Source organism: Carcharodon carcharias, chromosome 19 (genome assembly GCF_017639515.1).
Source record: "Carcharodon carcharias isolate sCarCar2 chromosome 19, sCarCar2.pri, whole genome shotgun sequence".
Lineage (NCBI taxonomy): Eukaryota > Metazoa > Chordata > Chondrichthyes > Lamniformes > Lamnidae > Carcharodon > Carcharodon carcharias.
Genome location: NC_054485.1, coordinates 48,068,805 through 48,140,893, shown reverse-complemented (window position 1 = coordinate 48,140,893; position 72,089 = coordinate 48,068,805).

Genomic DNA, 72,089 nt, shown 5'->3' with positions numbered 1-72,089 from the left:
TTGACTGCCGCAGGGATCAGTACTAGGGCCACAACTATTTACAATCTAGATAAATGATTTAGATGAAGGGACCCAATGTATGGTTGCTAAATTTGGTGATGATACACAGGTAGGGAGGAAATAAATTGTGAAGAGGTCATAAAGGGCTGAATTCTCCCAGAATTGCACTGATTGCTGTAGTTGGAAGGCAAAATAGAGTCCTACCCGCTGATGAAAATGATGCGTTTTCACGCCATATCTTCCTGCACCCACCTCATTAAATATTCACTCCCGTGAAGCATGACATTTCCATGGGGGGGTGGGCTCTCATTCGCCCGCTCGCCATCACCCCATTGTTGCATAACACCAGCTGCCATCTTTAAAAGGCAGCCGCCATCTTTAAAAGGCAGCCGCCAGCAAAGCGCTCATCACCACCAACTCACCACCGCTGCCTGGGAGACATGGCCAGCAAGGGCAAAAAGACTTCAGCCCCCTGCTTCAACGACGGGCCCCTCAAGTGACTGCTAGATACTGTGAAGCCTGCTGGGATGTGCTCTACCCCCACTCTGGCCGATGGATGGGCAGCAATGTCACCAACCTGGCTTGGGAGGCAGTGGTAGTCACAAACCCATCACACACCCACAGGGCCCTCACTCACTGCCAGTGCAAGAGACATCACCATTCATTCTTTCACACATGCTGTCATTGTCCTCATCCCGTTCTTGGGACCACTCACCACCCACACAGGCCAGGCATACTTATCATCTGGCCTGGCAGTATCCTGATACTTTCCCCATCTCCATCCATGCAGGACAAACTAGCCCACAACAGGAGGGAAAGGTCACAGAGAGGTGGAGAACTTGAAAACAGAACCATCTAGCTGGCTGGCGATGACCAGGACCATTCCTGTGCTGACGGTGAGGTCAGTGCTGCTCTACCAAGTGAGGATCCAGCAGTGCAACAGTCATCGGACAACCATGTCATGAGTGATGTGTCCTGTTTCACAGGCCACTGCCATGCACTAATTATCTCTCCTTGCTTTCACAGGCACATCTGGGAAACAGCTGACGGAGTGCATGAGCCAGGGCCTCCAAGCAAGCTCCGAAGAAACCTCAGAAGAGGAATCTGGAGGCACCCTCCCCAAAGTCCCATCACAGTGCTCACCCACACCCTCCACCAGCGCAGAGACACACACCTCGGTGGAACCTAACTTTAGAGTAAACTTGGGATCACAATCTGGTGAGCACATTGCACTTCCTGATCCACAGCAGGCGGAGGCAGGGACTTCGCAGGTACCCGGCACTCGGAGGACTGCTGGAGGCCAGAACGTTTCTGAGTTTGAGCCAGAGGACAAACCTCTGGACTCAGTCATGTCACAGTTGCTGGAACTGCAAAGTAAAGCCCGGGAACATCAGGAAGGGATGTCTGCTGCACTTCTCAGGTTGCAAGGCACGATGGAAGAGTCTGTCTGTTTTCACTCTGAGGTGATAGCGCCGGCATGTCAAAGCACAGGACAACACTGGCAGGATGGCAGCCCCCATGGAGACCTTGGTCCAGGATGTCACTCTTGTACTGCTGTGTGGGCTTAATGCCATAGTTGGCCTCCAACAGTGTGTACGTGAGAGGGTGCTGGGCAGCTCGATCTCCCTCCAGCTACCCCTTCCCCCCATGACGTCAGCTGGGGGCCTTTGGCACCCATAGTGAGGAGGATCAGCAGGTGCACACTCTGGGGCCATCCATCCAGGTGACTCTGGGAGTGACCAGCCCACCCAAATCCCCTCTTTCTGTGACCTCTGTAAATCCAGCCTCACAGGCCCAGGAGGGTGCCACTGCCACATAGCAGGACCCCGAAAGCAAGACCGGGCCCTCCAAGTCTCAGCCCTCAGAGCACACCCGTCAAAGTCATCACAAACAACGCGTCACAGTCAGCAGGCCACCTCCACCACTGCTGTGGATGTCCAGGGAGCACCAAGACGTAGCAGCGGGGTTAGGAAAGTTAAGGAGAATTATTTGCCTGAGCACGGGTGTTAATCACTTGTACATAATGTTTACTATTGTCAATAAACTCTCAAGAACGTCTCCCTGCCTATGGCTTCTTGTTCTGATGAGCAGCGTTCTTGTCACTCAGATGTGAAACTTTTCCGTAGAAGATAAAAGGCATATGTCTCAGCCCAGGGCCTCTTCCCTGTGCTCTGTGCGGATTTCAGACCACAGTGATGGTCCAGCTTCACACTCTCTGGAAACATTGTTGATGCCTGCAACTTGACAGTGCTGGTCATTGCTGCCAGAATGTAGTGGGCAGGTGCCACAGAGCTCTCTCATTCTCTCTATGTGTTCTCAGCACCTTTAAGGAGGGACTGGCCCTCATCACACCAGCATCTGTGACCAGTGTTGCTGTGCACCAGCTCCTGAAGGGCTGAGGTGCTGAAGGTGGACACAGCATCAGATGTGTCTAAGGTCTCATGGCTGGGTCTCTGAGATGGTCCTGATCATGGAGCACAAACGAGCTGCTCTTGGCCAAACAGGAGTCAGACATTCTCAGAGGCTATGTGAAGATATATGGAGGGTCCTCACTGCATGTTGTCATCATCCTCCTGCGATCGAGCGACTACTAGGGCCTCCATTGCATCTCCATGACAGGAGCATTCTCACAGAGGATATTAGCACTACCATAAACCAGAATGGAGTCAAACATTCACAAATGCAATGTGAAGATCTATGGGGACTGCATGTTGTCATCATCCTCCACAAATCTGGCAGCTATGAGCGCCTACCTCGTCTGGCTATTGCAAGAGACTCATCCCTGTCGTCGTCACCAATGAGGATCCCCTCACCCTCATCCCCATCAGCGTCCTCCTCATCAGAGGAGACATGCAGCTCCTTCATCTTCTCCTCAGCCAGCTCCTCACCCCGTTGCAGCGCCAGGTTGTAAAGGGTGAAGCAGACGACAACAATGCATGTCACCCTGTGCGGATTGTATTTGCAGGGCTACACCAGACCAGTCCAGGCACCGAACTGCATCTTGGTCTGCTCCACCAAGTTGTGAGCTGCTGCATGAGCCTCATTATACCGTTGCTCTGCTACAGTCTGAGGCCGCCACACAGGTGTCATCAGCCACGGCCTCTGTGGGTAGCCCTTGTCCCCAAGGAGCCAACCCTGTAGCCTATATGGACCCTGGAAGGTCGCAGGGATCTGCAAGCGACTCAGGACGTAGGTGTCGTGCACTGTCCCTGGAAACTGAGCGCATAGCTGCAGGATATGTTTCTGGTGGTCGCACACCAGCTGCATATTCAGTGAGTGGAAGCCCTTGTGGTTGATGAAGTCCACTGTGTGTAGCGATGGAGACCTGAGCGCCACATGAATTCAGTTAATCGCACCCCGCACCGATGGGAATCCTGGGATCAGGGCGAATCCAATGGCCCTTGTATCCTGGCTGTCCTGGTCCAAGGTGAAATGCACAAAGTTGTGTGCCATGGAGAAGATGGCATCCGTGGCCTCATGGATGCACTTTTGCATGGCGGATTGTGAAATCCAACAGGGGTCACCTGTGGAGCCACTGGCATAGAAATTGAGCGCCATAGTCACTTTCACAGGTACTGGCAGTGGATGCCCTATATGTCCCCTTGGCGCCAAGTCCTGCAGTAAGTGACAGATGTGAGCCACAAGGCCCCAAACATGTGCAGTCATCAGCGACACTGTTTCTCAGTTGTCTGCTGGAATGGCAGGTGGCATCTATAGACCCTGGGTGTCACTTGGTGCCGAACAGCCATGGCTCGCTGTTGCCCCTGGGCAGTGTGTGCGGGAGCCCGTGCTGCCTCTTCTTCATGAGGTTGCTGCTCCTGCCTTTCCTCAGTCAGGAGCTTCAGTCACTCTCTCCTCGGTCTTCTATGGTCTTTGTAGGCCATCAGGCATACAGCTAGGCCACCAGGATCCATAATCCTGATGACGTCTTCTTGCAGCATTAAAGAGAGAGAGAGATGTGGTTATCATGGCTGTACTTAACACTTTTCCTGGCCCTATGTGATGCTTCCCGGAGAGTTCTGGTCACCCCTCAGATGGCCAGAGATGAGTGCGCTGAATAGCTACCCTGTCAACCTGCGACGTGGAGAACACTGGTCCAAATCAGAATGCTGAGATTGCAAGGGGCTGTGAGCACCTCCAGCAGTGACTGCTACATGGCAGGCATTGGCGAGGAGACTGTACAACGTGTGCAGTCTAATAAAGTGGTGGCAGACTCGAAATCTGTGCCGGGTGTGTGAGTGGCAGGGGGCGTTAAAGTATGAAGCGTCTGGTGGCCCTTTGGTGCCTTCACATTGCTTGCATGGGTGGGCAGGCTAGGAGGCTGAGCCCAACCATATCATTGTGGCTGCGTCTGATCTGTCTCAGTTGCAGAGGCATGGTCACTTTATACAGGTGCTTCTAATGCTTGGCACTTCCCTCGCTTACTCTGGCTCCCCCACCTGTGTGTGGGATGCAGCGCCAGGGTAGCATTTGACGCCGCCCCCCCCCCCCCACCCCCCCCCCCCGCTCTCAGCAGTCTCCTCCCAGTGTGGCCAGCACTTGCCCCTGGACACCCGCCACCCCTCAGCAGACACCTGCGGGGCCAGGCATCAGTTTCCGCTACCCCCTCCCCCAGTGCCCCTGAGGCCTGTAAACAATGGGCAAGCTGTGGAGAACATTGCAGCTCACTCACCTCAGCTCCCCCCAAAGTGAAGGCCACCAAATGGGTGTTGCCTACGTGCTGTTGTGAAACACGTTGGCGAGCTTTCCCACTGATGAGGTCGGACAATAGAGCGGGGTTCCAAGAGCCTGGCGCGATGGCCTTTTAATTATATGCCGATGTATTACAATTAGTTCCCCGCTGACCGCCATCAGCGGGGTGAGCAGAAGGTCGCGACCTGCCTTTACGCCGTCATGAAATGGGTTCCGCCATATGTTCCGCGCACGCCACCTATCACGCCTGCCGCCAGCGGGCTCGGAAAATTCCACCCAAAGAGCCAACAAGGTATTAGGTTAAGTATGTGGGCAAATTATTGGGAGATGGAGTATAACGTGGGGAAATGTGAACTTGCCCACTCTGGCAGGAAAAATAAAAACCAGCATATTATTTAAATAGAGGGAGATTGCAGAACTTTGCGGTACAGAGCGATCTGGATGTCCTGGTACATGAACCACAATCAGATCGTATGAAGGTCCAGCAAGCAATTAGGAAGACAAATATAATTTTGTTGCTGTCAAGGGAGCGCAGCTGAGGTATACCAGACTAATTTTTGGGTTGGCAGGACTGTCCTACAAGGAGAGATAGAGGAGGCTGGACCTATATTCTCCACAGTTTAGAAGAATGAGAGGCAATCTCATCGAAACTTTCAAAATTCTAAAAGGGTTAGGCAGAGTAGATACTGTGAGGATTTCCTCCCCTGGCTGGAAGGTCTAGGATCAGGGGACATAGGCTCAGAATAAGGGACAAGCCATTTAGTACTGAGATGAGGAGGAATTTCTTCACTCAGATGGTGGTGAATCTTTGGAATTCTCTACCCCAGAGTGCTGTGGAGGCTCAATCATTGAGCATGCTCAAGACAGAGATTGATGGATTTCTAGAGATGAATGGCATCAAGGGTGTGGGGATAGTGTGGGAAAATGGCATTAAGATCATCAGCCATGATGTAGTTGAATGGCAGAGCAGGTTTCAAGGGGCTGAATGATCTGTTCCTGCTCCTATGATCACTTGTTCCTATGTTTTTTGCAAGGCAAATGGAATATACAAGTAGGGAAGTTTTGCTACAATTTTACAGAGTACTGTGTATAGTTTTGGCTTTCTTGCTTGAGAAAGGATATAATAGCATTAGAAGCAGCTCAGAGAAGGTTCACTACACTGATTTTGAGATGAAGGGGTTATCTTATGAGGAATGGTTGAACAGATTGGGCCTGTATCCGTTGGAGTTTAGATGAATGAGGGGTGATCTTATTGACGAGATTTGACAGGGTAGATGCTGAGAGGATGTTTTCCCTTGTGAGAGAGGCTAGAACTAGGGGACGCAATTTAAAAATAATGTGTCTCCCACTTAAGATGGGGATGAGGGGAATTCTTTTTCTTTTAGAGGGTCATTAGTCTGTGGAATTCTTTGCCCCCCCATGAGAGCAGTGGAGGTGGGGTCATTGAATATTTTTAAGGCCGAGTTAGATAGATTCTTGATTGACAAGGGAATCAAAGGGTATAGGGGATAGACAGGAAAGTAGAGCTGAGGTCACAATCAGATCAGCGATCATCTATTGAATGGTGGAGCAGTTTGAGGGGCCAAATGGCCTGCTCCTGTTCCTAATTCTTATGAATGTACGTATGATTTACTATAACCTGGCAAAGAGTGCATAAAACTTCAAAATATTAAGGCTTCAGGTGCTGGAAAGTTGGAAAAATACTCAAGTCAGCAATTATTTAAAAACTGGATACTTTAGCTATAATAATGTTATATGAAAGAAGTTTATGTCAAAGTATATGTTTGTGCATTTGCTTTTAGATTAATTTTCATGATGTTTATCTACTGATAGATATTGATGCATGGTTCAGTAACTGTATTTGTTGAATAATTGTAATACTTTTTCCACCATATTTTAGGAAGCTCTCTGTGAACCTCCCTACTTATTCATCCATCCATGAATGTGTGTCTATCTAAATATCAATCAGTTTGACTATTCAACTATCTAAGTATCCATCTAAATATTAATCCCATCAATCTATTCAAGTATCCATCCATTATTGCCCATCCATTTAAATGTTCATCCACCTTAACATCCATCTAAAAATCCATCTAAATATACTTCCAAATACCCGTTCATCAAAGTTACCCACCTAAACATTCATCCAATTATCTATCCAACCATATAACCATCCATCCAAATATCTACACACCTAAATACCCAACAAATTATCCATCCCAAATGCATCCCAAAACTCACTATCCATCCAGATATCCATCTCAATATCTATATATCATCCAAATATCTATCCATCCATCTAAATTTCCATTTAAGTATCCAACTATTTAAATATCCGTCCATCCAAACATCAAGCCAGCCATCCATACAAATATCAATCCACCCAGCCTCTCACCAACCCACCTATGTGTCTATCATTAGATTCCATTACATAAAAAGATTCCATTTGAAATGTTAAACCATCTTTTCTCTTTTCAGGCACTGTTTGACGTACTCTGTATTTGCTGAATGCTCTGCCATTGTTTTAAAATTCCAACATCTGCCGGCTTTCTCTGCTTTCTCTCTGTCCATTTACTGCTAAAAATGTGTGTACATGTTTGTGTGTGTGTAAGAGAGAGAGAGTGCTTGAGCGCAAAAGAGAATGGAAATTATTCTAAAGATTTAGGACAAGAATAACATTTATTTACAATTTATATGGCATAAAGGCCCCAGGATATGGACACAGCAGATGCTGGATAGTCAGAGAAAATTCAAACCCAGGGATTATTTAAAAATCTGATACTCTGGCTGTAATAACGTTACATGGAAGGAATTTGTGGCAAAACATGTGCCCAGAGCACAAAAGTGCCCTAAAATAGCAATAACTGACATTATCAGTGGGCCATAGCAAGACTAATATGGGAAATAGGAAGTATTCATGCTGGGTTCTTAGAGGATGTTCTTCTGAATAGGAATTTTGATACATTGCTGGGGCAGAGTTCAGGGAGATTTACTTATAACAATGCTATGCCTGATCTGATCTATGAGTGATTAATGCTGATTTTGGCTGGCCAAAATGACTTCCTCCATTTAACATCTAATAGTCCGTCATTTGATGAACACACAATTATGCATAGACACACAAAAATACACACAAACAAAACATTTGGAGTCAGTTAACATTATCTCAGAGAGAATCAAATCAAATTGAAGGATCAGAAAGATGTAAATGATGATGTTTTGAGTCCTCAATTTCAGTCTCAATACCACTTATCCATTTTTAACCTGGTTGATCAGATATTTGAAGATGGAGGGCTTCTGTAAGTTTGCAATAATTGGGGAAAAAAGAGTAAAATGAGAAGAATTGTACATCAATCCTTCAGTATGCATGGAATAAAGTAAGAAAAAACAGTCATGTTAAATTTGTGGATTATTGCAGATAATAGGAGCAAATGTTTGGAATCAATTCTGTTGCATCAAATTCAATGAACAATGTTTTAGGCAATGAGTATTTGCTACTTGATTCCTCATTTATAAACTACAATTTCAAGTTGATTCAAATACACTGTTATCAAGTTTTCAGTTTTAGATTCTTTACCATTTCATTAACAGTTAGCTCAGGGATGGTCTTAAAGATTTGAGAGCTGATTTTCTATCTATTTATCATGGAGGGTGCACCTCAATGGTTTGATACATGCTTCCAACAGCTTTTATGACAGGATTATGCATTCGTAAAGTGGGTCTTTTAATCGTTTGCTATCAGTTTCCCTGAGTTATTTAATTAATACTGGAATTTTCTTGGAAACTCTCCCAAAATATTGTTGCATGTCCGGCGAAGATACAGCAGCGCTGAGGAAAAAACCTGAACTTGTTATGATCTGGAATGCACAGCCTGAAGGGTGGTGGAAGCCTATTCAACAGCAGCTTTCTGAAGGGAGTTGTTTATATACTTGAAGGGGTAAACGTTGCAAGGGTATGAGGAAAGAACAGAGGAGTGGGAATAATTAGACAGCTCTTTCAAAGGGCCAGCACAGGCCCATTGGGCTGAATAGCCTCCTTCTGTGTTTTATGATTCTATAATTCCAGAATAGCAAATCCTGGAAATCCATAAATAAACCAAACCCTACCCAAAAGAGCTTCAGAAATGGCAATAGTGACCTGTGGAACCAGGAAATCCCTGATCAAGCAAGCTACTCATCACTAACCTGCAAAACAATTAATTTTGAGACTGTCAGGCTCTTTGGTGAATGTTGTTTGAAGAGGTTAAGCAGTTTAGTCTTCAGCTAGTCTTCTGCTGGAAGACTGCAATGCTAAAAAGGGAGGATTTCTCAGGATGTAATGCATAACAGATGGTAAGTAGTGAGTGCTGAATGCTGTCTTGCCTAATGGGGCTGATGTAAGTCAAAGCCGGGGGCATAGGGTGGGTTGGGGTGTACTTTTCCCCCATCCCCCCATAACCCGAAGAAATGTCAGTTCCAAGCCAGCCAATGTTAAAGAAGGCCATCCCACAGCCATAATGCACTGCAGGCTGCCTTAACAAGGTGAGGGTGAGACTTCCACTTCTCAGTGAAAGGAAGTCCTGCCCTTGAGAACTATCAACCTATCAGATTGGCCAGCAGCCCTAGTAGTCCCAGTGGCACCAGAACTCAGTAGCGGGCACTGCTGGGACTGCAAGTAGGCCCTGGGATGAAGACAACATGAATCCCAGAGAGAGGTAAGTCAGGGGTATTGGATTGGGAAGGGTTGGGGTTCAAGGGAGGGAGGTGGGGGGCAAGAGGGGTGTTGGAAGGCAGGGATTTGGTGGCCAGGTGGGAAGTGACACACAGGCAGTAACACCTTGAGGGGATGTTGCCCCCAATGCGCAAAGGGATCCCCTGAAGAATGTACCACTCCTTCCTTCCCGCCTTTTAAAAAATGGCCTTCCCACTCCTGCCCATGTTCTTTTTTGAAAGTTACTAACCCTGTTAGCATATCCTTCTATTCCTTTTTCCTTCATTTTTCACTTAGTTTCCCCATAAATACATCTAAGTTATTTACCTTAACAACCACATTCTCACCACTCATTGGGTGAAGAAGTTTCTATTGAATTCCTAAGTGGATTTATTACTATCTTATATTCATTAATCCTAGTTTTAGACTCCCATACAAGTGGAAACATGTTTACTTTATCAAACTCGTTCATGATTGTAAGGACCACTATTAAGTCATTCCCTTAGCCTTCTCTTTTCTAGTTTCATATTACTTTATACGGATGAGGGAAAAAAGCAGCAGCAACCGAACAGGAGAGAAAAGGTGGAAATGGAAAGGAATTTTGATGAGCTTTCTGAAAGTTATGGGAAGGTAACAAGGTGGAGGATTTATGACGACAAAAACTTCTATTTATACAGGGCCTTCCATGTTAAAAAATTCCAATGTACTTCATGCATGTATTATTATCCCAGCTGATGTAAATACTGGATAAGTCACGTTTCAGAATGAAACCTGGCTTGGTAGATCCTAACTTGTATTTTTTTAAGGAGCTATGGAAGTCAGTTACTGAGCATATTCACAAGAGTCTGCCAGAATACTGTTAACACAAAAAGTAAAATGTTTATTAAGCAAGAAACAAATGAACTATATCACACTAGACAAAAATGTTGGAAAGATTTCAATAGAGATACCAGAAAACAATTCAGACGCACACTATTCCTTTTACCCCATAAACCTTATAGACACAAAACCCCAGTGAAGATTTATCATTGCCTCAACACCAAGGTTTCTTACTTGGGTTAGCTCAGTTTCAAACAAGTTTCCTCTGGCAGACTTCTGAGCATTCACTAGATGCTTTTCTTCACCTGGTGTCTCTCCCAGAGACACCCAAAAACTGCAATCTAAACTCACTATTACTTCAACTTCAGAGCAAACACATGAGTTCCCTAAAATCAGTTCCCCAGCAGGCTTGCAGGATTTCTTATTAGAAAGCCTAGACCTTTTGCATGCACTCTTTGGTATACACACACTAACTGACTATCCTTCTGTGTTTCCCTGTGTCTTTGTGTGTCCCTGGACCCCGTTTTTTATGCAACAGCACAGATTTTCTACTTTATGTCTTCTTTTAACTTTGCTAAACTACTAACTCCTTGTTAACCCATCTCTTCACTTCAAGAGTTGTAAAACCTCTTTAAGAAGGCATGTATACAAACAGGGCCCCAGACTTTCTGGCAGCAGCTCACAAAAACCATCAAAGAAATCTCAAGCTAGGTTTCATTTCACTTAACACTCAAATAAACATTGCTCCTCCAGATGGAATGAGAAAGGGTCAGGTGAGGCCATGAAGGATGTGGAATTTAAAATTAAATTTTGGGGCTGGCAGGGACACATGAAACTAAAAAGGAATGTCACAGTGTTGATAGCAACAAGGAGTATTAGCTGAGCAGGGCTTAATCAGGACAGGAAATGGACAGCTATACTGCTAAGGGTTTCAGCCATTGTGGGGGTTGAGGTAGGAATGATAAAAGGTAAGGCTGTAAAGTTAGATAAGACCATTTTAGTAATGGATAGGGCATGGCATTCAAACTTAGCTCAAGTCTAAATAAGGTGTCAAGCTTTTATATGTCCTGATTTGGCCTGAGTGAGTGTCCATGGAAGCTGTTAGAATCAATGGCAAATGATATGGCACAGGCCAAAAGAAATGGTTTTGTCCCCCCAATGTTAAATTGGAGGGAGTTGTGGTTTATTGATGACTTGATGTTTGACAGGCACTTTGTCAAATAGATGATAGTCATGCAGTTGAGAGAAATGCAAGACCCAGAGGCTTGTGGGAGGTGGTGGTGTACTGATGTCTCAGATCTAGTAATCTAGAGGCCCAGGCTAATGGGTACAAATCCCACCTCAGCAGCTGGTGGAATTTAAATTCAATTAATAAATCTGCTGTCCTTATCCAGTCTGTCTACACGTGACTCCAGACCCACAGCAATGTGGTTGACTCTTAACTGCCCTCTGAAATGGCCTAACAAGCCAATCAGTTCAAGGGCAACTTGGGATGGCCAGCAAATGCTGGCTTTGCCAGCGATTCTCAGATCCCATCAAAGAGTAAAGAAAAAATAATTGCAGCTGGGCCTTGTGCCAAAATTTGGAGAACAGTCCCACAGAATGGTCAAGCAACAGCCTGACATAGTCATACTCAGAATCATACCAAAAAGGGAATCTCCCAGACGTCATCATCACTATCCTTGGATATGTCCTGTCCCGCCGTTGGGACAAAACACCATAGGTAGTGGCACAGTGGTGGACAGTTGGGAGGGAGTTGCCCTGGGAATTTTCAACATTGATTCCAGACCCCATGAAGTCTCATGGCATCAGGTCAAACATGGGCAAGGAAACCTCCGGCTGGTTACCACATACCACATCTGCCCCATTACTCTCCACCTCGCCTCCCCCCACCACCCCCCCCAAGCCCCACCAACCCCCCGACTGCCAGCCTCCCTCAGCTGAGGAATAAGCACTCCCCCATATTGAACATCACATGGATGAAGCGCTGAGGGTGGCTAAGGCACATACTATACTGTGGGTGGGGGACTTCAATGTCCATCACGAGGAGTGGCTCGGTAGTACCACCACTGGCTGAGTTCTAAAGGACAAATAGCTAGACTGGGCATGTGGTAGTGGTGAGGGAACCAACAAGAGGGAAAAACCTACTCCTCCTCCTCACCAATCAACCTATCACAGATGCATCTGTCCATGACAGTATTGTTTGGAGGACTGCCACACAGTCCCTGTGGAGATGAAAGGCAGGATTTTCCACCCAGACCAGTGGCGGGAATCATGGTGGTGGTGGTGGGGGGGGGGGGGGGGGGCGGGGGGGTGGGTATGTGGGGGTTCAAAATTTGGAGTGATGGCAAAAGTCACTTTTCCACCGATCGCAAAATAAGTTGGAATTTTCCCTTCCAGACTTGCAAGGCAGGTCGAGTCTCCCGCTGCTCCATGTCGGGAACTGCATTTGCATCCCTTTGCACCTCATGATTGCTCATTAAAAAAACAATCTCACCAGAATCACATTCACATTCTGAATCTAATTACCCCACCAACAGATAATTAGATCAATGTGATTCACGACTGGAGATAAGTAGCGTGCACCTGGCGACCTGCGTTTCACTTATGGCCTTGAGGTTTGTGTAAGCAGCATTCACCTACCTTTCACTGTGCTGCTCTCGCAGTCCCTCTGAGTCTGTGCCAAGGCTGCTCAGGCAAGGCCAGTGGGAAAGGAAGGAGTTGGAAGTCAGATGCTTGATTGCAGGGAGCGACTGTGCAGAGGCAAAGGAAGGGGTGGACGGCACACACTTGACTGCAAGGCAGTGACAGGAGCCTGCGAGGGAAGGGGTGAACGGAGGCACCTGACTTGGGGGGATGGTGACAGCACCCTGAGAGGGAAGGGATGGACAGGCACAGGACTGGAGCGGTGTGGTGATTGGACCCTGGGAGGAAAGCGGTGGACAGGCACATGACTGGAGCGGTGTGGTGACTGGAGCCTGGGAGCGAAGGGGTGGACAGAGGCATATGACTTGGGATGGGTAAGAGGCTGGATAAAGGAAGATGGGGGATAAGTGTGAGGCCGTCCTGGGGCAGAGGGCAGCACAGTGTCGAGGCAACAGGGAGAAGGAGGGTTGAATAATGGGGCCTGCGCTCAATGCTGCCTTCATGATTGAGGAGGAGAAGGGCCCAGTGCTGCCTAGCTCCTAGTGGAGTTCCGCAGGGGTCAGTGTTGGGACCAGAACTTTTTACTTTATACATTAATGATCTAGATGAAGGAATTGAGGTCATCCTGGCTAAGTTTGCAGATGATACAAAGATAGGTGGAAGGACAGGTAGTATTGAGGAGGCAGGGAGGCTGCAGAAGGATTTGGACAGGTTAGGAGAATGGGCAAAGAAGTGGCATGTGGAATACAACATGGGGAAGTGTGAGGTCATGCACTTTGGCAGGAAGAAGAGGCATAGACTATTTTCTAAATGGGGAGAGAATTCAGAAATCTGGAGTGCAAATTGACTTGGGAATCCTAGTCCAGGATTCTCTTAAGGTTAACTTGCAAGTTGAGTCGGTAGTGAGTCAGGCAAATGCAATGTTGGCATTTATTTCAAGAGGACTAGAATATAAAAGCAGGGATGTGCTGCTGAGGCTTTATAAGGGTCTGGTCAGACCACATTTAGAATATTGTGAGCAATTTTGGGCCCCGTATCTCAGGAAGGATATTCTGGTCCTGGAGAGGGTCCGGAGGAGGTTCATGAGAATGATCCCAGGAATGAAAGGCTTAACATATGAGGAATGTTTGAGGACTCTAGATTTATACTCGCTGGAGTTTAGAAGGATGAGGGGGCTCTGATTGAAACTTACAGAATACTGAAAGACCTAGATAGAGTGGACATGGGGAAGATGTTTCCATTAGTAGGAGAGACTAGGACCCGAGGGCACATCCTCAGAGTAAAGGGAAGACCTTTTGGAACAGAGGTGAGGAGAAACTTCTTTAGCCAGAGAGTGGTGAATCTATGGAATTCATTGCCACAGAAGGCTGTGGAGGCCAGGTGATTGAGTGTATTTAAAACCAAGAAAGATAGATTTTTGATTGTTAAGGGGATCAAAGATTACCAGGAGAAGGCGGGAGAATGGGGTTGAGAAACTTATCAGACATGATTGAATGGCGGAGCAGACTCGATGGGCCGAATGGCCTTATTTCTGCTCCTATGTCTTTTGCTCTTATGGTCTTATGTTGGGAGACACTGATCCTGCCTGTGGCACAGGAACAATCCCTACAAATGCCTAATGGCCTTTTGAGAGTGTGAGTTGAGAGTGAGGAGAAGGTTGGCTTACCCTGGTGATCATCTTCGAGGATCCACAGGCACAGACCTCCCTGGCCACCTCCTCCCAAGCCTGCATGGTGAGGTTGGTGGACCTCTGGCTTCCATCCCGAGGGTAGAGGACCTCCCGCTGGTCCTGGACATCTTGGAGGAGTCTGCCCAGGGAGCTGTCGCTGGGGGTAGGTGGTTTGGATCATCTTGGGATCATCATTTGCCACAAGTCCTGGGCTGCCGAAAGTGAATGTATGTCCATGCCATTTAAATATGGTGGCCGGACCTTCAACCCCATGAGGTAATGACGGGATAGAAGAATTCCACCATGCCCTGAGGTTTAACAAGCTCCTTGTGTATGAATAAATAATGAACTGAAAAGTTGATAATCTGACATGGTAACCACCCCGCTGCTCAGTGGGAATCACGCCGACTTTCCTGCCCGCTGCCGCACTTATCCTCCAGATAGAAAATTCTGCCTGAAGCCCCGCCTTCACATTGAGGATACCCCCCATTGTGTTGTGTGGCACTACCACCGTGCTAAATGGGGTAGATTTCGATCAGATCTAGCAACTCAAGACTGGGCATCCATGAGGTGCTGTGAGCCATCAGCAGCAGCAGAATTGTACTCAAACACAATCTGTAACCTCATGGCCTGGCATATCCCCCTCTCTGCCATTAACATCAGGCCAGGGGATCAACCCTGGTTCAATGAAGAGTGCAGGAGGGGATGTCAGGAACAGCAGCAGGCATATCTAAAAATGAGGTGTTAACCTGGTGAAGCTACAACACAGGACAACTTGCATGCCAAACAGCATAAGCAGCAAGTGATAGACAGAGCTAAGCGATTTCACAACCAATGGATCAGATCTAAGCTCTGCACTCCTGCCATATCCAGTCATGAATGGTGTTGGACAATAAAACAACTCACTAGAGGAGGAGGCTCCACAAATATCCCCACCCTTAATGATGGGAGAGCCCAGCACATTAATGCAAAAGATAAGATTGAAGCATTTAAAACAATCTTCAGCCAGAAGTGCTGAGTGGATGATTCATCTCAGCCTCCTCCGGAGCGCCCCAGCATCACAGATGCCAGTCTTCAACCAATTCCATTCACTCCACCTGATATCAAGAAATGACTGAAGGCACTGGTAACTACAAAGAATATGTCATTTCCAGCAATATTTGTGCTCCAGAACTAGCTGTGCCTGTAACCAAGTTGTTCCAGTACAACTACAACACTGGCATCTACCCAGCTATGTGGAAGATTGCCGAGGTATGTCCTGTCCACAGAAAGCAGGACAAATCTAACCTGGTCAATTACTGCCCCATGAGTCAGCACTGGATCATCAACAAAGTAATGGAAGAGCTCATCAACAGTGCTAACAAGCGGCACTTACTCAACAACACCCTGCTCACTGATATTCAGTTTAGGTTCCGCCAGGACCACTTAGTTACTGACCTCATTGCAGCCTCGATGCAAATATGGACAAAAGAGCGGAACTCCAGAGATGCATTGAGAGTGACTGTTCTTGACATCAAGGCAGCATTTGACTGAGTGTGGCATCAAGGAGCTCTGGAAAAACTGGAGTCAATGGGAATCAGGGGGATAAAGTCTCCTGTGGTTGGAGTCATACCTAGCACAAAGGAAGATGATTGTGGTTGCTGGAGGTCAATCATCTCAGTCCCAGGACATCACTGCAGGAGTTCCTCAGGGTAGTGTCCTCGGCCTAACCACCTTCAGCTGCTTCATCAATGACCTTCCCTCCATCATAAGGTCAGAAGTGTGGATGTTCGCTGATGATTGCACAATGTTCAGCACCATCCGCAACACATCAAAAACTGAAGCAGTCTGTTCCTATATGCAGCAAGACCAGGACAACATTCAGGCTTGGGCTGATGAGTGGCAAATAACATTTGCACCACACAATGGCCATCTCCAACAAGAGAGAATCCAACCATCTCCCTGTGACATTCAATGGCATTACCATTGCTGAATCTGCCACTATCAACATCCTACTGGTTATTATTGACTAGAAGCTGTACTTAACCAGCCGTATAAATACTACGGCTACAAAAGCAGCTCAGAAGTTGGATCTTCCTGTGACTTTCCAAAGCCTGTCCACCATCTACAAGGCACAAGTCAGGAATGTGATGGAATACTCTCCACTTACCTGGATGACTGCAGCTCCCACAACACTCAAGAGGCTCAACACCAGGACAAAGCAGTCGGCTTGACTGGCACTACATCCACAAACATCCGGTCCCTCCACCACCAACACACAGTAGCAGCACTGTGTACCATCTACAAGATGCACTTCAGGAATTCACCAAGGCCCCTTTGACAGCACCTTCCAAACCCGCAACCTCTACCACCTAGAAGGACAAGGGCAGTAGGTAGATGGGAACACCACCACCTGGAAGTTCCCCTCCAAGTCACTTACCATCCTGACTTGGAAATATATCGCCATTTCTTCATTGTCGCTGGGTCAAAATCCTGAACTCCCTTCCTAACAGCACTGTGGATGTACCTACACCCCATGGACTGCAGCAGTTCAAGAAGGCAGCTCACCACTACTTTCTCAAGAGTAATTAGGAATGAGAAATAAAATGATGGCCTAGCCGTTGATGCCTGTATCAAATGATCACCAATTATGCAGCAAAGAAAGCAAGGGAAAAGGGGCAAGGGTTAGAGGAGCAGAAGGCATGAACATTAGACTGGAGGAGGTTTCTGAGGAAGGCTGTGCTGAAGTCACAGATGATTTTGAAAGTGAAGGTGAATATTTTGAAAGCTATTAATTTAGGCTTAGGGATCCAGTGGGCAAGGAGATACAGGGCTGGTAGGATTGTGGGACTTTGTGCAGGTGTGGATTGTGGGTTTAAAGCATTTTGAAGATGTTGTGCATTGTGGAGGATTGAGGCTGGTTATCAAAGCATCAAAAAATGAAGGTGACATAAGTGTGGAATAAGGCATTGGTGAGTAGGTGGGATAGTGATGGACAAAGTTGCCTAAATGGTAACTGATCCAGAATGAAGAAGAAAGCTCAGCTTGGAGCCAGGAAATATATCAGAACTTTATGTCCTTTCTTTGGGGCAGTAGGAGGCTGATGGAATCCAGCTCAGAGATACTTCAGCAGAGTGGGAGCTGAAGAGAATGATCCTGATTTTGCTTCCTTTGGGCTATCAGTCTTTGCATGTCAATGAAGAACCCACAGTAATCCAGGATTGCCTCACAAACCACTGCAGGACTTGTTCGGTGCAGAAAGTAGTCTCAGAGGACAATTGATAGAAAATAGGCACGGAGCAATGGGAGGAAAAAGGAGGAAGAGGGTCAGATGGGATTAAATCATTGTCAATGATAAGAATATCAAGAAAGTTCTTGAAAGCTGACAAGCTCCCTCCCTATAGAGGGAGAGAACTGTGGAGGGTAGGACAAGGACCAGGCAGGATAGGGCACCAATGGTACAGTATAGGTAATGAAAATTGTAGCATCCATGGATTTTAGAGTTTTAAACAGAGAAAGGCCAGAGGCAATCACAAAATAGGAGCAAGGAGTGATTTAAAGACATTTTAAAATTAGTTCTCAGAAAAGCTGGTGATGCATTCTCTCTCGCTGTCTATCTCTGTCTGCATGTCTGCCTTCAATCCACTGCTCAGAGCTCCTGGTCTTTGAAGTTATTTTTTTCCCCTGCAATGCCTTCCAGATTTCAATATCACCTTTTGTTTCAGTGATCAAAACTGGAAACACTGCATAAGTTTCAGTCCAATCTATGTATTGTGTGATTTTAGCTTGACATCTTCCAACTTGTACACTAATGACCCAGGCTTGTTATGTCATACTGCAGATGTTGGAGATCTGAAATAAAATCAGAAAATGGTGGAATCACACAGCGTGTGTGGAGAGAGAAACAAAGTTGACGTTTCAGTTTGATGATCTTTCATTGAAACTGAATATTTACCAAAACATCCACAGACATTTGCCATTTAACCACGATGCAGCAGCTGCCTTACTTGACACAGATGGTGCTTTGTTGTGACTGAAAATAGATCCAACAAATGCATTAGAAAATTGAGAGTTTTTTTATTGGTTTTCTCCCTTTTAAAAAGAGTAAGCTTAGCAGTGAGATACAATGCAAAGAATTATGCTGTTGCTAAAGAAAAACAGAAAGGATAGTGCTAGTAAATCTACTGGAGTTGTCCATTGACAAAAAATACCTGGAGTGATAGGCCTTTATGGACAATGTCCATTAATCCATGAGCGGTTTAGATTTATCTAACTTTATATTGATTGATTGGAATGGGTCTGCGAGGCTAAACACATACAAGGCTTCTGACACTTTTCGTAATTAAATTCAAGCTATTATTTTGCCCTGTGGCAGGCATAATTAGACAATAATTACAAGTATTCCTCAATGTATGAGTTTAAATTAAGAATACTGACACAAACTAAATGGACATTTCCTCTCTCTTGATTGTATTCCTCTGTAAACAGTGTGATATTGCCCTGGAGATTGCCCAACGATGCTCCAACAGACATCCCTGCCTTTTAACTGATTCTTTTTCTATTGGCGTGATTAACTTAATTAAAGATTTTAAAAACAGCTTGTAATTAGTGATTACTTTTGTTTTACTTGGGATTTACAAAATGAATTACCAAAGCTGCAGGTGTTGGTTACATAACATTACAAATGCAAATGTGATTCTTTATCCCTTTATCATTAATTGTTTGGTTCTCTTGTATAGCCAATCCAAAAGTATTACACACCAACTTTATGCTAGGGGCCACAAACAGAACAATTAACTTTCTTGAGAATTACTCTTAGAAATTATACTCCAGGCAATTACTTTTAATTTATAAATGTGGGCATGTTTGACTAGACTGACAAACATTGCCTGCTAGGCTACTTTAGTAGCCAGTTAGGAGTCAACTGCAATAGCATGGGACTGGAGTTACATAAAGGCCTGGCCATTTAAGCTTCATTTCTATTGAAACAGTTCGTTTTTTACAACACACCTACATTTTTACAGGTTAAAAATAAAAGCTGGATTTAAATTATCAAACTGCCCTGGTGTTATTTGAACTCACACTTAACTGGAATATTCGTTTAGGCCACACTGGGTAACTAGTCTAACAACATAACAACCACACCAGTGTACCCATAATATAATATGAGTTTGGGCCTTCAATTCCCCTACACACCCAGTTTCAATCAAATTCTCTTTGCTATTGTTGACTGAAGACAAAGCAATTCTCTGCCACTGTAAAAAAAATGATAGCACTGATATTCATATTAATGTTATTGCACGGGTGCGATGTAGGACAAGCAATCTAGAGATAATGAGTTGAAATCTTAGCTGAGGTAAATTGTGAAATTTTATTCAATAAATTTGGCATTTTGTGGGCTAGTGCTAGAAAATATGATCACATAAGCTGCTGCGGTCATTGTATCCTTCAGGGAAAGGAATCTACCATCCCTACCCAATCCAGCTTATGCGTGATTCCAGTCTCACACTACGTTGTTGGCTTTTAATGCCTTAAGAAGTAAGGCCACCCAATGTAAAAATAATTGTTTCAGCACCACCATTTTTGTGAAATAAATACACCTGCGCCAACATTGGCCAAATCCCAAGAACAAAATCAATAGCATGACTTTAATAAAATCCTGTCACTTGTTGTAAGGGAATTGAGATAATAGTGGTTTCCTGACCATTTTTACTGTTATCATCATTGTGGGTCTTAGATGAGATTGTCCATAGTTAGGATTTATAGATACTGTTGGAGGCAAGGTTGTTGGTAAACTTTACCTTTTATTGAACATTTCTTCAACTATATATAGGATAATGCTTAGCATGAGGCTGCACATAGCACTACCTCTCAGCATACTCTGTTGTCATGTGATCTTACATCAGTGACGGTGAATGCTGTTTATTTACATATCTAATATTAACCCTTTACATTTTTGTGCAATCGCAAGAAAGTAAAAAAAGAGTAAATGCCAGCTCTTTCATCATCGCAGAACCGGCAAAGTCATGAATAAAGGTCCAGAGACATTTGGAGCAAGAGGTATGCAGGGGGTCACGAATGAAGAGGTAGTGGAATAAAAATGGTCTCAGCCACAATATGACACCACTGGACTAAGGGAACATTGGAGAAAAATATAGCTTGGGTACTGATTTATTTATCTTAATGTTCATGCAATATTGATTCTAGGCTTGGAAATATGGGCTTATAGACTCTACTGAACAGAAGTGCACAACATAAAAACGAGAAAGGTCTTCGATGGCATTATCCAGAAGCTGTATGTTGTATAGTAATTTATTAAAATGCAATGTGTCACCTGCGGTTAGCTGAAAAGGCTTAGTTTTGCACTGAAATAAAACAATGGTTTACCAAGTAAAACATGTTTTATAGAGCTGTGCCAGAAATATGGTAATACAATGCAAATTGATGCCCAAGACACAATGGAGAGAGAAATAAGGGATAGAGGAAAGGAAAAAATGCCAAAATGAAGAGAGCAGAAACAAAACTGAAATGAAAGTAACCAATGGGAGGAAAGCAACAAAGAGCAAAAGAATTTGGGACAGGAGGGGAAAATAAAACTGAAGGCTCATCTGACAATTTTCCATATAGGAGGCTTCCATAATTTCATTTAAATATTTTAATGTGCAGAAGCTGAGGAATAGGAAACTTCCCAGTCAATCAAACCAAGCATGCGCTTAATTAGAACACATCTACCACAGAAGAGCTGTTCAGGCTTCAAAGTCAAGCTTCTATGATAAAGTTGGGCTATAGCCACAACAAATTATTCCTGAGGAGTTTGATGCTAATAAACGGGACTTCAGGACACCCACCTTCATTCACCCTGAGTGATTACCTTTATGAGAACAAGTGTTCTTTCTTATACCTGTTATGATCTGGCAGAAGGTAATCGCCCAGCTGTCCAAATCCCAAAGGGAAACTTGGCCAAGCTATCACAACGATTTGTGAATTGTATTTTTAATACGAGAAGGTATGTGCACTGAAGTCAGAAGTAAAGATTCTACTACCACTTTTGGGGATTTTAAATATTAAATTAAGATATATTTATATTAAAAAATCTTAAACACACAAGATTACAGAAACAGTTAAATATAGTCTTACAACATTTCCCAAAAGATTTCTACTTAGCTATACTCCCAAATAAACACCTTTTCCAGGCAACAGTCCAAATAGATTCTTAATCTATAAAACTTCCAGTAATATTACCACAAGGCACCCACTGGTGCTATAAGGGAGGTATTTCACAGCTTCTCTCTTCCTCTCAATTGACAATGGAATTCCAAGGCTTTTAACAAAACCTGGCTTTCTGGAACAGGCAGGCACACCTCTGGGGTGCTGAGAGGCTGCTTATCACAAGTCTCTCTTTATACAGCCCACCTTTAAAGATCTCACATGGTCACTCTCCATACAGCTTTAAATATATCTTTACTCTTTTATCTCTAAACCCCTTGCTCCAAACTTTCTTTGAAACTCAAACTCTTCAAATATAAGATCTTTCATGTTTCTATCTTGTCTTGCTTTTGGGTCAATAAAAATAGATTTCCCCACTACTTGTTCACCTATGAACTCCTGCAAAATGCAAACATTTTCCTTGCTACTTCTAATTCCCCATTGAAATGCAAACAGCCTCTCAACTTATCTACACATGCAAATTCCCATTCATATTGTATCTACTGGGATCTCATCTGAGCTTGTCCATCTCCATTTCAAAGTGCCTGCTTTTATACCTAAGCCTTTGATGATTTAAACCTTGCAGTCTGACTATCTTCAGTTTAATTAAATTAGTCACACACGCTCTCAAACATGTACACACAGCTCCCACACAGCCTGCTTCAGTATCCCATAGTAATATTAGAAAAAAAGATATTCCCTTCACACACTACGTTCAGGAGCCTGAGTATGTATAAGATTGGAATATGGGAAGAGCACTCCAGTCTTGGATTGATTTTGGAACAAAAAAGGGAACAATAAAAGTGGTCACCATTGGATTTCTGAGAGACATAAAGACACTATGGATGGAATTGTCCCAGATTTGTACTAAGTGCGATAGCAGGTGCGTAAAACGATGTTTTACCCATTGGTTGCAATGGCAGCTTTTCATATTGTATCGTCCCAAACCCACAACATTAATTATGTATTCTCAGGAGACATGCCATTTCCATGGCAGGGGACTCACATTCACCTGCCATGCCATCATCTCGCTGCTTCATCACGCCGGGCGCCATATTCACAGTTCAGCGGCACACACACATCTCAGTGCTTCCAGCCCACAACTGCTGCAAAGAAGACGTGGCCCTGAAAGGCTAAAGGACTGCAGACCCCAGGTTCAATGACACATTTCTTGAATGCCTTTTGGATGCAGCAAAGGCTCCTTGTAATAGCTTCTACCCCGGCTCCGGCCGTAGGATTGGTAGCCACCTCACTAATTTGGCTTGGGAGTTGGATGCAGGGGTGGTCAGTGGCAACACCCTTCAAAAGACGACAGCAACCCAGTGCAGCAAGAGGGTCTCTTCTGTTCTGCCAGGGTAAGTGACTTCTCATCACTCTTAACCCATACCACACAGACCCATCACAAATCCACAGTGTCCTCACTCACAGCCGGTTTAAGGGACATCACCATTCATTCTCTCATGCACAACTTCATTGTCCTCATCCCATCCATGGGACCACTCACCACCCATATATGCCAGGCATACTTATCATCTGGCTTGGCAGGCGTCCTGCTTACACTCTTTTCATCTCTATTCATGTAGGACAAGTTGGCACACTACAAGAGGGAGAGGTCGCAGATCAGTGGAGGAATGCCTGAAATCAAGGACCTCACGGACTTTGAAAATAGAGCCATCCAGCTGGCCAGTGACGATCTGGACTATTCCTGTGCTGACGGTGAGGTCAGTGGTGCTCTACCAAGTGAGGATCCAGCAGTGCAACATCCATCAGACAACCATGCCGTGAACGATGTGTCCTGTTTCAGAGGCCACTGCCATGCACTAATTATCCCCCCTTGCTTCTGCAGGCACATCTGGGAAACAGCGAACAGAATGCACAACCCAAGGCCTCTAATCAAGCCCTGAAGAAACCTCTGAGGAGAAAGCTGGAGGTACCCCTCTTGAAGTCCTGTCACAGCATTCACCCACACCCTCCATCAGCACAGAGACACACACCTCAGTGGGACATAGCTTTTGAGTAGCCTTGGGATTACAGTCTGGTGAGCACATCGCACTGTCAGATCTGCAGCAGGTGGCAGCAGGGACTTCCCAGGTTTCTGGCTGTCAGAGGACTGCAGGAGGCCATAAATTTGCTGAATCCGAGTCAGACAAGCCTCTGGTCTCGGTCGTGTCACGGTTGCTGGTTGCTGGGGCTGCAAAGGCAAGCTCGGGAATATCAGGAAGGGATGTCCGCTGCACTCTTCAGATTGCAAGGCACAATGGAGGAGTCTGTCTGCCTTCAGGCTGAGGTGATAGCACTGGCATGCCAACGCACTGAGGTCAACACTGATAAGATGGCAGCCGTCATGGAGACCTTGGTCTAGGACTTCACTCCTGCACTGCTGTGCGGGCTTAACTCCATCGCTGACGCCATAGTTGGCCTCCAACAGTGTGTATGCGAGGGGGATGTGGGGCAGTTCAATGTCACTCCAGCTACTCCTTCTCCTCAAGGAGTCAGCCAGGGGCCCTTGGGCACCTGCAGGGAGGAGGATCCACAGGTGTACCCCCCGGGACCATCCATCCAGGTGACTCAAGGAGTGTCCAGCGCATCCGAATCCCCTCTTCCTCTGACCCCAGCAGCTCCAGCTCAACAAGCTGAGGAGGATACCACTGCCACACAGCAGGAACCTAAAAGCAGGCCAGGACCCTCCAATTCTCGGCCTTCCAGTGGACGCCCACCAGGCCATCACAGACATGGCATAGCAGTCAGCAGGCTGTCTCCACCTCTGCTGTGGATTGCTGGGGACCACCAAGATGTAGCAGCAGGGTTAAGAAAGTTAAGAATATGTACTTGCACAGCCTAGGCATGGGTGTTAATCAATTGTATTGTTCACTATTGTCAATAAACTCCCTAGAATGTCTCCCTGTCTATGGCTCCTTGTTCTGATGAGCAGTGTTTGAGTCACTCAGATGGGAAACCTTTCTGCACAAGATAAAGCCAGGTGTCTCAGTCCAGGGCCCTTTCCCTGTGCTTTGTGCAGCCTTCAGACCAAAGTGATGGTCAGACCTCACAATCCCTGGGCACATTACTGATGCCTGCACCTCAGTGGTGCTTGTCACTGCTGCCAGAATGTCGTGGGCAGGCATAGCAGATTTCCATCATTCTCTCCATGTGCTCTCAGCACCTTTAAGGTGGGGCTGGACCCCATCTCTTCAGTATCTGTGACCAGTGACGCTGTACTCCTGAAGCGGTCAGGTGCTGAAGGCGGGCGAAGGATCAGATGTTTTTAAAGTTTCATGGCTGCATCTCTATGTTATGTTCCTGATAACAGAACACAAGTGAGCTGCCCTCAGCCAGACAGGAGTCAGACATTCTCAGAGGCTATGCAAAGATCTATGGAGTGTCCTCACTGCATGTTGTCATCATTCTCCTGCAATCGAGGAACAATTAGAGCCTCCACTGCATCTCCATGACAGACTTATCACAAATGTAAAGAACATATCCTTTATTTTTCTCTATTTCTGTTGAACTGTGGATTTAAAACTACAATGGCCGCAGTTTGAAAGACATGTCTACTTGAACAGGATGAGAGATGTTGCAGTCCTGGAACAGAGTGAGCCACAAAAGGCAGGTTGGTGAGGAAAGGAGTCCTGGACCAAGGGAGCTGCCTGACAACAGCATTTTAATTGGCTCCTGACAAGGTGATCAGCATTTGTGTGGTAGCATTGCAGCAGAAAACTCCTGGCCTGCAAAGAGAGAAAACATCTAAAATCTCTCATCGTCATATCTCTATAACCTGCTCTATCTCTCTGAGGAAACCCCTGTAAAAAGGAAATGGGGAAAACGACTGTTAGAGACATTGAAGAGCAAGTTCTCAACCAGTGAACTAAAGACGAAAGTGCTTTAAGACCACCTGCTGTCATCAACAAAGAAATAAAAGGAATTTGGAAGACATTGATCAAAATCAACTGATCAAATCTTGTATTGGTGTTACTGAACTGTTTTATTCCATCCTTAAAATGCATGTTTTGTGTGTCTTATGTGTCTTGTGTGTGTGTATAGGGATTTAAGAAGGGGGTAGAGTTTAAGTTATAGTGCTGGAAATTGGCAGTTCATTTTTCTTTCTTTTGCCAGTAGTTAAGGACAATTTATTCAATAAACAGTTATTTATTTGTTAAATTTACAAACCTGGTGCTGGTATTCTGTTAACATAAATTAGACAGTTAGGTAGAATTGGGGCAATCTGGTGGTTTGGTCAAACGTTTCACATTTGTTGTGGCTTGGGGAATAGCGGGGCTTGATATTACAGCGCACTAACCCCAGTGAGTCATGACACAGAGGGTATGTGCACTGCCATAAGCCAGACAGGAGTCAAACGTTTATAGATGCAACGTTAGGATCTATGGGTGTCTCCTCACTCCACAAATCTAGCAGCTATGAGGGCCTCCCAAGTGGGCCTGCCTCATCTGGCCAGTGCGAGGGCCTCATCGACATCATCGTCACCTTCGAGGACCTCCTCACCCTCATCACCATTGGTTTCCTCTGCATCGGAAGAGGCCTCCAGCTCCTCCATCTCCTCCTCAGACAGCTTGTCCCCCTGATTTAGCACCAGGTTGTAAATGGCTCAGCAGGTGACAGCAATGATGACACCCTCTGTGGACTGTATTGCAGGGCTTCACCAGACCAGTCCAGGTACCGGAATATATTTTCAGCATCCTGATGGTCTGCTCCACCAAAGTTATGAGTTGCAGCTTCAGTCTCATCATACCTTCATTCTGCTGCAGTCTGAGGCCACTGCATGGGTGTCATCAGCCACATCCTCTCCGAGTAGCCTTTGTCCCTGAGGAGCCAGCTTCTGTGGGCCCTAGAAGACATCAGGTATCTGTGACCAACTGAGAATTTAGGAGCTGTCCACGTGCCCTGGAAACCGTGCGCAGACCTGCTGGATGTGTTTGTGGTGCTCGCACACCAGCTGCACATTCAGCGAATTGAAGCCCTTGCAGTTGACATAGTTGACCGTGTGTTGCGATGGAGATCGGAACGCTACATGAATGCACACAATCACACTCTGCACCTGTGGGAAACACGAGATCTGGGCAAATCCAATTGCTCTTGCATCCTGGCTTTCTTGGTCCCAAGCAAAATGCACAAATTTGTGTTCTGTCACGAAGATAACGTCTGTGACCTCATACATGCGTTTGTGAATGGAGGCTTATGATATCCCACAGAGGTCACCTGTGGACCCCTGAAAGGAGCCACTAGTGCAGAAATTTATCGCCACTGTCACTTTCTCAGCCACTGGCAGTGGATGGCCTCCATGAACCTGTGGCGCTAAATCCTGTAGTAGCTGGCTGATGTGACCAATCAGTTCCCTAGACATGCGCAATCTTCGGCGACACTGGTTCTCGGTTATCTGCAGGAATGAAAGGTGGTGTCTATAGATCCTTGGTGTCACTATGTGCTGACCAGCAACAGCTTGCTGTGGCCCTTGGGTGGCATGTGTGGGAGCGCCAGCTGCCTCTTCTTCCTGAGGGTGCTGCTCTTCCCTCTGCACAGCCAGACGCTTCAGTCGCTCTCTTCTCCATCGTCTTTACTCTCTGAAATCCACGAGGCATATAATTAGGTCACCAGGCTCCATGATCCTGTGTACTCCTCCTGCAGGATGCAAGAGAGAGAGAGAGCGAGAGAGACGCATGGGTTAGCTTGGATGTACTAAGAGCTTGTCTTGGTTAAGTCTGAAGGCTCATTAACGCATTGCGGAGAGTGCTGGCTACCACTTGGATGGCCAGAGCTTAGTGCGCTGCATGGCTGCCCAAAACCCTGTGGCTTCCGCCCCACTCCACCTGACCAATTGGCAGCAGCTTTGCCCTTGGGCTGCAAGCTGTGCTCTCAGCTCAGGCACAGGCATTCTCCTAACCTGTACTGCAAGGCTGCTAGCAAGGCTGTACTGTTAGCTTGAACCATGGGGGAGACTGGTCCAAACCTGAATGATGACATTGCAAAGCGCTGTGAGCACCTTCACCAGTGACTGCTCCATGGCCAACTTTCACAAGGGGATTGTACAACATGCAGAGCCAACCAACTGTTCTGCAGTCCACTAAAACAGTCATTGGTTCGCAGTCTGTGTCCAAGGGGTGAAAAGCTCTAGAGCACTTGGTGGCTCTTTGAGGGGTCCGATAAACTAGATGCCTGACTCCACACATGACAATGTGGCTGCACCTGAACTGTCTCAGCTGCAGAGGAATGGCCACTTTAAACAAGGTCTCTTCCCTCGCCCACCCGCACCCACCCCACATGTTCTTGTACTTTCAACCCCAGGGCAGCACTTGCCCCCACCCCAACCCCCAAGTCGCTTCAACTGCAGAGCAGCCCTTGCCACCCCCTCCCAAATGCACCTCAGCTTCAGGGCAGCCCTTGCCCCCTCCCACAATGCACCTCAACTTTGAAATCCAACAGGCAACTCGGGCGAGTGATCTGCAACATTACTGTGTGCTCACCTCCAAGTTCCCCTCAAATTGCAGCCCACCAAGTGCACGCCTTTTATATGCTGTTGTGAAACATGTCAGTGTGCAATCACGCCTGGTTTCACGACATCACAAAACCGATTTTTGGCCTTCCCACCATATTGCCCGCTCACGCCACCAACCATGCCCAATGCCGGCAAGCACGGAAAATCCCGGCCCATGTCAATAAAGAATTGAAAGAGAAATAAAAATGCCAATGTTCCTTCAAAGAAGTATGGAGTGATCAAAATATAATGAAACAGTAATAGCACGCTAAGAGAAATGGAAGGTGCCAAACTCAGGAGAGCATTCTCTATTGTGCCATATGATATTTCCATTTCATAGATCATCGCTCTTTGGCCTTTCAATGTTTAGGAAATTTGGGGCAGGAGGCCAAGGTTAGCCATCAAAGATGTAGAATTTAAGAATACTTTTGAAGAATGAAGATAGCGAGGCAAGTTTAGGAAGTAACTTCAGAGTGTGGAGGCACTACCAGTGATTAACCGCAATTGGAATAGTGGAAAGTTTGAGGAAAGTGTAGGATTATAAAAGGTTGAAAAACAGGAAGTGTACAGCCCTAGGGAATTTGAAGATGAGAATGAACATTTGATGTAGGCCTATGAGACATGGGGAACCAAAATAAGTTAGTAATAATCAAAGTCAAAGTTGAGAAGTGAGAGAGATAGATCATTGTTTTGGGGAGGGGTGGGCATTTTTCTGGATGAGTTGGGGTCTATGTAAGGTGGGATCAGGAGCTAAGGAAGAAGGCGTTAAACAAGGCAGCATATGTAGAGATTAGGATGTATTTGACATTTGGAACAAGGTAGGATCAGAGCTGGGCAATGGTTTAAAGATGAGGTGGACATAGTCAATCTAGATGATCATGTAGGAAGAGGAATTGAATCATGACAAGGATACAAAATTTCTAGTGGAGACTGCTCATGATAGGTTCAGCCTCACCAGTGTTTAGCTATAGGAAAATGAAGGTTCATTTTATCTGTGTACCTTGATGGCCAGGACTGTTTGTGGGGTCAGCACACGATGAGTTAAACCAGCTTGGAATGTATTATGTAGGCAAGGCAGGGGATCTCTGCAGATCAGAATGCTGGCCTGCGTATCAGATATGGAAGATGTTAGGCAAGTGATGTATGTTTATGGTAATCAATTGATCAGGAGAGCTGAAGAAGGCCATATAAATGTGGTAACAGAATGATTATAGGAGAATGACAAAAGTTAAGCTCATTTTACCTGCTCCATGTTGTTATTCTAATGCCACTTTTATGTACCCTTAAAGCACTATGATTTAGTGGTAGTATGCATGGAATGTAGAGATCAAATGTAGAATTAGTATAGGAGTTGTGAGTGCACCATTGTATGCTGTACATGTATTGGGTTATGGAGTGTGATGTACCTGGAGCACATATGGGACCTGATCCTTCATTCTTACAACTGTATGTGTCTGTACTCTGATAATTAAAGTAACAAGATGAAATAGAACAAGAAAGCACTCCAACAAGCTATGTAAATCTCTGGCTTATCCACAAGTTTCTGCTGGGCAGATAGTCCAAGTACACACTTGACAGCTATGTAATCAAAGATAGTCGTGAAGAGATAAAGCTGGGTATCACAGCATACAAGTTGAAACTGACTACGTACTTATGGTTACTGTCACAAAGAAGTGAGGAATAGGAGGTAGGGAAAAATGTAATATTGGGGCACCCAGAAATAATGATATAGACATGCGAGGAGAAGTCATTGGAAGAGATGCACTGGCTACAGTAGGACAAGTAAAACTAGAACCATTAAAGGCCAGTACCATAGCGATGTACTGCAGATGTGAGGCGGTAGTGGAGGATGGTATGATTGACCAGGGAAGTTCAGGAGGATGAGGATGGTTAGCACATTTTTTATTCATTCATGGAATGTGGGTATCACCGGCAAGGCTATCGTTTATTACCCATCCATAATTGCCCTTGAGAAATGTTGATCAGCTGCCTTTTTTGAACCACTGCAGTCCATGTGGAGTATGTAGATCCACAGTGCTGTTAAGAAGGGAGTTCTAGGATTTTGACTTAGCAACAGTGTGTCACTTGGAGGGAAACCTGGGGTTGGTGGTGTTCCCATGAACCCTTGCCCTTGTGGGTGGTAGCGTTCGTGGGTTTGTAAGGTGTTATTGGAGAAGCTTTGATAAATTACTGCAGTGCTTCATGTGGATGGTACACACTGCAGCCATGCTGTGGAGGTCATAGAGGGAGTGAATGTTGAAGGTGGTGGATGAGGCACCAATAAATATGGGCTGCTTTGCTCTGGATGGTGTCAAACTTCTTGAGTGTTGTTGGAGCTGCACTCATCCAGGCAAATGGAAATTATTCCCTCAAAACTCCTTGATTTGTACCGTCTAGATGGTGGACAGGCTTTGGATAGTCAGGAAGTGAATTACTCATCACATAATTCCCAGCCTGCACTTGTAGCTACAGCATTTATGTGGCTGTTAAGTTTCTAGTCAATGGTAACTGCCAGGATGTTGATGGTGGGGGGTTTAAAAATTGTAATGCCATTGAATATCAAGCGGAGGTGGTTAGACTCTCTTGCATTGCAGAAGGGAGTCATAGTTCAATTGAATGCCATTGTAAACTTTGGCCAAATGATTTCAGGGCTGTGGGTGAGACAGAAGCCAATTATTAATAAGGGTGAAGTAGGAGTTGAGATGGCAAGTGGCATTACATTCCAGGTCTTTGGATGTACTTGGGGCTTGGAAGTTGGTGGTGGTTGAAGAGAATAGAGGGATCAAGGGCAGGTTTGAAGATAAGAGGAAAATATACCTGAGCATAGAGCACAGCTGACAATGTCAGTGAGCATTATGACAGTAGGAAAAGTTGAATGATCAGGAGCTGAATCAGGTGGGAGTGAAGGAAGCAGAACTTTGCACAAGTAAACAATATTGTGGTGAAAAGGGAAAAGTAGTGGCAGTTGGAGTGTTCAGAGGGATTATCTTCCACTAGGATACTGGGGAAAGAGTCAAATATCTGCAAAGGGAAACTGAAATGGGAGCAAGAGAAATCGAAATGATGGCAGAGCATTGAGGACAAATCAAAGTTACAAATAGGATCAGATGTCTTATTGGGATCCAATGAATGGGGATTCTGATAGATCTGCCAGGGAAAACATTTAATCCTAGTCACAGAAACAGTATCAAACAAAGTCAGTAGGATTTTTATCATGTGAAATTAAAGCAGGAGAAGAAAGCGAGTCCAAAGGCTAGCTTTTTCTTCAGGAGACATACTATTATATCATGAAGATGGAAGAGGGAAATTTGTTGAAATTTTACAAGAATTTTGCCAAGTGACTACAAAGAATAGTTTCATGAAGGATATTTCAACAAAGTTGCATCTAGCAGTTGGAAAAGTGGATCTACAGAAGTTAAAAGCAGAGGTGAAGTTGGATGCATAAATGTCATCAAAAAGCCGAATGCCTTGAGAAGAACCTATATGAGAGGTATGGTTCCAATGACTGTCGAGTGCTTAAATGTACTGCCCAAATGAGTAAGATTTTAGGTTCAATCCCCAGCTGGTGCTGAACTGTTTGACATCATTAGGCCTGTTATAGTGCTCCTCAGTTCCTTAGGCGAAGGAATGAAAAAAGTAGCTAGATTTTATTTTAGGTTGTCCTTGGTTAGGATCAATAAAAACTGCTGGAGGGTACCTGAAAATTCTGACATCATTTGCGTTCAACAGCATTCATTTGCACTCATTTGGTATCAATTGCACTCGAAGGCAAGTATTTAGCCATTCTTTGACGTCAGTTATGCTCAAAAGCAATCATTTAACTATCATTTAACAATGTAAGTAACGTAACTGACATCAATGTCATCAATTGTCCCAAACCGCAAAGCTCAAACCTTTGCGATTAGCAAAATCACTCAAGCGTTCGAACGCCAAAAACAATCAGAGTTTATTTTTCGTATTTCTGTATTTCCATAACTTCATACATCCTAAAACTGAGCTAACTTTAGAAAAAACAGGTTTTAACACAAGTTTTAAGAAGTTAGTTTGTGTTTTTCTTCATAACTTATAGTGCAGCACTACCCAGCCAAGGAAAGGGGAGGGGTATAAGGGTTTTGAGGGAGGGTTGGGGTAAGTGTTTGGAGGAAGAGGGCTGTAAGAGATTGGGGGTGATAAGATTTTGGAGGGACAGAGAGATAAGAGTTTTGAGGTGAAAGAGTAAGAGTTTAGGGGGATAAGAATTTGGAGGGTGGTTAAGAGTTTGGAGACTGGAGGGAGAGGGGGAGGAGATTGGAGAATGGAGGGAGAGAGTATCGAGGGAAGATTTTAGACACTGAGACTTAGGGAGGCGGTGGAGCAGAGGGTTTAGATCCCAAAACCTGGGTGGGGGGTGGGAGAGGAATTTAGACACTGAAACCCGAGGAGGAGAGGGGGGCAGGGGGCAAGTTTAGCACCTAAAATTGGGGGTGGGTGGGTGAAAAAACTGAGACTAACATGCATTAAGGGCTGATGGGAATCTGTTAAGTACTCTCAGGCATGTACTGTATAGTGGAAAGATTGTTTGGTCTAAATGAAAATACTCATAGATTCAGATATTATTTAAATAATTAATTTCATTCTATTTTTCAATGCATGTTATTGAATGTATTTGATAGCTTTGAGTGTATTGGATAGCTTTGAGCCCATTGGATAGCTTTGAGCATACTAGATAGCTTTGAGCACATTAGATAGTTTTGAGTATATGATAGCTTTGAGCATACTGGGTAGTTTTAAGTGCATTGGATAGCTTTGAGTATGGGATGGCTTTGTGTGCACTGGATAGCTTTGAGTGTAGGATAGCTTTAAGTGTACTGGATAGCTTTGAGTACATTGGATAGCTTTGAGCACACTGGCTATTTATGAGCAAACTGGATAGTCTTGAGTGCTCTCGATACCTTTGGGCATCTTTTGCCATTTGATATCAAAGTTGGCAAAACCCTGCTGATCAGCACTCCAACTCATTCCAAATTAAAACATTTGATGTCAAATGATCGCTGATAGTTTTTGAGCACATGGAATGCAAAAATGTTGTCAACATTTTCAGGTAGGCAAGACTGTTGGTAAACTTTGCCTTTTATTAAAAATTCTTCTAACTATGTAGAGGATAAGCTTAGCTCGGGGCTTCTCTGTTGTCATGTGATATTATATCAGTGATGATATAGGCTGTTGATTTACATATATACCATTAATCCTTTACACTACATCACCCCTCAAGCCGTTGACTCTATTGAATATGTTATTTATATTTTCCTACATCTCCGACCTACATCTTTGCCTTCACCCCTGATTCACAGAGATAACCATTGTGATGGCTTCACCAATCTCCCAACCTTGTTCTCAGCTCTCTCAGAGAATGTATAGGATTCAAGTTCTCTATATTCTTCCTCAAACTCAGTAGAGTCGTATGTGAATCATTAGAGACTACCAGCTCTCTGCTGAGGTCATCTCCCTGTTCTTCTCAGTAACTAGTCCATTGCATTGAAGGTCTTCATCCTGTAGATATGATTACACTTCTGCTTCTTCTCACTATCCCATTTTTAGTCTCTACAAGATAAGATAGGATTGTGGATGTTGCATTTTTTTTCCAAAATTTGGCCTTCACAATCCTGGTAACAAATCCAACTGATTCCTCGGCTGGAGTATGTCTTCCCATTGAGCTTAAAAAGATCCATTCTGAGGTGTTCCCATGGTTTGGATCCAGATGAGGATAATATCAATGGCTCTCTTTGCTTCTGGTGATGGATTGCACAGGTTAAACAGTTTGAAATCATTTCCTCTAATGATTTTAAGATCCCTGGTCACCAAATGGAATTTTTTACCCTAGCACAACACTTTGTAATGCCCAGGTATCTCTGGTGTATTATCTGAAGGAGCTCAAGTCTAAGAACTCTAGGTATGATCAATATCTCATCAGCAAGCTATCCACAACACTGAGATGTCTTTGTTGCTCTAAGTGTTGCTTCAGGGTGACATTATTTAGTACATATTCTGGCCATCCTTTGATGCAGTATTAATGAACTTTATCACATTCTGCACCTGCTTTTTATGCCTTTTGAATTTCATCTAGCCTCTGTGTTGTTGCTGGTAGAAATTCTGTGGTCAATGAAGTAGAGGAGTCCACACCTTCGACAAAATTTGAGTTCTTTTGTTCAGGCTTTTCAACTGGAATACGTGACAATGCTTCTGCTATAGTTTGTTGTTTTCTTTGCTTATGTTTTTCCATCTGTTTCTTGCTTCATGCAAGCTGCCATTTCAGGTAATGAACTTGTGGTTCCTTTGTCTGAAGTTCATGGGAAATATTCCGCCTGCTTTTCTCTAGGTTTTCACATGATTCAATTAGGTTCAGGCACTCCAAGGTTCAGAGCACATGTTTCAGTCTTCTCAAAACCTCTAAATAAGTTTGAAAATTCTGGGCAGAATCGTCCCAGACTTGCACTAAGCGTGGTAGCAGGCGGATAAAATGATGTTTTACCCACAGGCCACAATAGCGGCCTCTCACATATCATCCATATCATCCCAAACCCGCCGCATTAATTATGCATTCCCTGGAAACATGGTGCTTCCATGGTGGATGAGCTCTCATTCATCCACCACACCATCACCTCGCTGCTTCATCATGCTGGGCGCCACATTTAAAATACAGCGTGCACACCTCTTAGTGCTTTCAGCCCAGGACAGCCAGACAGAAGACAGGATGGCCCCGAATAGCAAAAAGACTGCAGCCCCCCCGCTTCAGTGACACATCCCTCATGCACCTTTTGAACACTGTGGAGGCCCGCCATGATGTCCTTTACCCCGGCTCTGGCTGCAGGATGGGCAGCTGCATCATCAATCCAGCATGGGAAGCAGTAGCAGTGGTGGTCAATGTCAATGCCCTGCAAAAGAGGACAGCCACCCAGTGCCACGACAGCATGAATGGCCTCATCGTTCCACCAGGGTAAGTCACCCTTCTCATCACTCTCAACTCAGCCACTCACAAACAAATCACATATCCACAGGGATCTCACACCTCAAGAGACAACACCACTAACTCTCTTACACACACCCTGACATCTCCAATAGGTTCATATCCTCTCGCGCTCATGTCCTCATCTGCCATGGCTCTCCTCACCACATAAATATTCCATGCAGTGTCATGTGTCCTGCTCACACTCTCTCCACCTGTCTTCATGCAGGAGAAGCCTGCTCACATCAGCTGGGAGAGGTCCCAGACTGGGGGCTGGAGTGGCCCAAATTAGGCCCCTCACTCACTTTGAGATGTGTGCCATTCCACTGATTGGTGAGGATGTGGTGATGGTGAGGTCAGTGGCGAACACCCTCAAGGATTCTGCACCACATCATTCCTCTCTCAATGCAAATGTGAGCTCACTCTCCTGCTTTTGACTCTGCTGCCATGCACTCATTTTGGTTCACTGGGAGCTCCACCAAGCAACCTTCAGACAGCCAGTCCCTCAGCTCCATCCAGGTCCTCAGCTCCAGCTAAGAGGACACCTTCTCCATTTAAAAGCTGGAAATAAGCAGCCTGGAAGACAGCACTTACCCACACCTTCCACCAGCACAGAGACATACACCTTGGTGGGACCTAGACATTGAGCAGGTTTGGGTTCACAGCCTGGTGGTCACTGCACGGACATGTGTCCACAATAGGAGGAGACAGGTTCAGCCGAGCTCCCCGGCACTCGGAGCACTGCTGGGGAAGAGGTACCTGTGAGGTCCAAGTCAGATCAAGCCTCTAGATTTGGCCTCCCAACTCATCCTGGAGAGTCAGCAAAAGGCATGGGAACATTACGCAGAGCTATTGGAAGCCCTCAGCAGAATGGAACGCCAGTCGGAGGAGTGCATCCATCTGCCCTCTGATGAAGTGGTGCCCACATGTGCACGTATGTAGGTTTTCACTGGGAGGATGGTGGACGCCACAGAGTCCCTGGTCCAGCAGAATGTGGAGATGTGTGCAGACCCGCACTCCATCACGGGAGCCTTGGGTGAGTTCCTGCAGTGGCAATGTGAGAGGCAAATGGGGCACCTCACCATCCCTCCAGTTGCTCTTATCCCTCAAGGAGTCAGGCCACGGTCCCCCGGCACCTGAAGGGAGGGGCAGCGGTAGCTGGACACCCCTGGGTCATCCACTCAGGAATCTCAGAGGCTGTCCTCTCCCTCTGAGTCCCCTTTGCCTGTGAGCCCCTCAACCTTGTCCTCTGTCACTGCAGAGGGAGCAGCTGGCCAATGAATGATTATGGAGGGAGACGTATGGCATGGCCTTTTGGAGCCTCATGCAAGCACACGGATCCTTCATGTATCATAATCACCTCAATGTCCTCAGTATTTTCAGTGCTGCCTGCTGGGGTTAACTTCCAGTTCTCCATCTGAGCTGACCTGCATCTCCTCCCACCCACTGGTCAAACTCCCATGTAGCACCTGATCTCACCCACCAAGACTGTTGTTTCACTTTCGATTTAGACAGCGTGTGGTGGTTCAGTTTTTCATCGCAACCCCCCCATCCTTTCCCCTCCTTCAGCCACCCATTTCCTTTCCCCGATCACTGTTGACCCCGCCTGGCATCACCTTCCACCTCCCCTCTGTGACCTACCAGCCACAACCCTTTTCCTTCGGGGATATCCAGGTGAACGTGTATGTTCCCTTCCTTCCTGAAAATCCCACCTCCATCCACATTCACCTTCCCGAGTTCCTGCTTCCCACACCCAGTGTGTGTGTCTGTCTCTGAGACCCCACCAACTACCCTCACCGTCCCTTCCACTGCTACCATCGAACCCTCATCCTCCCACCCTTTCATCTCACTCTGCCCTCATTCATTCTCACCATTCTTTTACTCCACGTCCACCCTCAGTTCTCTCCCCAGGAGGCAGTCATGGACTCATCAGAGCCCTCCCTTTTATGTTCACCTGGCACCCCCCTCCCCCGCCCCCAGATCCCTTTCCCGTTTGGAATCTCTTCACCGCCCCGGACTCCACACCCAGCTTAGTCCTTCCCTCTTCCTGACTCCTCCAGGCACCCTTACGTCTTCCTCCATTCTTACCCCATCCCCTCTCTGCACTCCTTCCTCCCCCAAGACTCCCTCCCCAATCATCACTCCTTCCTCCCCCTGGACTCACTCCCTTCACCTTCATTTCCCCCTCCCAACCTCAACCCATCCTGACACCCTCATTCCCCCCTTCAAACCTCACCCCATCCTGACACCTCTTCCTCTCCTAGTCAATCCTAGACTTTCTTCTCCCATCCCACGGTACATCTTCCTTTCCCAAACACAGCTTGACCTTGCTCTCCAGCCGCTCGACCATCATTTATTGTGAGCAGACCTTCAATGGCGACCTTCCAACTTCCATGAGCTGCTTCGCAGCAGAGCCATGTCCATGAGAATCCACCCAGCATGTTATGGACATTCCTCCAGTTTGCTTTTCCTGTCGGGCTCCAACATCTTCTGCTCCCTGGATATCCGCGATGTGAGCAAGGCCCCGACTTCTGCATGCCACACTTGTCAAGACTTGTTCTGCACCAGCTTGCAATCATGCTGACATGGGTAGACGATCCAGTGGGGGGGATAATTCCGGAGGGCCGGCCTTATAATGATATGCTGATGTATTACAATGAGGTTCCAAAACAAAGATAGCGGGGAATGCGGCCTCTCATTGCCAGGCCGAGCAGACAATCGCAAACTCGTTTCAAGGCGTCGTGAAACCGATTTCTGGCCCTCTCAACAGATTGTCTGCTCATGCCACCGAGAATGCCGACGCCAGCGGGCGCAGAAAAATCCACCCTCTGTGCTGAATTATTTTGGTTTCTCTTGGCTTCCCAATTCATCTAGCTTATAAATGAGTTGCAGGTCTGTGCAAGCTTTTCGGCTTAATAGTGAACACTCTTAGTTTTGGATCACATATAACGTTTCTGTGATTTCTATTCCTTTGTACTGAAGTTTAGCTGTCAGCTGCCCCTTGACCTTCAGTTGAATGCCTCCTCAACTGTGGAGTCATATGGTTGATAGCTGGGGGGAGATTTGCATTAGCCACTGTTTTTCATCTGAAACTCCTGCTCCAGTGTCTAATTTGAAGTTTCTTTTATGTCTGTTGACTATTTTATCTGCGCTCCAATGGTTCCCATTAAATTCTGTAATTTCTTCCAAGAATGGCACTTCCTTGCTTTTTACCTCTTCAACATCTTGAATGTGGCATATTTTAATTGGTTTCTCCTTCAGTTTCTGAGTTGGGAGCATTTTGCTGTGGCATACAGATTTAAAATGTCCTCTCCCCTACAGTAATAGTACTCCGCATTTTTGGTGAGACACTCTTTGCAACGATGCAGCTTTTTCTCGCCACAGCCAGAACACTGAGTAATGGTGGCTATCGCACCCTCTTCGCTCTTTCACTGTTTTTCAGTAGGTGAGCTGTTACTTCGGTATCCTACAAACTGCACTGTCAGCCACTTTTCACCACAAAATCTCCATCACCTCGTATAAATACACAATTTTGCTTTCCCACTCCTGCCTGCCCTGTTGAATGCACAGCCATCGATAGTGTTAAATTCTCCTTTGACAGTAGAAACCTGATAAAGTCTCCTCTGAGACTCCCAAAACAATGCAAGCCTGAATTATTTGTCTTTCAGGGTTCCATGTTCGCAATTCTCAGCTAGTTGATATAAATAATTAAAGAAGGAATCTATGCTCTCTCCCAGTCTTTGGGTACATCTACACTTATGTACTACAACCACTACTATGATTGTGTTCCTTCCAAGGCTGAAATATGTATCAAAAGCTTTTATAATATCTTTGTATGTTTCTGTTTCTTCGTTTATGCCCTGTCTAACCACTACATTGTCTGTGCTACAGCATTGAGAAGGGCTCCAATGGCACCAGTACTGTATCTTCTCAGCTTGATCCGTCTGTTATTGTTGTGCCATCTTGGAAGATGTTGGGTGTCTTACTCTTAACCAGAGATCTGGCTGGAGGCTAAGATACTTTTTCAAAGTAACTTTTATTTACATACTTGAAGTTCATTTGATGTACCCAAAGACTGGGAAAAAGCATAGATTCCTTCATCTATATCAACTAGCTGAGAATTACGAATATGGAGGCCTGAAAGATGAATAATTCGGCTTGCATTGTTTTGGAACTCTGAGGGGAGACTTTATGGACAGATATGTCGGGCATGCACCCAACTCGAACGAGTGTAAACTGATGCGCAATGACATCAGGTGAGTGTCCTGACATCATGGTGCGCTTGCGCGATATTTCAGTTGGCGGACATGCATGGGAGTCAGCTCTGTATCTCAGCGAGCTTTCACTGCCCGCACCCGGGTGTATGCATGAACCTCTGAGCTCAGCCTCCTCCTCATCGCCCCGGCAGCGCTGAGCACTGCAGTGCACAATTCATGCTTCCTGGCCATTAATTGGCCAGCCAGCGTGAAATTGCGGCCAGGGCCTGATCACAGGCGGTGGTCTGTTTCGCGACCGCTTCCGCTCAACCCTGTCGAGCCCGCCCGATGATCGGAAAATCCTGGCTTATCAGATTTTCGAAGGAGGATTTAACACTATCAATGGATGTGCACTCAACAAGGCAGGGAGAAGTGAGAAAGCAAAATCGCATATTTATTCAAGGTGACAGGGAGATTTCATGGAGCAAAGTGACTGAAAGTGCAATTTGTAGGGCACAGGGTTACAAAGCACTAGGACAAATCCACAGCTCAGGTCTCAGATTATCCTCATTCTCTTCTGTGTGACATCATTATTATATAGCTCCTTATGCACATTCTCAGTAACTATTATTCGAGTAGCGTTTGAGTTATCCCTTTACTCTGCAACTCCCCATCCCCCCAAAGTATTTATTTGCATATACTATTTACACAATCTTCTGCAGGTCCCCCCAAAATCTTTGTTTTTACAGGAATAATCTTTCTGGTGGTTTCATCAATTGCCCCAGAGATCTTTTTGAGATTGTTGAGGATCTGTTTCCTCCAAACTCATTCTCTGAGGGTTGCCATTTCTTGTTTCCATCATTAAGCGTTCTGCAGTTGTACTTTCCTCTTCAGGATCAGTGTATGCTGCCCCATCAACTAATGGCTTCTTGTTCATCAAAATCAAGGCGCTCCTATTTCTTCAGGTGATACCAGTTTCTGTCCGGACAAAAAATGATCTTGGTTGCGGCAACCTCTCCATTATGGTACCGTCTTGCTGCTGGTTCCTAATCCACACCATCTGTCCTCTTTTGAGTGTGGGCAGGTCGTGAGCCCTGTGTCAATCCTTGTGAAAGTGAAAGCTTGGCCTGCTCTATAACCCTCTTTCTTCTGTCAGGCATGGTCATGGTTCTCTACCATGACACTTAGTGTTAATATGTGAGGAAAGGAAAGAAGTTGGGTTGCTAGCCTACAGCCCATCAAAAGCTTGCATTGGGCAAACAGTGTAAAGCGGTCGCTGAGCAGGGCTAGCTCAAAATCTTCTATTTTCTGATGAATTCCTCAATGGTCTATATCCCTATCTTAGCCTCTCCATTGGCCTGTGGGTACCTCAGCAAACTGTTGGCGTGGACAAATCCTTATGGTGCTACAAAGGATTGGAAACACTCATTGGGGAATGGTGTGGCCCATTGTCAGAGATGACAATGTCTGGAATGCCATATGTGGAAAATATCCTCTTCAGAAAGATTTTAACGGTTTCGGAAGTGAGGCCATGTAGCTGTTGCACCTCAATCCAGGAGGAATAATGATCCACAACTATGACAAATACTTTCTCTTTGAATTTGAATAGGTCCTTACCAAGGTGTTTCTGTGGCCTGGGTGGGAAAGAGGAGGACAGAAATGGCTCTTCCTGCTCCTGTCTATGAATGGCACAGGTGACACAGCTGGAGACCATATCTTTGAGACAGCATGGTATATTTGGCCACCATACTTATTATTGTGCCCTGGCCCAATACTTGGTAATACCAAAACGCTTTTGGTGAATCTTCTAGAGGACCTCCAGATGGAGAGCTCGTGGGACCACCAATCGCTCTTCATTGACTAAGAGGTCATCAATGATGCTGATGTGGTGGAGCTTTCAAAGTGTTGCATCAGGACGGGGTTACTGGGAACATACTCTGGCCATCCATCAAGGCAGTATGTACGAATCTGTACACATTCCTCATCTCACATTTAAGCCTCCCAAAACTCTTGCATCTTCTGCGCTGTTGGTGGTAAATGCTGATAGTTAAATTTATGAAGGCCTTGACTTCCTCGATGACAATGGCTTTTCCCAGGAGATTTCTCGGTTGCTCGGTTTTGCTTCCACACTTCAGCCTGTTGTACTGCTTGCAAAATGTAAAATCTTCTCTAGATTGTAGATAGTCTGACAGGGTTTCTTCCAAAGGACCAATAACTGTTCCGTCTCTTCTTAAATCATCTTTTAATGTTCAGTACCCACAATTGTCAGCTGAACGATAGAGAAAATTTATAAATGAATCAATTCCTTCACCTGGTCTTTGGTTTTGACAGTCGAATTTTGCCCCCTCTCTGATGATGTTCAATGAATTCTAAAATATGAGTCAAAGGCTCCGATGACATCCTCATAGAAGGCTGTCTCCTCGTTCACTCCCTGCCTGGCCAGCTCATTGTCTGATGTGCTACCAACAGCATATAACAAGGTACTAACCTGGTCCCTGTTAGTCTTAGTCGCGAGACCCAAAACATTTTGATAACAAATGAAATGCTTTCTACAGTTTTGCAATTGGTCAGCCTGTCTAGGGCCCTCTATGTTCTGTAGAAATTCTGTAAGAGGTAGGGTAGAAGTCAATGCTCACCTTGGGCGAGTCTCCCATTTCCTGCACTCCTTTTTGTGTTAGTTGTTGGGCTGTTCTTGTGGTTTCCTTCTCTGGTCCAATTACTGGGTAGGCCTCAAAGTCCTTCACCCACTGTGCTCTGCTGCTGCTGCTGAGCTGCTCCTCAGACTATTTCCCTGTTTTACACTCTTTTCTGTGGGTCTGGTCAGTGCTGCCATCATCTGTTATTGTTGTGTCAGCTTGAAAAATGTCTTACTCTAAACAACAGACCTGACTAGAGGCAAAGATCCTTTTCATAGTGACCATTATTTGCCTACTTACCTATGTACAGCATTACAAAACATAAAGACAAAGCCATGGCTCATCTCTCAGATTCCCCTCATTCTCTTCTGTGTGACATCAATATTACATCGCTCCTTACACACATGTTCTGCAGCTATTGTTAGGATAGTAGAGTTAACCCTTTTCGAAGCACTCCGGTAAGAGTCAGATTTTCTCCATGCCTTTTCTCCACTCTAGCCTTTCTTTGAGTTCTGATGTTGTTTTTCCCGTCCTGTCCTTTCCTTGCAGTCATTTGTCTTGCTGCTTTTTTCAGTCGCTGGGCTCTTTAGTTGATGCTTTTTCCATTGAATTTTCTGCTACCACCATCTGTTATCATCATTGTGGGTCTTAGCTTAGGTTGTCCTTGGTCAGGATTGATTGAAACTGCTCGAGGCAAGGCTGTTGATAAACTTTACCTTTTATTAAACATTCTTCTAACCATACACAGGATAAGGCTTAGCATGAGGCTCCATATAGAACTATCTCCCAGCATGCTCTGTTGTCATGTGATCTTACATCACTGATGATGTAGACTGTCTATTTACATATTTAACATTAATCTTTTATGCTACTGTGCACTGCCCACAATCTGGTCAATTATCCTGAAAAGTGTGTGGTGGTAGAATGAGGATTGGGCTTGAGTATGATGGCTTCTTCCTCCCTCCTTTCTCATGGTTGAAAAACATATCTGCGCTGCCAGTTGAAAAAAAAATTGAATGAACTGAAGTCAACTGAAGATTGCTGGCCTATACGAAATTCAAACCTCATGATTTCAATCACAAATGATATCACTGTTTGTAACATCAGGCACCAACACATTTCTTTCTTCCTGCTCACTTCTAACTGCTCTAGTTTCCTTCCATACCCTCCCAAAGCCAACTGGAGCTCCAATACTGCTGAGACCAGCTGAGCCAACGTGGATTGGGAGTCATGCCTGACAAGTTCAGTCACGCAGTGCTTTACCATCCGAGTCATCGCCAAGACATTTTTAAAAAATAAAATCTTCCTCAGGATATTGCATTCATAAAATAAACTGTTTGCCTTTCACACCAATTACTGCAATTTTTATGAGAGACTTGATAAAGCAGCATTATGCATAAACGTTTGATGAAAGAAAATGGTCAAAATCATAAAACGAATCAAACCCTTTATATTATTCAGTTTCTACACGTCCAAATGTCTGTGGAGAAATCAACTGTCTGGCAGGGATGCTTCATGAAGTGCTGTGTCCATCGGAAGCAGTGGGCTGTGCACAGTTACCGATCAACACCCTGAATCATGAAGAAGAACCAAAAGAAGAGGCAACAAACTAATAAACCCCACTGTGTGAGTTAACGCCTTCCTAGGACAAACCAGCATCTGGTTTGAGCCAACAACATTCTCCTATTTTCTCACCTCCTTTCTACAAGGCATCGACTCATGTAGGCAGATCTTTCCCCATCTACAGGCACCTTCTGCAGCTGGCTGCCCCACCCCACTGCTACCCCTTGTGAAGAGGAGAAAACCCGCTACTATCATCAAGTTTAGTGAAGAGAACGCTATTGGCAAGCTTTGCCAGGCTGTCATCCACTGAAGCCACAGGATGGATTTCTCTCAGGGCTGCTTTGTTTAATTGGGTGAGGTCAATGCTAAGCCTGAGCTGATTGTTTGGTTTGGGGACTGTTATAAGCCCCAAACACCATCAGGTTGGCTGCATGACAGGTTATATGACTCCTCTGTGCAGCATTCGGTTGAGATCTTCTTTGACTTTGGCAGCAGTGGATGTAGCATCTGGAAGCAGTGTAATATGTATTCATGTTTGAGCTTACCAAGCCCATGGAAGAGCTGCGGGAATTCCTGGCGGAATTCAGTCCTGTTATCAGTTTGTAGGACTTTGTGCACCTTTTGTAGAATGTCTATGTGCGTGTAAATGTTTCTGCTGAGTAAGAAGATGCTTTGATTGCCGAGGCTGTCAGTGATCTGCTGCTCCTTGTGACAAAGAGTAGCAGTGATCTGACCTTTCACCTGCAGATTCATTCCACCTGGACCTTGAAATGTGATGTCTGATGGCTGGACAGGAATTGTGTTGGACCATGACAAATGATCTGCCAGTTTGGAAATCCCAGCTCCAGCATCAAGCTTAAAGTAGGTTTTAAAACTTTTAACTTACAAACATCCGAACATATGAAATAGAAGCCAATGTAGGCTATTCGGCCTCTCAAGCCTGTTCCACCATTCAATAAAGTCATGGCTGATCAGTTTGTGTTTCTATTTCCACATTCCCATTTACCTCCGATAACCTTTGATACCCTTGTCTAACAAGAACCTACCTTCCTCTGCCTTAAAAATATTCAATGACCCCGCCTCCACCGCCTTCTGAGGCAGAATTCCAAAGGCGCACAACCCTCTGAGAGAAAAAAATTCTCATCTCTGACCTAGAAGGATGATCGCTAATTTTAAAACAATGTCCCCTAGTTCTGGACTCACCCTCAAGAGGAAGCACCCTTTCCACATCCACCTTGTCGAGGCCGTTCAGGATTTTGTATACTTCAATCAAGTCACCCGTCAATCTTCTAAACTCCAAAGTGATAGACCAGAAGTCTTGTTCATGGTGCTTTCCTTCTCCCAGGAGATCTGTGACAGCATTTGTTTGTTTAAGGGCTATGTTTTGAAGTGACTGTACTTGTTTTGTTGCTTTCTTCCCTTATTGGAGTTTTTAAATGTACAGAATCGCTGCAAGTGTCCTGTTTTTCCACATCGGAAACACACTGTGCCCCCTGCTGGGCAACCTTGTCATCTGTATTTAAGTATTTCTGTTTTTGTTTTGAATTTCCAGCATCCGCAGTTTTTTTGTTTTTAACCTTGTCATCTGTGCTGCTTCTTTGTCCCACAGCATAAGTACTTCAAGATGGCTGCCGTAGGGTTTCCTGCCCGTTACCCCATTTAGCAGGCTTTTGAGTAGACATGGCTACTGCATTTGGGCCTAAGCGATTAGAGGATATCTCCAATGCCTCAGTGTGATGGCTGATGACAGGCTGATTTTACTTCCTTCGTTTAGCTTGGCTAATGCAGTGAAGTGGTCGATCAAGTGTGAAGTCGGCTTTTAGTGCCTCATGCTTGGAACAAGTAGCTAACTTTATGGGTCAATAGGGAATGATTTGACGGATCTCTGATTGAAACTGCTTGCTCGACAACAGGGTTCCATTTTGGAGTAGAAAATGCATCGAAGGCTTTTAGGACCAACTAGAAGTCTCTTCTACCCTATGTCTCAGCAGGACCCGATCAGCAATAATCCCTACAGTGGACAGGAATAAACTAACCTGGTGCTTCTGCTCTTTGGTAAGGAGGCACCAGGCTGCTTGATACCTTAGGAAGTTCTCCCGCCACAACTTCCAATGCGGGCCCTTGAGACTTTTGATTGGGCAGGGTAGGGGCAGTGACCGCTAGCCTGGTGCTATCATCACTACCTGTTTGCCTCTTTCTTAGGTATATTTATAGATTGTCATTTTGATCAGGTTTTGATCCAGTTTTGTGCCATGGGTGTTCCATCGATAGCACCAACGCTTCATTAGATTAGTGTCACCACCACTGCCACCATGTTTCATATGCTGGTTGTGTGGCCTATCTTATCTAGTGAAACCGTAGTCTGACTCATGTAGTTATTTCAAATGGGTTTATTTACATTATGTACACCATATACACGATGCGCTACTAAGTAAGCGCATCCCTCCTGAGTGCTGACTATTCCAGCTGCTGTGCTGAATCTCTAGCACATGACTGCTGATGTCACTGTTACATAACTGCCATAATTATTCCATTAACTCATTACACTGTGGCAGGGGAGGGGGGTTGGGGTGGAGGTTTTGGAGGCAAGGCAGGGAGGAACAAAGCAGGTGGGTAACACTTTGGCGTTGTGCCCTTGATATGCACAGGGCACACCCCAAATGATGTGGCCCATCTTCCTTCCCACCATTTCAAAAAAGGTTAAATGGAAGCCTTCTGACTCCCACCTGACAGCCCTTGCTTATGGCCATAAGTGAGCAATAATTGGCCTAAGGGTGGCGGGCTAGTGGGTGCTTTACCCATCCCTGTATTATGGGGAATGGGTCGGGAGTGGGCAGGATGGTGGTGGGCTGGCCACCTGATATATTTTACTTGCCTATATCCCCAATGAAAATGTGCTTGTCATGGGGGCAGGGGGTGGGGGGAGATCTAGCTTTGCTGAATGCTAAAAGGAGTTCAATATATGGTATGCTAGGTGGCATCCTGCTCCATAAATTATCAACTCCAAGTATGGAGTATCTGCTCTTTAATTTGTGTCTAGCTTGAGGCCTTTTCTTGTTTTTCTCTCAGTTATGTTTCCCTAGTTTAGCACAAATGATCATGTTCACCTCAGTGATTCCTCTACTGACTGAATCTTGGGTCATTGCTTTTCTTGATCCTCAGTTGTAAAATAAGATTGATCTACCTTCCTCAGTTGCAATTCGCACTTCATTGATGGAAGATCTGGTCCCATTCTTTTTGGAGTGCCTTTCCCCAGAACTTATATTTAAATATAACGATCTAAAATGTGCATAATTCTTCAAGTGCGCCCTCACAAATATTTTATGAAGTCAGTATAACCCTCTTGAACTTCTACTCCAGACAACAACTTTCCAAGTTAGTTCTACTGGTCTGGAAACTTCCTGGTCTGTTCTGGTAGTGCCTGCGGCAAAATTGTCAGCACACTTCCCTTGATTTTTCACCCATTTATTTTCCAACTGAAGCTCGGAATATACTGATCAATTTATTTATACCTTCTAAAATTATGCAGGTTTCCCTGTTCTGAGGACCCTTGTCCACTTCCTTCAGTAAAATGATGTTTTCAGTCAGTCCTTGTCTTTTGACTTTTTATTTAACTAATATTTTCTGCTCTGCACTGGGGGAAGCAGAAGTGCCCAGGCATGAATAGAAGCTTGCCTCAGGAAGGCCCAGAACTGCACATTCTGCAGATATTAAGAAAATGGTATGTGTGCCAGTCCATAAGAAGCTGAATAAAGTTATGCAGCAATCCTTACAGTGAGATACAGCAATATTTAAAAGGCACTTTGTATGAGGTTAAACATTCATAATTGGCACCATGTGGAATCTTTCCAACAGCCCTCAGTAGCAATGCAGTTCTCCCATTACTGATGAGAGGAATCAATTTTCTTTGATGGGCGAGTCCGGAACGAAAGGGCAAATCTTAAAATTAGAGCCAGGCCGTTCAGGAATGAAATCAGCACTTCTTCACACAAAGGGTAGTAAAAATCTGGAACCTGAAAGGCTATAGATGGTGTGGAGTCAACTGAACCTTTCAAGCCTGAGATTGATAGACTTTTGTTACTTAAGGTTATTGAAAGATAAGGCTGGCAATATCTCCTACATTTGCTTATGTAACAATAGTGACTGCCCTTCAGAGGTAATTGTTGGTTGTGAAGGACTTTGGCTTGTCCTGAGGATATGAAAGATATTGTATAAATACATTAACTTTTTCAATAATCAGGAAGGAGAGTACAGGATTTTTTTTCTCACGGCCTCAAACCTGAGACATTAGGGGCTACCTGTCCCAGCAGAATAATCGATGCATTTATTGACTGAACCATTTAGAGGACATCAGTGATCCAGCTCTCATTTTGAGTTTCTTTCCCTGCTCAGAGTTTCTAATGAAAATTTCAGTCATTCTATGGTGAAAATGACTGTAAATTAAGATCTTAATTCACGATAATTGCTAACTAACGGAATAAAAAACATGATGTGGTAATTAGAGTCAGGGCAAGACAAGGAAGGAACTCTGAATATCTATATTTCAAAATAACCATTACATTGTTCATTGAATATGTTGATTCTACTCTGTGAATTCATTGTAATGTTTATGCAATAGAATTTCAGAAATACTCACTGCTTAGAATTGAACTAATTTAATATGCTGCTAAAGGAAGGACTTGCATTTTAATAGTGTTATTCACAACTGATGGCTGTCTCCAAATGCTTTATAGCAATGAAGTACTTTTAGGGTGTAATCATGGTTGTAATATAGAAAACGTGACAACCAATTTATGCACTTCAACTAAGCTCCCACAAATATCAATGTAATAATGACCAAATAATATGTATTAGTGATATTGGTTCAGGATGAATATTGGCCCCCACACTATGGAGAGGTGTTATATTGAACCTTTATAAAATATTGGTTGGACCTCAGCTGGAGTATTGCCTTAAATTCGGGGCACCATACTTTAGGAAGTATGTCAAGACCTTAGAGAGGGTGCAGAAGAGACTTAATAGAATGGTGCCAGGGATGAGGAACTTCACTAATGTGGAGAGATGGGAGAAGCTAGGGTTATCCTCCTTATAGTGGAGAAGATTAGAAGGAGATTTGATAGAGGTGCTCAAAATCATGAATGGATTTGACAAGGAAACTAAGGAAAAAATAATTTCCAGTGGGCAGTGTAATACAAATTGAAGGAGATTGGCAAAACAAGCAGAGGCAACATGGGGAAAAATATTTTTATGCAATAAGCTATTGCTATCTGTAGTGCACTGCCTGAAAGCAGGTTCAATAATAACTTTCAAAAGAGAATTGAATAAGTACTTAAAGTAGAAAGAACTTATAGTGATGTGGGGAAGGGCCAGGGATTAATTGGATAACTCTACCAAAGACCCAATACATGAACAATGGGCCACCTGGCTTCCTTCTGTGTTGTATCATTAAATGGTAATTATTTAGGGGTATAAGTGAGCATCTGTCTAATTAACAACTCCTTTGTAAATAATACACTTAACGTAGAAAAGTATCCTGAGGTGCTTCACAGAAATACAATTAGACAAAAAAAGGATGCCAAACCAAAGGTGAGTTATAGGAGGTTACGGAGAAAATTAGGAGTTGGGCTATATGGAGGGTGAAAATGTTAAATTGTTATGCTGGGAGGAATTTGAGGATCCATTGCCGCTGAATTGGAATCTTGCTAACTGTTGCTGCTAACTTGTGAAGGGCTCAGTTACTTCCAAATTGTCAACCTATGCCATTATGTCAATTATGTTTGTGGTAACTCTTTTGAGTACAAACACGTTTCCATCTGTTTTTCAGATGAAGTTACATGGTTTCATAGTTTGCCATTGTGAGATTTGAACTCTTGATCTTGGGGTTACAAGCGCAGTACCATAACCACTTGGCTATTTAGGCCAAGCATTATGTTTGTGGTATTAGCACTCAGCTCCCACTCAGGTTATTCAGGACCTCATGGCGGAATGCTGGCCAATGAAAAAAATGCCCCTGAATATTGCCTGGCCTTGTGCAGCTGAACTGATGACTGCATCATCTCACTTTTCTGGGAGTCAGCATTAAAGTAGGAACACACAAGGTATAAATTTTTAATTCACTTAATGTCCTGATTTCCCCTGCAATTGACCTGTGGCTTCTGGCATGTCAAATAACTTGCCCTAACAATCACTCTGTCCTCTAATCTGATCTCAAAAGTGGCCCCACTCCCACCTAGCTTCAAAAGTTTCGCATGGGAGAAATAAACCAACCATAGAATCATGTCATTGCCATGAAATTGAAGATTAAGGTTCTTCAAAAGCATCTGAAGATTATTATATTAATTTCTGTGACTAAATGATTAATGATTAATATACAGGTTGTGTCAGCTCTGAATTCCCGTTCAGCTATTGTACCTGTATTTAGTGACAATTAGTGAGATGGTATCATGAATATTCATATTGGAGTCTCATGTTTTTTTATGATCAGCGGAGTCTACTAGACCTTGAAGACACAGATGTTACTATGAAATTAAATTATAACAAGCTGTTAACAGTAAACGTGTATTGTTATTCAGTCAGAAAGTTTGCTCAGTTGAACTCTACCTCATGCTTTCTTCTTTTTCCTATTGTCTCTGTGCCACCTCTGCCCCCAACACCAGGTTTTACCACAATGCTATTCTACAGTCGCCACATAAAAGCGCTTCAGCTCATCACTGAAACTCAAGGTGCTCCTAATTTGAAATTTTAATTTTAGCTAATGCTGAGAGGGCTGTTGAAGTATTGGTCTTGGCAGCTATTTACAAACTAAAAGTAAAACTGCCAGCTAGCTGAAGCCTGCATGGAAGAGAAGAGATGGTCTCTTCACAGCAGTATCAAAGTGAGAGAGAGAGACACACACACACAAGGGCCAGCAATTGTCTCCTAAGGACTGCTCTTGGTCAAGTTATCACCTGCGGCTGCCTCTTAAGGCCCCTTTACGGTTGTCAGAGAGTCCAGGCCACCACATGGATGCCCAGTGTTTAGTGTGCATGACAGTTGACCAAAACCCCACCCATGACTGCCCCACAACAAATAACCGAGTAGCGACAGCTTCAGTCACTCAACTGCATCCTGAACTCTCATCTCAGGTGCAGACATTGCCTGAAGCTGGACTCCATGACTTCATGGTTTGCTTGGATCATGATGGTGACATTTCAATGCCTACTTAAACGTAATGCAAGGGACTAGGAGCACGCCCCTCCGTCAGTATTCCATGGCTACTTTTCCCAAGGGGATCCTCAAGCTTGCCCAGTTGCCCAATGGTTCTGCAGCACTATAGCACTCATTCAATTTTGAAGTTTGTGCTTCAGGGGTTAGAAGTAGAGGAGCAAACATTGGCACTCTCAGGAATTAGTGCTGCTTGAGTGAGCACAACTGCTTACTAGCCTGACTCCAAGCATGTGATTGAGCTCAAACTAGACATTCTCAGCTATGGAAGAGTGTTCATCTTTGACATGCTTTTCCACTTGCCTGGCCATTTTCTTCCCCCACACCCCCGACCCCTGTAATGTGTTGGTGTGCAACCTTCAGTCTGTGCAGGTATGACCCCGCTTTACACTGTTTCCCTAGCCTCGAGTTTCCCTTCTTTCTGGCACTGTTGCTGTAGCCCAGCACCACAAGCCAGCCACAAAGAAGCCACTGTGGAGACTTGCTTGTAACCCCCACTGAATTTGCAGAGCCACTTCCTTACCTTGGGATGCTCACAAGCACTGCACAAAATTGTGTGCATTCATCTCCGAGTTTCCCTCGAAGTTCAGGTCGCTAAGTGCATGCCTTTTTAAGGCAGTTGTGTATCACACTGTTCTAAAATCACACTTACATGGGATTTAAATTTGACATGGGGGTATCATTCCAGAATGTAACCACAAGAATAATGTCCAAATATATTCAAATTAAGTTCCCACATTCGGGAGCGGGAAATGCAGCCCACCATTGACCGGGAGAGGGGACGATCACTTCCTGGAATTTCATCGCCAGGAAACATGACATTTTGTAGTGTGTTCAAGGTTTGGTGATCATAATGAACAAGAGATGCTACAATGTCCAAAAATGAATATTCATGACACCATGACACAATTTGTCACTAAATACAGATGCAATATGTCAGAAGTAAACCCTAAAGTCTAGCCCTGAAATTCAGTTCAGCTCCAACATTGCAAATTCATTGAAAGGAGAACAAAATTCCTGGTTGAACAGCCATTTAAGCCATCCCTCCATGGAACTTGTTCACCTCCTGCCAAAGATACAGTGGAATTCCTGTAGAATTTAAGGGTTTGTATTTTTGTGAATTATGGGCAGAATTTTACGACAGCTGGATTTTACGTTCCTGTTGAAGTCAAAGAAGTTTAGAATGTCTCGCTGCATTTTATGGCCCCGTCCCTGCTGAAATGGGGCCGTAAAATCCTGCCCTATAAGTCTGCCATGGAACAGCACACTGCATATATACACCTTTAACATGGTAAAATGTCCCAAGGTGCTTTATAGGAGCATTATCAAACACATTTTACTCTGAGTCACGGATGTAGATGTTAGAACATATGCCCAAATCTTGGTCAAAGTGGTGAGTGTAAAGGTTTAAAGGAAATATTTAAAGGAGGAGAGATACATTTTGGAAGGAGGCAATTGGATCTAGGCAGCTGAAACTGTGGTCGCCAATGGTGGAGAAAAGAAAATTGGGGATACACAAGAGGCCAGAATTGGAGGGTTGTAGAATAAAAGAGCCAAAATGAGTCAGCAGCACATTTAAATTTTGAGCATAGCAGACAATACTTTGAGATTACATGCCAGACAGAATTTGATATTTTGTTATTTGAGTGGACAAATGATCAGTAAACATTCCTACTTTAAATGTTTACTATCATCTAACCAAGATGCATTTCTTTGAGAGCAAAGTGTTATTTCTACTTGTTGATTGTTGTTTTGACTGGGTCAGTGAATGCATCTGCTGATAATAAAGGATGATATTTTTGTCGAGCTCTGCCTAATACAATTGAAGATATTTGGGCAGAGACTTTTGGGCCTATGAAAGAATTGGCTGAGGCCATTCCAATATTAAATCTTGGGGCTGTAATCCATCTTTGACATGAGCTCCCAGTCCTTGTTAGGCTTCCACAGGTGGCTCACAAGCACTTGAAAAATGAACTTCAGGGCACTTCAGATAAGTTCCACGGCGGGGACAGGGGTTGTTTTGGTCAATGGGTGGGGTGACGATTAGCAGGTTTGTGGTGGTAGTGGGGAAACACTCACACTTCTCCTGGCTCCAGAAAATTAAATTCTTTACAAAAACTTTAATTAATACTCATGGCTGGTTGGCAACTGTAAGGCCTGTTAAATAATTCTGAGCGTGGCAGATGTTATCAAGAACAGGGATCCTTTAACAGGTATTTAGCCTCTAGTTTACATATTCCATGGGTCGAACCTCTGTTTTAGGTGTCCGTCTGGATTACTTGAATGTTCAGAAATTTTGCATGGGATCAATGACTGTGGAGATTGGGAGCAGGTCGTTCCACCGTTATATTGATCTGTTATGCACTTGTTTTATGCATGAACAATGGGTATAATGCATACCACTTTCCACATAATTGTTTCTTCTTTAATGTATATGACAAATTTGCAAGAGATGCTGGCCTTTAATAAACCAATCACTACCTGACTGAGGCTACAATCACTACCTGTTTGGTTCTTGATCTGCAGCAAGGTTTGAAATATATTTTGGACAACTCTGCAAAAGTCTTAAAATGATAACAAAAATCATTTTAACATTATATAATGAGATTATTGCCAAAAGCTAACAGAGAAATGAGAGACTGACTGCGAGAATTCTTCCTTTTGTTCCTCAAATCTAAGTTTGATAGATAGGAAACAGGGCAGGAAGTGATGATGAACTAGAGGAGCAGTCAATCAACTTGAGAATAAGGGCAGACTCGCATTTGTACACCTCAAAATGTCCCTAAGCACTTTACAACCAATGAAGTACTATTGGAGTGTAGCCATTGTTGAGGTGTAGATGACCAATTTGCCCATTGCAGAGCCCCACAAACAGTAATGGGATAATGGTCACAATAATGTTGGTTAAAGGACAACATTGGCCATGGCATAGGAAAGAACGTTGTTGCTCCCCTTTAAAATAGCATCATAGGACCTGTCACGTTCACCCAAGGGAACAGACTGGACCTCGTTTTAATATCTCACCTGAAAAACATCACCTCTAATAATGCAGCATTCCCTCAGTGTTGCACTGGTGTGACAACCTAGACTTTGCACTCAAGTCTCTCGCGTGGAGCTTGAAACCACAATCTGTTGATTCAGGGACAGGAGCCCTATCAATAAAACCCAGGAGCTTTTATATTATATGAAAATGACATGGAGTCTGGTGATCTTGCTGTCTGCCTCGTTGCTCATAGGAAGGAGTGAAGATGGAGAAGAATGTGACGGAGGCATCTGGCTCACCAAAGGGAGGAGCAGAACCCTGAAGACCAAGGGGAGATCGCACGCAGAGGAGGAACCCCACAGAGACTTCATTCATTGGAACATTGCTAGACCCCAGGGTCTACAGATAGCTCATGTGCTACCTGCAGATGAGCGAGAACCAGTGTCGCTAATGCCTGTATATGTCACACGATTTGGTCACATATATATGCTACCTTCTGCAGGATTTGGTGCTACGGGGACTCGGGAGGCATCCACTGTCGGTGGTAGTTAAAGTTACCGCCATGCTCAATTTCTATGGCAGTGGCATCTTCCAGGGCTCCACAGAAGAACTGTGTGGGATCTTGCAAGTCTCCACCCACAAATGTATTCAGGAGGTCACGGACGCTCTTTTTGCCAAGGTGCCTTTGTCAATTTCGACAGGAATCACGTGAAACAGGAAGCAAGAGCGCTGGGATTGGCTGAGATTTCTGGATTACCATGGTGCAAGGTGCCATCGACTGCACCTACATAGCTCTTAAATCTCCCTGTCTACAAGCAGTCCAGTATGTGAACCACAAAGGCTTCAACTCTCTCAAGTATAGCTGGTCTGCGACCATAATAAACGGATCATCCAGGATTGTGAGAGATACCCCAGAAGCGTCCACAACCTGTACATCCTCAACAAGATTCAGATCCCTGACATCTTCCAGGGACAACACAGGCTGCAGGGTTGGCTCCTCAGGGACAAGGGTTATCCGCAAAGGACATGGCAGCAGCCTCAGGCTGCTGCTGAGAGAAAGTACAATAAGACTCAAGCTGCAACCTGGAATTTGGAGGAGTGCACCATAGGGTAGTTGAAAATGAGTGCCTTGACAGATCTGGCAGAGCACTCCAGTACATTCCCCAAAGGGTGTCACTCATCATCGCAGCTTGCTGCACACTAGACAAGCTGGTGATGCAAAGAGTGGAGGACCTGGATGATGAGGAGATGGAGGAGCTGCACGTCTCCTCCAATGAGGAGGAAGCTGAAGGGGATGAGAGTGATGAGGTCCTGGAAGGGGAGGATGCAAACTATGAGGCCATTCCACTGGCCAACAGGGCAGGCGTGCTCATGAGGCCCTCATTGCCGCAAGGTTCCAGGAGGACGATGACAAGATGCAGTGAGGAATCTCCTGTGATCTTCATATTGCACCTGGGAACGTCTGACACCTGTCTGGTTGAGGGCAGTGCACATACACTCTGTGAAGAGGGTCATATCATGGAGATGCTGCTGCGATACAGCGGGCACATGGACTTTAATAGCACTCGATCCTTTGGCAGGCTTCATCATCTGTTCCCTTCACCTGTCAGGAATGGTGACGAGATGGGGAGCAGCCCCACCTCTAAGGTGCTGAGAGCACACAGAGAATCCCACGGAATCCAGTGACGCTTGGTCATGAGATTCTTGCAGCAAAAACAAGCCACATGGAGGTGCACTCACCATTGATCTGGAGAGTGACTTTGAAGCCAGATAATTGCTGAATCACAGAATCACAGAATCTTTACAGTGTAGAAGGAGGCCATTCGGCCCATCGAGCCTGCACTGGCTAGCTGAAAGAGCAATCTACCTAATCACATTCCCCTGCCTTATCCTCATAGCCTTGCACATTCTTTCCTTTCAATTCCAATTCTCTTTTGAATGCCTCGGTAAAACCTGCCTCTGCTACCCTTTCAGGGAGCTCGTTCCAGACTCCAGCCACTCTCTGGTTAAATAAATTTTCTTCACATTATTTTGAACCTGTGCCCTCTAGTTCTTGATGTACTCTTTAGAGGGAGCAGTTTATCACTATTTACCCCGTGCATACCCCTCAGGATCTTGAATACCACTATCACTGTACTCAGAAGGTTACACACTGCACAGGGAAGAGGCCCTGGACTGCGACACTTGCCTTCATTTTGTGCAGGAACAATATTATGTACATCTGAGGCTGCCCCACCAGTGATCCAATGTAAAATCCATGCCCCTGATTATTCTAAACAATGGACGGAATCATCCCAGGTTTGCACAAAGTGCGACAGCAGGCGGGGAAAAGGACATTTTACCTGCTGGCTGCAAAGGCAGGTTTATGCACCATATCATCCCATTCCCGGTACGTCCCGCCTCATGAATAATGCATTCCCGGGAAACACACCAGATCGCTGGTGGGGCAGCATCTGGTTTGCCCACCCTGCTTTCACTTCGAACCGACATTGAAGACCTGTCACAGCGCACACCCACATCCTCCTCCAGTGTAGAGGCACATCTCAGTGGGACGGAGTTCTAGAGTAGCCTCGGGGTCACAACCTGGTGAGCACATCTCACTGTCCCATCCACAGCAGGCAGAGGCAGGGACTCCCAGGAGTCCAGCACCCAAAGGACTACTGGCGGCCAGAAAACCGCTGAGCCCGAGTCAGGTGACAGTCTGGATTCCATCATACCTCAGTTGCTGAAGCTAAAAGGCTAGTTTGGGAACATCAGGGAAGGCATAAAAACAAAAAAACTCCGGATGCTGGAAATCCAAAACAAAAACAGAATTACCTGGAAAAACTCATCAGGTCTGGCAGCATCGGCAGAGAAGAAAAGAGTTGACGTTTCGAGTCCTCATGACCCTTCAACAGAACTGGGCGAATAAATCTTGTCGCAGAGCCGAACAAAACTTCTTCAAAGCTACTGCTCTTCAAGTTTCCAGCATCCGCAGTTTTTTTGTTTTTATCTCTGTGTTTAATTGACTGCCAGTGCTCTTCAGGAAATGCCTTCCTTGAAGAAGTTTTGTTCATCTCTGCGACAAGATTTATTCACCCAGTTCTGTTGAAGGGTCATGAGGACTCGAAACGTCAACTCTTTTCTTCTCCGCCAATGCTGCCAGACCTGATGAGTTTTTCCAGGTAATTCTGTTTTTGTATCAGGGAAGGGATGTCTGCTCCACTTCTCAGATTGCAAGGGATGATGGAGGTGTTCATCCACCTACAGTCCTAGATGATAATGCTGACATGCCAACGGATTGAGGTCAACACCGGTAGGTTGGTGGCTGCCATGGAGACCTTGATCCAGAGTGTCAGCCCTGCACTGCTGTGTGGGCTGAACTCCATCACTGACAGCACAGTTGTCCTCCATCTGTGTCAATGTGAGAGGGGGTGCAGGGCAGCTCAATCTCACTTCAACTTCCCCTTCTCCTCAAGGAGTCAGCCAGGGGCCCTCAGGCACCCATAGAGAGGTGCACACCCCAGAGCCATTCACCCAGGTGACTTTGGGAGTGACTGGCCCATCCGAATCCCCTCTTCCAGTCATCCTAATGTCCCAGCGCCTCAGGCCATGGAGGGTGCCACTGCCACACAGTATAACCCTGAAAGCAGGCCGGGCACTCCAGGTCTTGGCCCTCCAGAGGAAGGCCGGCAAGGCCTTCACAGACAGGGTGTAGGAGTCAGCCAGCTGCCTCCAGCTCTGCTGTGGATGTCAGTGACGCACCAAGATGCAGTGGCAGGGGTACAAAGGTCAAGAAGGCGATTGCACAACGTGTGCATGGATGTCAATCACTTGTACATAATGTTCACTATTGTAAATAAACTCCCAAGAATGCCTCCTTGCCTATGGCTGCTTGTTATGATGAACAGTATTCATGTCACTCAGGTGTGAAACCTTTGTTCCTGTGGAAGATAAAGGCAAGTGTCTCAGTCCAGGGTTTCTTCCCTGTGCAGTGTGTAACCTTCAGACCAAAGTGATGGTCTGGCTTCACATTCACTGGACACATTAGTGATGCCTGCAGCTTGATGGTGCTTGTCATAGCTGCCAGAATGTTGTGGGCATGTGTCACAGAGTTCCATCATTCTCTCTGTGTGCTTTCAGCACCTTTGAGGTGGGGTTCACCTCCCCATCTCTTCAGCATCTGTGACCAGTGACGCTGTGCTCCTGAAGGGGTCAGGTGTTGAAGGCTGACAAAAGATCAGGTGCATTTAAAGTTTCACGGCTGTGTATCTATGATATGATCCTGAGCACAGAGCACAAGTGAGCTGCCCTCAGCCAGACAGGAGTCAGACATTCACAGAGGCAATGTGGTGATCTATGGAGTGTCCTTACTGCATGTCGTCATCATCCTCCTGTGATCAAGTGACTACTAGGGCCTCCACTGCATCTCCATGACATGGGCCTGAGTACTGAGGGTATGTGCACTGTCATCAGCCAAACGGTAGTAAAAATGTTCACAGGTACAAGGTGAGGATGTCAGGATTGTCTTCACTGCATCTCATCATCATCTTCCATGAATCTTGCGGCTATGAGGACTTCCTGAGCACACCTGCCTTGTCTGGCCAGAACGATGGCCTCATTGCCAGGATCCTCGCCTTTGAGGACCTCATCATCATCATCCCCTTCAACATCTTCTTCATCGGGACATACGTGCAGCTCCTCCATCTCCTCCTCAGTCAGGTCATTGTCCCTTTGCAGCACCAGGTTGTGGAGCATGCTGCAAACCCCAATGATATGCAACACACTCTGGGTACAATATTGCAGTGATCCACTGGATCTGTCGAGACACCGGAACCTCATTTTAAAAATGTCTATCGTTGGCTTAACCAAAGTCCAGGTTGCAGCATGGGCCTTGTTGTACTGTTGCTCTGCTGCAGTCTGAGGCCACCGCATGGGTGTCATCAGCCATGTCCTCTGTGGGTATCCCTTGTTGCCGAGGAGCCAACCCTGCAGCCTCTCTGGTCCCTGGAAGATGTTAGGCATCTGGGACCTACTAAGGATGTAGGAGACATGGATATTCCCTGAGAATCATGTGCAGACCTGCAGGATGTATTTGTAGTGGTTACACACCAGCTGAACATTCAGCGAGTGAAAACCTTTTGTGGTTGATGTAGTTGACTGATTGTTGCCACGTAGATCTAAATGCCACGTGAGTACAGTCGATGGCACCCTGCACCTGTGGAAAGCCTGAAATCTACACAAATCCCAGTGCTTTTGCTTCCTGGCTTTCCTGATCCCAGGCAAAATGCACAAAGTTCTGTGCCTTCGCAAAGATGGCAACTGTGGCCTCTTGGATACACTTGTGCGTGGAGGCTTGTGAGATCCCACACAGGTCACCTGTGGAGTCCTGGAAGGAGCCACTGTGGTAAAAATTGAGCTTTCCATCACTTTCATGGCCACTGGCAGTGGATGCCCGCCATGAACCCGTGGCGCCAAATCCTTCAGCAAGTGGCAGATGTGATTGATCAGTTCCCTAGACATGCGCAGTCTTCGGCGACACAGATTCTCAATCATCTGCAGGAATGACAGGCGCCGTCTGTAGACTCTGGGTCTACAGATGCAGCGGGCACTGCCTCTTCATCTTGAGGGAGGTTCTCCTCCCTTTGACGAGCCTGGAACCTCCGCTGCACTCTTCTTCTTCTTCTCTGCTCTCTGTAAGCCATGAGGCATACCGCTAAATCACCAGGCTCCATGATCCTGATGTTCTCCTCCTGCAGGATACATAACCTAATCAAGCAGAGTCAGCATGGCTTCATGAAGAGGAAATCATGCCTAACAATTTTATTAGAATTCTTTGAGGAGGTAACAAGCAGGATAGATAAAGGTGAACCAATAGATGTAATATATTTGGATTTCCAAAAGGCATTTGATAAGATACCACACATAAGGCTATTTAATAAGATAAGAGCCCATGTAAGGGGATCAAGGGTTATGGGGAAAAGGCAGGAAAGTGGAGTTGAGGATTATCAGATCAGCCATGATCTCATTGAAATTTGGAGCAGACTCAATGGGCCGATGGCCTACTTCTGCTCCTACATCTTTTGGTCTTATGGTCTTACTTCCTGCATGCAGTGTATTGATTAGAAATCCATTTTAGTGCCACAACCTCTCCCGGGGATCTGGGGCCTGTGTGTACACAGCAAGCAAAGGTGTGTCTCCTTAACCAATCAGGTTAAAGAATGGTTAAGGAATGGTGCAGAGACTAAGTCAGGAAGTGTAAATTAAATTAGTTAATTCAACAACAAACCATGTACAAAAAGTAAAGTAGAGAAAATTGGGAAAAAGATGGGCATAAGAGAATGAGATAAAAAGGGAGACCGAGAAAGTTTAAAAAGTAAATATTTCTAAATCTCCATAAATAATTAAGATCTGAAGGAATGATAATCCATACATATAAGTGATACATGCCAGTGCCAAAGAGGTTGTTTAATAGTAATTAAGCCTTGTCATGTTAACAAAACTCCATTTGCACTTAATTGGACAAGCTGTCACTTTTTCTGGTAAGTTTAGTGCGCATCTAATGGAGATGTAAAGCAACTTCACATGTTCCATGTGTTTCAATGCAGGATTTCTACATGAGATACAAAATAGAAACAAGCAGAAACAAAGTCAATTTTTTTTATATTCATGTCTGAGATGTGGATGTCACTGGCAAAGCCAATATTTATTGCTTGTCCACAGTGTTGTCAGGAAGTGAGTTCCAGGATATTGACTCAGCAATAGTGATAGAATTTGGAGTGTTGGTAAGGAAGAATGATTTAACGGGTGAAAAACCTAGGCAATTGTGGCTTGGAGGTGTGTTAGTCAGAGACACTGTAGAAAATGAAACATAGGCCCCAAAAAAGTGTACCTCATAGGTTGTACAATGCAACCCACAGTATAAGGAGATTCTCCAGTGTAAAGCTACAATGGTTCACTATTGGGTTCCTACAACATGAGAAGAAATGCAACACCATATGTTCAAAATTTTACCCTTATTGCCATTTTTAAAAATGGATTTCCTGCTGCACCAGAAGATAACTGCTATAAATCACATGACCACAGGGTTGGCCCTTTGTCTGGGAGCTACCCCCATGAGTTTCAAGAACAAAATAATTCTTTTCTCAGCTTCTGGAATCTTGCACCTCATCATACAGATCTCTGGCAATCACAAAACCAGGAGGCTTGCACATTGAAACTCGTTATGCCTGCAAAGCCACAAGCATATTCATATCACGCCTGGGACTGTCCAGATCCATTTCAAAAGGGAACCAAAGGGACATTGCTTGCATCTGATAAGCTCACCTTGCTAGCAGAGTGAGTGGGTCTGCCTAGACAATAGCTTTCCAACACCAGACTCTCAATATGGATGATAACTCTTTCAACAGCAAATACTGGGACATTATCAGTGCTGAAATCGAAACCAATTCCAGACACTGGATAAACATCCTTTTTGAAGTCATTGTGGAGAAGGAAGGTCACATGACTCAAGTGGCCATTATGAAATCTCTATATGCCTTTGAGAACTGAGAAATAGTCAGTCTTCTGCTTTAATATCCAACTGGTGAGCCACCAAGAAGGAGGCCCCTCCAGGCAAAACAACAGCCTACTCATCAAGCCTGCCTCTGTTGGAAAAATTCATACTATTGCCTACAGAACTGATTGAGTTTCTGTGTACCTTCTTCACCTTGTGATATTAGCACCAAGTGAAAAGCGATACTACAAAGCGATACTTCTGCCAGCTGAACTCGAATGTCTATGTGAAAGAATTTCTCAATGGACTCTGGCTTTGGACTCTGAAAATCACATGAACTAATATACATGTCTGTGGCTCTTGTACTGTAAAACTCCTTTTTTCCTATTTCCGCTTTACTCTGTGTGTATATGTGTATGTATTTGGAATGGGAAGTTCTAACACTCCTCCACCAGGTTAGAATGTGAAATAAATTAACCTTCTGAGTTAATCATAATGTGAGTTTGCTCCATATTATTAGTAAAGTGGATCACACAAACCAAGGGATTGAGAAACACGCCACTGCATACCTTCTGCTTACAGACAGGTGGTAAGAGGAAATAGGTTTTGGTTGCCAGTCTCTCTCCTGTCTGTAACATTCCCTATGAAGATCAACAGGTGCAGCAGCCTGACCTATGCATAAGGTCCAATACTACTGTTATTGTATTCCTAATAAACTTGCATTTTGCTTGACAACAGCGTATGTTTCTGTGTAATATCCAAGTGAGATTAATTATTTCGAATGCTTGAGTAGGCAGAATATTACACTCGGCTGATGGACTTGCACCCGACACACCCGAGCGTAAAATGACGCACAGTTGGCGGGCAGGCAAAAAGGCCAAATGGCCTTCACATTTTTTAGGAAACTTCATCCACGAGTGAGATGTGGTTTCCTAAAGAAAATAAACGTTAAATAAAAACTTTATTTTTGAATTAAAAACATATCCCAGCTCATGTGACAGAGTCACATTAGGGGACATGTTTTGTTAAATTTTTATTCTCTTCATTATTTTTTTTGCACAGTGCTTCAATCTCCCTGATGCAGCTCCGTGCCTCAGGGAGACTGAAGCGCTCTTTCTCGCGCATGCGCGAGCTGCGCGCCAGGCCAGGCTCTCCCTCCTCCCCCCGCCCGCACAGGCAGTGCTCAGTGCTGCTGCTCGCGATCCACGCAGGGTGAGCCTTAATTGGCTCACCCACGTGAAATCACCGTGCGGGGCCGATCATGGTAGGCGTTCCGCATTCCCGCCGAACACCCCCGCCAAGGGCAAAATCCTGCCCAATGAACTATAAACTGCATGTCTCTCACCATTACATCCACTAGAAATATAAATTATCCAAATAGGTTGCAGAGTCAAAGCATTGCGTTGAAGCTAAAATAATCAATTAACATTTCTGTTTGAGGACATCTCAAAATATGCCACACTGTCTGTGGGGTAGAAGGTTCTTTTGTCAAAATTATCTTTAAGGTCTTAAAGGAGGTGGCAGCAGAGATAGTGGATGCATTGGCTATAATATTCCAAAATTCCTTGGATTCTGGAAAGGTTCCAGTTGATTGGAAAAATGCTATCATAATGCCCTTATTCAAAAAGGTGGGGTGGTGGGTGGGGGAGGCAGAAAGTAGGAAACTATAGGCCAGTTAGTTTAATGTCTGTTGTTGGGAAATTGTTAGAATCCATTATTAAGGAAGTAGTAATGGGACATTTGGAAAGTCAAAATGCAATCCATCAGAGTCAGCATGGTTTTATGAAGAGTAAATCATGTTTGACTAATTTGCTAGAGTTCTTTGATGTGACAAGCAAAGTGCATAATGGGGATCCTGTAGATGTAATATATGTGGACTACCAGAAGGCCTTTGATAAGGTGCTGCACAAAAGATTAATACACAAGATAAGATCACAACGGAGTTAGGGGTAAAATATTAGCTTGGATAGAGGATTGGCTAACCAACAGAAAGCAGAGATCTGGGATAAGTGAGTCTTTTTCTGGATGGCAAGCTGTAACTAGTGAGGTGCCACAGTGTTCGGTCCTTGGGCTCCAACTATTTACAATCTATATTAATGACTTGGATTCAAGGATAGAAGGTACTATAGCTAAATTTGCAGATGACACCAAAATAGGTGGGAAAGTGAGTTGCAATGAAGAAATAAGAAATTTACAAATGGATATGGACAGGTTAGATTAATGGGCCAAAATTTGGCAGATGGAGTTTAACATGGATAAGCGTGAGGTTATCCATTTTGGTTGGAAGAATAAAAAGGTGACTTATTATCTAAATGGAGAGAAACTTCAGAATGCTTCAGTGCAGAGGGATCTGGGTGTCCTCGTGCATGAATCGTTGAAAGCTAGTATGTAGGTACAGCAGGTAATAAGGAAGGCAAGTGGAATGTTGGCATTTATTGCTAAATGAATAGAGTATAGAAATAGGGAAGTGTTGTTGCAAATGTACAAGGCATTGGTGAGACCGCACCTGGAGTACTGTGCGCAGTTTTGGTCCCCTTATTTGAGGAAGGATGTAGTTGCACTGGAAGCAGTTCAGAGGAGGTTCACTAAATTGATTCCAGAGATGTGGGGCTTGTCTAATGAGGAGAGATTGAACAGTTTAGGCCTATACTCGCTAGAGTTTAGAAGGATGAGAGGAGATCTAATTGAGGTATATAAGATGCTAAAGGGGATAGATAAAGTAGACGTAGAATGGATGTTTCCCCTTGTGGGGAATTCTAGAATGAAATGCCATAGTTTTAGGCTAAGAGGTGGTAGATATAAATCAGAGATGAGGAGGAAAGGGTCATGAATCTGTATAATTCACTACCTCAGAGTGTAATGGGTGCTGGGACTCTGAATACATTTAAGGAGGAGATAGACAGATTTTTAATTAGTAACAGGTTGAAAGGTTATGGAGAGAGGGCGGTAAATTGGAATTGAAGCCAAAATTAGATCAGCCATGATCGTAATGAATGGCGGGGCAGGCTCAAGGGGCTGAATTACCTACTCTTGCTCCTAGCTCTTATGTTCTTATGTTCTTATCTGGGTGTTTGTTCAGAAAGCAGACAGTTGTAGTTTTGCTTTGGAGCAGACTGCATCTCAGTGGGTTCAGAGAGCCAACAGGAGATGATTGTTAGTCAGGCCTGCACTTTAAGCAGAGAAAATACTAATTTTATTGTCTACCATGCAGAATTTAGGTGGGGCTCAAGTTCAGTTTGGATCTCGTGAGGGAAATAACAGCTGGAAGATTCTCCTAGTTTGCAGCTAGAGGAAGAAATCCTCACATAGGTCGTCACAGAGACTTGTGGCAGAAAGCAGTCAGTAAGTTTAGCTTAGAAGCTGAGAAAAGGAAGTTAGGTATCTTCTGGTAACCAGAACAATGAGCTGAGGCATCTGCTATCATGAGGTATTAAATAATAGTTGGAGAGTTGTTTAGCAAAGAAGGTAATGGAGGGATCCACATAAAATATTACCTAGAGAATAGCTGGAACACTGAGAAGAATTTAAGTGAATTCTGGAGGGCTGTGGCATACCTTGTGGGTTGGTCCCGAAAGAAGCGAATGAACCTTCAAGATTGTCATAATGTATAAGGGAATTGTTGGGGGGAAGTAAAAATTAGAAGTGTGTTCTTAGCATAAATAATTTTAAACTACAGTGTTAAGTGCTGAGTTTAATTTTTCTTGTATACAATAAAGTTTGTTTTTGTTAAAAATGTGAAATCTTGTGCCGTAGTTCTGATACTTGATTACTGGGTGTTCAGATTTCCCTTTAAACATTAAAGGTCTCTAAAAGGAACATAACAACTCAAATGGGTCAACTGGTGTCCTTTGGTTATGTACAATTCTATGATTATAGGAAGGTCTTTAGAAGAAATTGCCAAACAATTGTGGGAAATAAAACCATTATTTTTGACTAGGCTCTTTGTGTCATCATACCCATTACTTTCCATTTAACCCTGGTAATAAAACTTAGGTTTCATGTATTAACACACAAGCAGCAAGTGGTCAATTAATAAAATTAAATAGCCACTTTAAAAAAAAGGTTGTCACATTTCTTACGGTAAACATATGCATTTGAGACCCATTTGAAGAGGGTGTTAACCCTTTCCCTCCATAAGAGAAATGCTTATTTGCAGAACTAAATGAGCTGGGATTGATTAATATTCTGTATGATGCAGCCACACTGGAGGTTTAGGATTTACAAGCAACAATTATATGTAACATGCGCAAAGGGATCATATCAGATATTTATCGGAATTGTGGTCTTGCCAGCACTTTTAGTTAATTGGCAGAAGACTAGGAATCACTGGCTATATAAGTACAGTAAGATATGGTGACCCAGAAAATAAATTGACCATATTTGCCAAGCACTGCAGAAAAGTGCAGAGAGCATTAACTCAACATTTTTTTCATTAATTTGAAATGGTCCTGGTCGCAAGATTTATGCAGTAAACATCTTCATTTTAAAAAATATTAATACACAGAATTTCAGTAGGCTGGAACTCCTTTCTGAACAGCACTGTGGCTGGGCAATAAATGCTGGTCTTGCCAGTGATGCCCAGAATGAATCTGATATGAAAAAAAACATCTTCAGGCTGGCGTGCGGGTGGCGGACCCCACAAACCAGCGCTTAAAATGTCGCGTGCTGACGTTGCTCGAGCGTCCCGACGTCAGCGCGCGGCATCGCAATATTTTGGTCGGCGGGTGTGCTATGCAGCAGGACGCGCGCCTGCCATTAATCAAAGGCCTCGTTAAGGCCCTTAACTTGCCAAACGTCGACAATTTTGAGGGGCCCGTGCGAACTTCAGCTTGGCGCATGGGCTTAATTGCTAGGCGGGTAGGTGATTTTTTTATAAACCTCAACCAGTGACGGGATGAGGTTTGATAGCGGTTTTAAAAACATTTAATAAAGTTATTGTTTATTTCATTAACATGTCCCATCTCATGTGACATTTTCACATGAGGGGGACATGTTAATGAATTACTTTATTTTTCTATTCTTTATATTTGCCAGCCTTTCAGCGATCTCCCTGTGGCAGCATTTTGCCTCAGGGAGATGTTCGCTCTTTCACATGCATGCCCGAAAGTTCGCACTCTGACAGTTGAGGAATCCCCCCCCCTGCCCGCACAGGGAGCGCATAGTGCTTCCCGTTGGGCGACACACTGGGCGGGCCTTAATTGGCCCGCCCACTTAAAATGGTGGCGGGGCCTGTTTCGGCGGTGGTGATCGGCTGCCCACCTCCCACCGAGTCGGTTGGGCCCGCCCACCCATCAAGAGCAAAATTGTGCTCATGATCTTTGCTTCTGTTCGTACCCAGCACTGTAAAAAATCAGCCAATTGGAGAGGGTTTGTTTTGCTAAGATACACAACCAAAAATGTAGTGTTTCTAGCTTTTAGTCACAGTCTTCATAAATGGATTGTTTCAGGGGCCCACTTCGGAACACTGCAATGCACTTCACCACAGAGCATCAGAACAGAGCTCTATGCTGGTAATTCTTCTCACAGAGAACCTCTGGTCTCACATCTCCCAGAGTATAGCTACCAATTGGAGACTCTTTCACAGGAAGAGAATAAAAAATAGATGGGAAACCATTGAACAAGTGCATTTTAATAGATTCCTTCAACTTGTGCAGAAGCTAAGATGGCCTCACCTCTTAATAGTATTGCCTTTGAAGACCATAAGACCATAAGACATAGTAGCAGAAATTAGGCCATTCGGCCCATCGAGTCTGCTCCGCCATTCTATCATGGCTGATAAGTTTCTCAACCCCATTCTCCTGCTTTCTCCCCGTAACCTTTGATCCCCTTACCAATCAAGAACCTATCTATCTCGGTCTTAAATACACTCAACGACCTGGCCTCCACAGCCTTCGGTGGCAATGAATTCCATAGATTCACCACTCTCTGGCTAAAGAAGTTTCTCCTCATCTCTATAAGAAAGAGGCAGTTAAATACATGGTTCCTACATACCACAGTTTGAGCTGTCACTATGATTCTCCCTATTCCACTAATATTACCATAAGCCAATGCTGGTCCTAGATGGTTCACCAGTGGGAAATTTAACAATCTTTTAGTAAAATGTTTGCTTTTAGGTGATTAAACTTAAACAGAATCCCAACACACATTTGTCAAAGAGGTGGGCTAAGCCTTGAATCTCATTGGAATTTGTTAAATCAATTGTGTCCTGATAGGGAGAGACTCCGCATTGGTCAAAGAGGAACTTCACCACTGTAGCTCAACTGGAAAATACTTAAACATGTTCATGAGTTTTACATCTGAATTGGTGACCTGGCTGATCAAACAGTGACACAAGTCAGGTGGGCCAGTGATGGATGCCTAGAGACAAATGGAGATGCAATCTGATGAGGGCTGTGAATAAAAGGCAGAAAGGTTGACAATGCCCCATAGGCTGTGTTGTGAGTAGCACCAGAATAATGCATGTCATTCATGGGTTGTTCAATCAAGCCCTGTTGTTAATTAGCATCCAACAGACTCCCAGTATATATCTTCTATTCATTAACAGGCAGGATATCAAGCAATGTAATAGAGTGCATGTGTGTGTGTGTACATGCGCATATGTGCCTGCTGGGAGGATGTAAGGTAAGCACATACAACGGATGGAAATGGTTTGAAAAGGAGGAAGATAATGGCCTGAATTTTTCGGCCAATAGGCAGGCTAGGTGGGAGTGGGTGGGGGCAGTCGTAGAGCTGATCGCCACCCACAATCGGCTCCACGCAGCCATTTTATGCGGGTGGCCCAGTTAAAGCCCGTCCAGCTTAAGACATGAGCCGTAGCATTCAGCACTACCTATGTAGGCGGGGGGAGGAGAAAGAGCCGGGGCCAGCACTTCTTCGTGCATGCACGCGAAAGAGCGCTTCAATCTCCCTGAGGCACAGAGCTGCCTCGGGGAGATTGAATCACTATTGCAATTATTAAATAAATGGATTAGAAATTTATCTAAACATGTCCCCTCAGGTGACTGTGTCACATGAAATGGGACATGTTTTTATATTTCAGAATTTTTTAAAATTTAATTGATAAAAGATTTAGGAAATCTTATCCTAATCATGAATGAGGTTTCCTAAAAAATGTGAAGGGCGCTAGGCCTTTTCACCTGCCCACCAACTGTAAGGTTGGACGGGCAGTGTTAACAGTTACTTTAATAACTTCCTTAACTGGCCTTATTGGCCACTTAAATACCGGAGGGTGCACAGCCAACTCTGGGGCACACCTGCCGAATGAAACATCGCGAGACAGCGCAAAGACCATGCTTGCCAATCCATGTCCAAATGCAGCAAGACCTGGACAATATCCAGGCTTGGGCTGACAAGTGGCAAGTAACACTCATGCCACACAAATGCCAGGCAATGGCCATCTCCAAAAAGAGAGAAGCTAACCTTTGATGTTCAATGGCATTATCATCACTGAATCCCCCACTATCAAAATCCTGGAAGTTACCACTGACCAGAAACTGAAATAAACTAGCTATATAACTACTGTAGCTACAAGATTAGGTCAGAGGCTAGAAATCATGTGACGAGTAACTCACCTCCTGACTCCCCAAAGCCTGTTCGTCATCTACAAGTCACAAATCAGGAGTGTGATCGAATTCTCTCTGCTTGCCTGGATGAGTGCAGCTCCAACAACACACAAGAAGCTCAACACCGTCCAGGACAAAGCAACCCACTTGACTGACACTCCATCCACAAATATTCACTACCTCCACCCACTGATGCACAGTAGCAGCAGTGTGTACCACCTACAAGATAAAAGGCTACTTGGACAGCTCCTCCGAAACCCACGATCACTACCATCTCGAAGGACAAAGGCAGAAGACAAACGGGAATGCCACCACCTGCAAGTTCCTCTCCAAGCCACTCACCAAACTGACTTGGAAATATATCGCCGTTCCTTCACTGTCGCTGGATTAAAATCCTGTAACTTCCTTCCTAACAGCACTGTGGGTGTACCTAAACCACATGGACTGCAGAGATTCAAGAAGGCAGCTCACCACCACCACCTTCTCAAGGGCAATTAATAATGGGCAATAAATGCTGGCCCAGCCAGCAATGTCCACATCCTGTGAACAAATTTAAGAAAAAGGTAAGGCTCCCTTTGGGATTGTTAAAATTGAACATGGTCGTGCACTTTTTATGCGCTAACTCATTGGAACTGTTCAACTGTCAAAGAACGGTTTAGCTGTCAAAGAGCTGTTACATCATTCAAGGAACTGTCAAACCAGCTGACAAGCTACTGTTAAAGAGCTACCCAGATGTCAAAGAACTGTCCAGTTGTTGAGGATCTGTTAAAGAGCTGTCCATCTGTCAAAGAACTTTCAAAGCTGCCTAGCAAGTGTCAAAGCTGTCAAAGTTGTTCAGGAGGTGTCAAAGCTGTCCAGGGAGTGTCCAAGGATACTAGATGAGTTGGCATAGAGGGAGTAAGGGCAAAGGGTGGTCAATGGGGGGCATGGGTTGGCATGTGTGGCACTAATTTGGTGTGGGGGTATGGGGAAATGGGGTGGGTAGATTGGCATGTGTAGGTTTGGGAATATGGAAGCAACAGGGGTGGGCAGAGGGGCATATGTTGACATGGGGGTTTGGGAGCAATGGGGGATGGGTGGGGAGCATGTGTTGGCATGAATAAGACAGAGGGAGTGTACGGGGGTGAAGGGGATTGAGGAGTGAGAGCTGAAAGGTTTTTTTTGCTTCATTGTTACATTTTAATTTTTAAACACAGTGCTGGAGTAGAGAGACAGGTCTTGCACCCAGCCCACCTCTGCAACTGACATGCCTCACACTCCTTCCCAGGTCGCCAGCCCCGGCTCCTACTTTAGCCCGATTCCCCGGCCAAAAATCCCACCTGTAGGTAGCTATTTTTAAAGGCTGGGTTTCACTGAGCTGGGAAAACTTCCGACTATGCAACCCTGACCCAGGGATGGAAACCTGGGCCAGGGTTAATATTTCAAGTTGAATCTTCCTCAGTTCTGAAGAAAAATCATATTCGACTTGAAAAATTGGCCTGAATTTCCCCATCGGCGATTTGGGGGTGGGGCCTGCTCGCCGACAGGCAAATGATGCAGGATGACGTTGGAAGGAACCCCAGACATCATCCCGGTCTATTTAAATCTTTAGTAAGGCGGGCAGACAGCAAAATCAGCTGTCCGCCCGCCGACCTGTCAATGGCCAATTGAGGCCATTGACAGGGTAATTAAGACAATTAAAGACCCTGCCCATCCAACCTTAAGGTTGGCGGGCAGGCCAGGAGCCCCAGTGGGCTTCTGATAATACATGAATACTCGTCCACTGGTGGGATGATGTTTCATGTCCATTTTTAAAAACATTAATACATTTTATGTGATATTTATTAACATGTCCCATCTCGTGTGACATAGTCACATGAGGGGGACATGTTAATAATTGTTTTATTTTTCTATTTTTTAGCTTTGTAACACTTACACTGGTCTCCTTGAGACAGCAAGTAGTCTCAGGAAGCAGTGCGCTCCTCCTGACACCACCGCGTGTCATTTTACACGTCAGCAAGCAGGCTTCACCCCTCACTCGCCGACTCGTAAAATTCTGCCCTTAGTTTCCGTCATTGATCCATTTATTTGTGTAGCTCAAAGAGTTTTTGCCTTTCCTAATTTAACTGTTAACTTGGGTGGTTTAATTTGGTCTCAATTATTTATGCCTGTACTCACAAACTTTCTGTAGGAAAGAAGGGACAGGAGTAGTCCATTTAGCCCCACAACCTCTTTTGTCATTGACTAGTCTGCACCTCAATATTATTTTACTGAGCCTTTCTCCATGTCCCCAACAAAAATGTATCACTCACAGTCCTGAAGATTTCAGTTGACCCAAGATCTGCAGCCTTTAGGTGGAGAGATCCAGGGCCAGGTTTTACGGCCCTGATGTAGCCCCGCCCCTGCCCCAACCAGTGGATGTGGCGAGCCTGAATCTCCATTCAGTTCAGCGGGTCCTTAATTTCACCCTCCTAATTTCACCCTTAAAGGTGGAGGTAAATCTAGACACAGCACTCAATCTGCAGACAAACCAAAGTTTTGGGTAACCTCATTGCAGTGCTCATGGTTTGGACTTTATTGACCTAATAATACTCCCAGATTTGTTTTTTCCTCTATCTATCTCATAGTGCCATGAACCTGAATCAACCAGTTAATGACTATCCCCAGGTCCCTTTCCTTCTCTGTTCCTTTTATTGTCTAAAGGCATGGATACATGGAGGATGGGATTTTCCAGCCCCAGCAGCGTGGGTATCATCGTGGGCAGGGCAGGTAAATTTGGAGAGTGGCCAGAAGTCCACCCATGACAATGCCCTGCTGGAAAATCCCGGCCAGGATGTGAGGTGTTATACTCTGGTTAGGAGAAAATTTAATACATTGTGACTTCTCCAGTCCAGAAATCTATCATTTAGAATAGTCTGGAAATCTTTTGAGTCGACACGAACATTTCTTTGACATCATCGGCATCATTTTAGTACAGTACTTTGGGAGCAGAAACATGGAAGGTACAGTATTTTGATAAGTAGAACAATTTTCATGACTGTTTTATAACGTTTTATCACTGCTTCATGTTTCAGGTAAATATTTATATCTATGGTGTTTTCCGTTCACACACTTGTGGTTAGGCATTCTAATAGCAGTCTATAAACCAGAAAATTCAGAAATCCAGAAATGTCTTTGGTCCTAAGCATTCTGGACTAAAGGGGTTACAGTGTAATTGCATTTTGGATGGCGTGGAACGGTGGCGGTGGGAAACATTGGGTGCTGTGGAAGAGCAAAAGGATTTTGGATGTTTAGGTTCAGAAAATTGTAAAAGCAGCACCTCAA